This window comes from Sinocyclocheilus grahami, unplaced genomic scaffold, assembly GCF_001515645.1.
Source record: "Sinocyclocheilus grahami isolate Dianchi unplaced genomic scaffold, SAMN03320097.WGS_v1.1 scaffold171.1, whole genome shotgun sequence".
Lineage (NCBI taxonomy): Eukaryota > Metazoa > Chordata > Actinopteri > Cypriniformes > Cyprinidae > Sinocyclocheilus > Sinocyclocheilus grahami.
This window is the reverse complement of record NW_015505350.1, coordinates 939,121-1,011,209: the sequence shown is the minus strand read 5'-3', so window position 1 is coordinate 1,011,209 and position 72,089 is coordinate 939,121. Positions and strand designations below refer to the sequence as shown.

General features: G+C 36.7%; 3 protein-coding genes and 1 pseudogene across 5 annotated transcripts in view; 2 read left to right on the top strand and 2 right to left on the bottom strand.

The window, feature by feature from the left end:
• Positions 1–7,187, top strand: part of LOC107593466 (microtubule-associated tumor suppressor candidate 2-like) — a 47,212-nt gene extending 40,025 nt beyond the window's left edge. The window contains exons 14-15 of the mRNA XM_016283196.1: positions 968–1,065; positions 2,872–7,187. Of these exons, the coding sequence (XP_016138682.1) occupies positions 968–1,065; positions 2,872–3,079 (306 nt within the window). The 3' untranslated portion in view covers positions 3,080–7,187. The remainder of the gene's footprint in view (positions 1–967; positions 1,066–2,871) is intronic.
• A 1,120-nt stretch (positions 7,188–8,307) lies between these two features.
• Positions 8,308–11,490, bottom strand: LOC107593487 (erythrocyte band 7 integral membrane protein-like; annotated as a pseudogene).
• A 6,072-nt stretch (positions 11,491–17,562) lies between these two features.
• On the bottom strand, positions 17,563–28,407 carry LOC107593465 (mitochondrial ornithine transporter 1-like). Of its 2 annotated transcripts, XM_016283194.1 has the most exons (7): positions 27,934–28,407; positions 26,446–26,526; positions 25,972–26,230; positions 22,462–22,602; positions 21,574–21,749; positions 20,108–20,266; positions 17,563–17,684 (listed from the first exon to the last, which is right to left on the bottom strand). In XM_016283194.1, exons 2-7 carry the CDS (start codon positions 26,498–26,500, stop codon positions 17,563–17,565), a joined length of 912 nt encoding a protein of 303 aa, XP_016138680.1. In that variant the 5' UTR covers positions 26,501–26,526; positions 27,934–28,407. The 2 variants fall into 2 exon arrangements, with proteins under 2 accessions (XP_016138680.1, XP_016138681.1); XM_016283195.1 differs by lacking the exon at positions 27,934–28,407 and having other exon boundaries at positions 26,446–26,753.
• Positions 28,408–29,188: 781 nt separating this feature from the next.
• Positions 29,189–71,198, top strand: LOC107593464 (forkhead box protein O1-A). Of its 2 annotated transcripts, none has more exons than XM_016283193.1 (4): positions 29,189–30,219; positions 68,343–68,534; positions 68,661–69,862; positions 70,038–71,198. In XM_016283193.1, exons 1-4 carry the CDS (start codon positions 29,668–29,670, stop codon positions 70,039–70,041), a joined length of 1,950 nt encoding a protein of 649 aa, XP_016138679.1. In that variant the 5' UTR covers positions 29,189–29,667; the 3' UTR covers positions 70,042–71,198. The 2 variants fall into 2 exon arrangements, with proteins under 2 accessions (XP_016138679.1, XP_016138678.1); XM_016283192.1 differs by having other exon boundaries at positions 68,649–69,862.
• Positions 71,199–72,089: the final 891 nt, after the last annotated feature.

Here is a 72,089-nt window from a genome sequence, read left to right as displayed (position 1 = left end):
GGTCTGAATACGTACTGGATCCGGGTGATTGCAGTGACCATCTGATCTGGATACAGACTGGATCTGGTGGCTACGGTGACCTCGGAATAAGAGAGAAACAGACTAATATTAGCGTAGATGCCATTCTTCTAACAATGTAGCAAGTACATATTAAAGACACTTCACTTTTTATCAGATATACCCATTTAAAATGTGTGTGTGTGGGACAAATGTTTGATGACTAAAGTTGCCATACAAAGATTTTTGACCAGTCAAATGCTCTGTAGAATGACAATGTCCCTCCCCCTGCCAAACAACATGTAGCCGAGTATAGTTCATGGCATAACTAAAGCCTATTTAAAATAAAAAAGACCACTGTTTCCATATGTCTCACTCAAACTTGCTGTTTTCAAAAGGGAATTTGTCTACACAGAACAGATTTCATGAGGTTTTTAAAGGTGTACTCATAAAGGCAGAAAACCCCAGAGCCGTCTAATTGCAATGGACCAATGGTAGTTCGAAGGTGTTTACCATCATGTGCAAACTTTTCCAGAAACTGTTTCAAACTTTGTTTGACCTAATTTTGTTCGAAATGACATCACACCAGTTCAGCTTCAATTTATCTTGAAGTATATCAGGGCCTTTATACTTCTTAAACTTATACTCGCACCTCTCAGTGTGGATGTGTTATCAAGCAAAACCAAACTTTTTCAGTTACTTCTGCCATTAGAAATTAAAAATGTCCTATATGCAGATGTATTTGTCAACCATAAAAGGTGTCCAGTAACAATAGAAAGTTACCAAGATACATTTTTGGCCCCCGCTATGCAACTCCCCTGCATAATAAAACACTTTTTGGCCTCTGATATGACTGTATTCTCCATGTTATTTTAATGTACAGTATATTATGAGTAATAAAGCTAAAGTGCTCATTTGAAATGATAAATGTTTTTCGGTGATTTAGTGTATTTGTCATGTTTTTACACAGGCCCAAAAGAATGTTCTGTTGGAGGAGCGTATTCAGGTGCTACAGCAGCAAAATGAAGACCTAAAAGACAGGATTGACCGCAACCTTACTATGTCCAGGTCTTTATAAAACATTTCTAATTTATACTATTAAAGGGTTACTCCACCCCAAAATGAAAATTTTGTCATTAATCACTTACCCCCATGTCGTTCCAAACTCGTAAAAGCTTCGTTCGTCTTCGGAACACAATTTAAGATATTTTGGATGAAAACTGAGAGGCTTGTGACTGTCCCATTGACTGCCAAGTAAATAACACTGTCAAGGTGGTTCAATTAGAATTTTATGAAGCTACGAGAATACTTTTTGTACGCAAAGAAAACAATTCGTCTCTGTGTCACCGTATTGCCATTCATACGCAGTTTGCATTCAGTGGATACTCTCCAAAATGGCGCTACGGTGACACGGAGGAGACGAATTGTTGAATAAAGTCGTTATTTTTGTTTTCTTTGCATACAAAAAGTAATCTTGTCGCTTCATAAAATTCATATTGAACCCCTGATGGCAGATGGACTATTTTGACGATGTCTTTCATACTTTTCTGGGCCTTGACAGTGTTATTTACTTGGCAGTCAATGGGACAGTCACAAGCCTCTCAGTTTTCATCCAAAATATCTTAAATTGTTTTCCGAAGACGAACGAAGCTTTTACGGGTTTGGAACAACATGGGGATAAGTAATTAATGACAAAATTTTCATTTTGGGGTGGAGTAACCCTTTAAAGGCATCTTAGTTTGAAAGGATTTCCATACTACACTATTAAAAAACTTCTTAAAGGGATAGTTCACCCAAAAATGAAAATTCTGTCATTAATTACTCACCCTCATGTCGTTCTAAACCTGTAAGACCTCCGTTCATCTTCGGAACAGAATTTAAGATATTTTTGATTAATTCTGAGAGCTCTATGACCCTCCCATAGACAGCAATGTAATTACCACGATCAACATCCAGAAACATAAGAAGATCGGTAAAATAATCATTGTGACATCAGGGGTTCAACCGTAATTTTACGAAGCTACAAGAATCCTTTTTGTACGCAAAGAATACAAAAATAACGACTTTATTCAACAATTCCTCTCCTCCGCATCACGCTGGTGCCATTTTGGAAAGTATCCACTGAACGCAAACCGCATATGCTATTCTGTGTCAGCTGCGCCACACGGATACGTTGTTTTCCTTCAAATCAAAGTAAACAACGTAGAAAACTTATGGTGCGTGGCGCAGTAACACAGAATAGCATGCGCTGTTTGCGTTCAGTGGATACTCTCCAAAGTAATTAATGACAGAATTTTCATTTTTGAGTGAACTAACCCTATAATTAGCATTGATGGTTCCATAAAGAACCTTTAACATTCATGGTACCTTTCCATTTCATAAAAGGTTCTTCAGAGTGGAAAAAGTTGTAGATTTTTTTTTAATGTTCTTCACACTAGATGTTCTTTGAAGAACTGTTACTGAAAGGTTGTTTGGCACTGCTGTGAAAACCACCGGTAACACTTTATTTCGATAGTCCACTTTAGACATTCTATTAACATTAAGTAACTTTGCAACTACATGTCAACTAGCAGTTAGTAGAGTATTAGTATACTGTCTGCTTAATATCTTCTAACACTTTCTTTGTCAACTTATTCTACTATCCCTAAACCTACCCTAACAGTCTACTCTGAGAGTTAGTAGACATGTAGTTGCAAATTAATGATAATTAGTTGACATGTAGTTACAAAGTTACTTATAGTTAATAGAATGTCTAAAGTGGACTATCGAAATAAAGTGTAACCAAACCACCTTATAAAACCTTTATTTTTAAGAGTGCATGACCCCTTTCAAGCTACGGATAGTGCTCAGTAGTTGTTTCCTCTATTCTACCAGGCAACTTTCAGAGGAAAATGCCAACCTGCAGGTGTACGTTGAGAAAGAGAGCAATGAGAAGAAACGACTGAGTCGCAACAATGAAGAGCTTCTGTGGCGTCTTCAAACAGGCGAGTTGAGCCCACGAATGTCTCCCACCCAGTCGCCCCTTCATCGACCAGCCTCTAGTCCCGCTTCACCCTCCCGACAACAGCCCTTCCCTAGATGAGTGTCCAATTCTCTGCCTTTCTTACTCAGTCTCTTGCACTCTTTTTTTTTCTGTAACTCATGTTTCTCATTTTGGATTCTGATTGGATGGAATAGAGGATGCTCTCACACCTCTTACACCATAGATGGTGGTCATAGCGCTTTCAGTTTCATCATGCCAATGTCAATGTTAATATATTAGTTGGTACAGTGATCAGGGTTTGAGTTGACTTTTTTTAGCAAGACTGAACAAAATAGTTTTAAGTCATGTATATGTAAATGGATAGTCCACCCAAAAATGTAACATTCTGTCATAATTTACTTGTTCTGAACCTACATGACTGACTTACTAATGTGGAGCATAAATGAAGAAATTTGTAAAAAAAAAAAAAAAAAGATTATTGTTCTTTTTCAAACAATTTCAATGATTAGGGACTGAAGCTTTTAAGCTTTAAAAAGATGCATGAAAGTTCAAATTTCAAAAAGAAAAGTTTACTGATATACTCCGACTACAGTGTAACCAGATCAGTGAGTTGATCTGGAGAACCAAACAGGACTGATTCATGAAGAATCAATTGGGGGTGCGTTTTTCAAAAGCATTTCAAGCTAAAGTTGAAAGTTCCATTGTTACCAACACTCTTTTCTTTTGTTACCAGTTAAACGTTAAATGTTTTCATGAAAATACAGTTACAATACAACTATAGTATAGAAAATACAAACAATATTATCAAACAGCTTCACAAAGTTGTTTGGTGGGAACTACTGCCTTTAATCTGTGATTAGACATTTTTTGTTAGTATGATGTGACATACAAATGAAAATTGAATTCTACATCTTTTAGTTTTTCATGGAAATTAAAAAAGTTGATGCAAAAAGGAATCAAACATGGAAATTAAGCCAAACAACAGAGGACAAAAGAAGCAAAGTTGTCCTCAGTTCACATGTTCATAATTTAAAGCAATAATCTTACATAATTAGCAGAAGTTATTACTGCACCACCTGCATGACGTCACTAACAGCAAAGTTACTACGGTTTCAGGTAACATTCATGACTAGCTAGTTAATTTCACTAGTGATGCACCATACTGTGGTACATAGCCAGCAAATTACGTTGGGAAATGCACCCCAGACCACTCCATGAATTGAATTGACTGTTTAATTTAAAAAAAAGAATTCATTCACAGTTAACGACCAATCGGATTTTGGCCGGGTCTCACAGTCAGTTGATTAGCAGACTTACAATGCAGCACACAAGTTCACTTTTACTACACTTTGATGGTGGTTTGAAAGCTTGAAAGCATCAGTCCCGTAATTGCATGGAAAAGAAAGACCAGCACATTCTTCAAAAGTTCTCCTTTTGCGTTCCACAAAATAGTCAGTCATATAAGTTTGGAACAACATGACAATGAGAAAATTAGAGAATTTTGAGCTTCAAAATTGTTAAATTAACAAATAAACCTACACTAGAGAGAACAGAAAAAGGGAAAATGATTCTCCCTTTTTTAGTGTAAAACTATATAATGTGAGTCACAATGTTGTGCATTATGATATTTCACAGGCCATTTTGGAAATATATCCTTTTTTGTACCTTCTACTCTAATGGATTTGGGCTTGTGCTGAGGTTTTCCGTTCGAACAGGACATCATGGTGCTTGTTCCCCAACCTTTGCCTATTGTCTCAAGCTTTTCCAAAGATTAATCAGGATAACAAATATACAGTTTTACTAAGAAATTGCCTTTTTCAAAGGAAAACCACCCACCAGCAACCTTCTGTGCAAGCCCAAGCATTACTGTAATCAATAGACCAAACAGGAAAAGACAGAAAGACGTCTTTATACTAGGCAAGTTTAGTACGGACAGCTGTCATTCAAATGAGGTCAAATTTGTCAAAACAGGATCAACTAATAATTATGCAGTCTAGGGGCTTAAATGTTGATACAAATGAGTCTAAGATGTACTTACACTTTTTAAGGTGGTTCATTCACATTTTGTGACCACTATACAAGGATGCTAATGTTAGCATGGACTGACAATGCAGTAGTTTAAACAACTTGCAAAACTTCAACCTGCTGTCTTTACCTTCATCTCATGTTTGTGAGGGTAAACAATCCTCATGCCTTCATCTCAACTGTCCATGTTTACAGAAATCTCCGGAATGCATTAAGAACTGCCTATATGAACTGACGCCACAGTTATCGGTCATGGCTGTTTATGTCCCTCGTCTCTGTACAGTATGTATCATAAGTCTTCCGGTTGCTCTGACTCAGATAATATGTTTAAACTGCATTCATGTGGACACTATGAGGGCATTTGTCCTAGAGACTTTCCTGCATAATATTTAACTAAACGTTTTTTTGCAAAAGTACTACAGAGCATTACGTGAGCATTTTAAGTTTGCAACAAGTTATCACGAGTACCTCAGTTCTTAAAAATGCAGGCTTCTACAGAGACTTTATTATTGTTTATTCTAATACATTCAGGGTCTACAGTGTCAAAGCCATGGTCTTAATACAGGAAAGTCTTTAGTAGTGAATAATAATAACCAGAAAGTATTTAAACTACACCTGCATTTATCTTCCCTGAATATCCTACAACAGCTATCCTGTATATTAAGTGGATCATTTGTATGTGTATATACACTTGTATTCTTGCTTACGTTGTGGTAAAAATCTGGACTCAATCTTTGGGAATTTTAGAAAGGAGTTAGGACCGTCGTCTTGTTCATGAATGTTTTAATGTCCTGAGGGGACAATATACATGCTTTTATTTTATGTCTAAGTGTACTTAGTAGTGCAGCTATTAGTGATTACATATTTTATGATTAGCATAAATGACCATGATTGATTTTTTTTATAGGAACATGAAATCATTAGTTAACATTCTTCAGCCTTAACATTTGTACTAACACAGAGAGTGCAAATGGCTGCTGCCATTTACAAACACTTGAACTATAATGATGGCTGATTTTATACCATTGTACTGGTGAATTTTGTTTATTTATTCCTGCTCATTCCGAGTGATCCAGCTCAGGTTAGGAAGGTGCATTACAATGTCATTCACAGTTTGACTCGATACATTCTAAAACATCTTCATGTTGAATCTACAGAACGGAATGTAAACTACAGGTATACATTTGAAGGTTGGCGTCAATGTAATATCAGACTTGTATTTAAATGTATTTCACTCATATAGCAATTAAATTGAAAGCTCTGAATGAAATAATGAAATATAAAAATCAACTATCTGTCTGCTATTACAGTTCCTTATGTGTCTGCTTGGATTATGCTCATCTCTGCTTTTGAAATATAAATGAAAGGAAATCTTCACTCAATCAGGATGTGAAATGCACTGATTTGTTTCTTTTGTATTTTTTCCCCTTTCCCCATGGACATGATTCTGGAGTTTCTGAATGCTTCTTCCATTCATAAAGGAACAGTTCAGCCAAAAAAATGAAAATTGTCACTATTTACTCAGTCTCATATCGCTCCAAACTTGTTGTTATTTTTGTCCATGTAGCGTACTTCACATTTTAACAGTTGTGCCGTGCTAAAAAATGATTTACCTAATTTGATGCTCCAGACATTTAAAAATTGCTTATAAATCTCTTATTAGCTATATTATCGCCAAATATTGGATTTAAAAAGCACCATAAACATCATAGTTTATATAGCATCTTAGTCATCATAGTCTTTATGACCTGTGCACTATGTTCCAAATCTATCCATATTGTGAACTAGTGTTATATTGAGTAGAAAAGCATTTACGTTTGAGAATGAAAAGAGAATGAGTAAATAATGACTGCATGTTATTTTTTGATGAACTGGAATACAAACACAACTGTCTGTCATTGGATATTTAAGGGAGGTCTGTAACATGGATTGTGTTAATGAAATGTCCTATTGATTTTTTTTTTCTCTTCTCCTAATTTGTGTTGTACAGCTTGTATGAGCTTTATGTGTGATCTATGTTACAACACGTTAATGGAAAAGCATGTCTTAAAGCTGTGATTTATTTTGTTTCGTTCAAACCTTGTTAGTGTATCTACTCACTGTTGTGATGCATTCAAAAACTCTTTTGATGATTATGTTGCACTTTATTGCCCTTTGGGTTTAAATATTAAAAGAAAATGTAAAAGCATCCTGTTTCTTAGAGCTGACTTTCAACTAATTTAAAAAGAAGTCTAACTTTTGAGAGAAGATATTTATATATACTATATATATATATATATATATATATATATTTTTTTTTTTTTTTTTCAGTTTTCAAAAGTCTGGCAAAATACAATATATTATTATTAGTGCTGTCAAACGATTAATTGTGATTAATCGCATTCAAAATAATAGTTTTTGTTTACATAACTAATATGATTGTACTGTTTATATTTATTATGTATATATACACTTTATGTATACAAATACACACACACGAGTGTATATATTTAAGAAAAAAGTGTAATGTTTATGTATATTAAGTATATTTATATATAATATAAATTATATAATTATAAATATATGTATGTAAATACTTTCAAAATATATACTGTATGTGTGTGTATTTATATATACATAATAAATATACACAGTACACATATACTATGTGAACAAAAATGTTTATTTTGGATGCGATTAATCGCGATTAATCATTTGACAGCACTAATTATTATTGCTAAGATATGATATATATGTATAATATTGCTATTATACTACATTAATAACTCAGAAACCATTTCACTATCTGGTTATTCAAAAATATTTCACCCACAAATAAAAAATTTGCTGAAATTTACTCCCCACATACCCCAGCTTTGGCCCTGTCTCAGGCCAAGACATCCAAGATGTTGAAGAGTTTGTTTCTTCATTAGAACAGATTTGGAGAAATCTATCAATCCATCATGATGTTTTAAGTATAAGTATTTGTTTCTAACAAACATGCAGCTTTTCACATGGCAATGGTTACTGATGGACTGGAGTCATGTGGATTACTTGTGCATTATTGTGATGTTTTTATCAGCTGTTTGGACTCTCATTCTGACGGCACCCATTCACCGAAGAGGATCTTTTGGTGAGCAAGTGATGTAATGCTAAATTTCTCCAAATATGTTACGATGAAGAAAGAAACTGACCTGCATCTTGGATTACTTGAGGGTGAGTCAGTTTTCAGCATATTTTCATTTTTGGGTGAACTATTCCTTGCTATTTCTCTGAATTGTGTTTCTTGGAGGAAAACATCATATTACAACTTTCTGAGAAGACTAGAATCTTGGAAATCTGCAAATCATAAATTCTTTTTTGGATGTGAAATGCTGAATGATATCAATAGGCAAGGGGAAGATAATGGTGGAGTTTCTTTCTGCTGCGATGGTGTTTCGAGTCTGGAGATATCACAGCTGCAGAGCTGATGGTGACTCGGCGATCACCAGAGACGCTTCCTTCAGTGCCCGTGAGGCGTTCATCTCACCCTCAGCTGCAATCACCTACACAGCGATATAATCATACACTTGAGTTGCTTGTGTCGTATGTTGTGCCTTATGTGGATTTTAATGCATTCCTCCATATTTGGCTCAGCTATAATATTAAACTGTAGGGCTGTAATCACTGATTTTCTACAAATGATCCTAGAAGGCCTGTAGAGCATTGCTTTTGGGAGTCTCAATCCAAATAAAACATTTACTTGTGGGAAGCGAAATTTTTAATATAAAAATCCCATATAAAAATATTGCAATTTATAAAGGGGGGTTCAAAATGAAAACAAAATGATTAAATTTTTTTATAATGAAAATCTAATAATAATTAATAATCGAATTATCTAATAATAATAATAATACAATTATTAAAACGAATTCCATAATGGGTAACAGGGTTGTATCACTCAACAGAAGTTAGATAGTATGGCACCAAATTTTGGTTTATATAAATTCAGAAAAGAAAAAAAAAATCATCATTCTAGTTAGTTGGTTGGCTATCTATAGGTTGGCTATTGGTTGGTAAACCTATTTGGAATGTTTCTTTCTTTTTTTTATTACATTTAAAATCAGATACATTATCTTTAAGGAGTCGTTGCTATTGTGTTCGGTTTGGATTATATGAAGAGTTCATTTGCAAAAACAGATAACTCTGTAAAAAATGCAGTTGGGTTGTTTTGATTAAATAATAATAACAAAAAATACAGCTAGCACAATAAAACAATAAACATGATAACACAATGAAAAACATGATTTATGAAAGTTAATAAAAAACAGTTATATACATATAAACTTTTATTATGTATTTGCTTAGACAATGCACTGCAGCAACTCTTCTTCAGAATACATCAGTGCTGTTGCCATGTGTTGTTGAAGCTAAATATTCACTATGAGTGCACTATTTTGTGATGTCTAAGTTTGCATGTGATATTTGTGCAACCTAAGTTCAATGTTGAGTCCATTATTTGGGCAGTACTGACTTCCACAATTAAATACTAGTACATGAACGACTGCATTCGATTTTGTTGCAATGGTCACACCTTTTCACGGGCTTCTCGAGCTGCTTCAGCTTCTGCAGCCATGGCCCTCTGGAGCTGGATGGGCAGTTTAACATCCTTTATCTCCACTCGCTCCACTTTAATGCCCCACACGCTCGTGGCCTCATCCAAGGCAATCTGTCATCATGATGATACAAAGCTGTAAAGATCTGGGAATATGATATACCCTTCTTGTGGGCAGATCCCAGCTGATGCATCAGTTTAATAGCAAATAAATAATTCTGGACTGTCTGAAATTGCTCCCTATAACCATTATAAAGGGTATAGAGTAGTTGTAGTTATGTCTGAAGCCATACTGGACATCCCATATCCTATAATGCTCCATAATAAAGCTTGTACCCAATGCACTGCAAGGGATCACATCAAATTAATTTCCACATCTAGGACAAATTTAGCAGTAAATGCTTGTGCATGTAAGCACTGTGCTTGACACAAAGCAATTTTATGTATTAAACAGCAAGCACAAACTAAACAGCACATGAATCTCTGAATTTGCACACTTGTTTTCGTTCACTCTTTTAAAAGTGAACTATATTAGTGTACTGTATTAAGTGCAGTGTATAGGGGCGATTTCAGACACAACACACCATAATACTACAAAAACACAATACAAGTAGCATATTCTGATATACAAATATAAAATAACTTTGGATAAGGGACATACCAAAATTTTGACCATACCAAAATTACCAAATTGAAATGATTAGGTTCTCTAATTCACCTCACTGATTCAGTGATCCATTTGCAGCAGTTTGTGAGCTCACTGGAGGGGACTTTTTTTTGTGAGCGATTATGTTGTGAAGAACATAATGAAAGTTTATATTATAGCCAATTCTATTTGATCGTTATGGTGCCTCTGTACTGCTGCTCTGAGAGTTTATGTACCTGCATGTTGTATGAGACGCTCTCTCTGTCAGACAGCAGCTCTGACTGGCTCTTTGTGCTCAGGACATTTCGCAGGGTGGTCTGTGCCAACAGCCGTGTTGCGTGGTCTGCATTGGACACGTTGGCCACGGAACAGATCGGGTCAAAGACACAAAAGTACACCACACCATCCACACTCACGGTCACGGAGTCCTTCGGAACTGTTCTCGCATAAACATCTTTTCATATAATGATCCAAATCTTTAAATTAGGTATTCAGATCTAGTTTATTTAACGTTCTATTGGTATGACACTTTTATTTGGACACTTGTACTTGGTCAAGGGTTCTCTCAGTAATAAGGTTCTCTCTAAGTTAACTATGAAAGCTAAAAAAAAAGTTTGTTCATTAAAATAAAGCTGAAATAAAATAAAATATAATTATTACATGAAAAACTTAAACTTAAGAAACCTTACTGAAAATTCTAAATATTTAATATATTTAAACACACACACACACACACATATAAACTTAAATATAAATGAAAGCTAAATATAAAAACTAATAAAAAATACAATAATAACAATTATATGATTAGTAATATGACATTATTTGTACCTCTTGAGCAGGAATATCAAATGTCACCGTCCTGAATGTACGGCAGCACAAATAAAATTCCTATATAACATATAAATAATGTACAAATATATATGATTATATATTTAAAGTACAGAAATTATTATCAGGGATGCTCTTTATTAATAACATTCAATTATACAAATATGTGGGCTGCTATATAAATGTAAACCTTTGTCATACCAGGTCCTTTTAGTTTCTTGTCCACAATACGACCTAATCGAAAGATCACGGCTCTTTCATACTCCTTCACAATCTAAGAGTGAGTCAATGAGGTATCATCTCATTTGGGCGTTTTACTTCGACATTATGGAAAGTTTTAAAAATTTTCATATTGCATATACTCAAGTAGAAAAAAAAAACAACTGATGAGAAATACATTTGGAAGTGGATTATACATATTTTAAGCACCTCCATTTTGCCTCCTACAGTGGGGAAAATAATTATTTGATCCCCTACTGATTTTGTAAGTTTGATCCCAGCCGGGTCCGTCACTTTTTTTGGGTCCCCTTGAAACATTTCCGTTGTGGTTCGTGCTATTTGCAGCGCGTTTCTTCATTTGCATGTGTTGTGAGGATTTGCAGCGCGTGTGTTGTCAAACTGATGAAGATGTTTTCTTAATTTGCTGGTGTTTTTTCAATTTGCATGTGTTTTCTTAAGTTGCAGCGTGTTGAGCTCTCTCGGCCACCGTACAAATAAGTATTTGATTCCCAAGCAAAACTTGGTGGAGAAACTCTTGTTGGCAAGCACAGAGGTAAGACATGTCTTGTAGTTGGTCACCAGGTTTGCACACATCTCAGGAGGGATTTTGTTCCACTCCTCTTTAAAGATTCTCTCAAAAGCCTTAAGGTTTCTTGGCAACTCAAAGTTTTACTCACTGAAATGCAAGTCAATTTATAACCTTTATATAATGTGTTTTTTTCTGGATTTTTTTGTTGATATTCTGTCTCTATCAGTTAAAATAAACCTACCATAAAAATTATAGACCCTTAATTTTTTTGTAAGTGGTCAAACTTACAAAATCAGCAGGGGATCAAATAATTATTTTCCCCACTGTATATGCAAACCCTAAAATAGCCACAAAATTAAACGTACAACTGCAACATATTTTTAAATATTAAAGAAGCCTTTTGAAATCTTACTTGTAAAGGTTGCAATACATGCAAGCCAGACACTGAGATAATGCCCTGATATTGTTTAATCAATTGATAGTTTTCACGTGATGTCACACCCTTACAGGAACACCCACCTGGAGGACAAAACGACCTACTACAACCAACTGCAGAACCGCAGAATATATATATAAGTGCATCTTATATATCTTTTAAATTCAATCGTTTTAATATAATACTTGATAACGTTGTTTTAAACTTTGAAAACCAAAACACGGAAGTAGCGGAAGGCAACACTTTCTCCGCCCACTTCCGGCCTCAGACTTAGTCTGGCGCTGTTGTCCTCAGACTGTCATGACGTATGGTTCTGCGGTTCTGCAGTTAGTCCTATCTAACGAAGCTTTGCTCCACTGACTGCCAGTTATTTTTACGCATTAAGTAGTAATTTTGACTGCATTAAGTAGTAAATTTAATGAAGTAATATTTAAAGGCGAAATTCAGTAAACACCTTGTTGATTATGTATATTTTGTACAGGCAAGCAGATGAACCCAGAATATAAACACAATGTGCAAAGTTTCACATTAAATGGCTTCCCATAGAAAACCATTATAAGGAAAACACTGAACCATTAAGTGAATTGCGTTCATATTCCGGCCTCATCTGCTCGCATCATATGACCCCTTTAATATGGATTGCAAATGGCCAAAACTTGCATTTTGTTCACATACCTTTGTTTTATTCTTTTGAGAGGTGATCTAAATACTTGCGTCTGGGAATCAGATGGAAAGTTGAGAGGCTTGTGCTGCAGTTCTATGGATGTTTTACCCTCCAAGTCTTCGAGCCGGTCACGTGACTGAAAGCTATGAATGGGATATTACCATAGACTGTATAAAAACATGGACGTAGTGTCCGTGACGTCACCCGTAGGGTTTCGAAGAGCGTTTTTGAAGCTCAAAAGTGGGCGGAGCCGGCCGTCGCCATCTTGGCAGTGCGTCACCGCACGTCACTCCTGGATAATCGAAGATGGGCAAAGAGGCGGGAGCTGGTTGTTGAAACCACGCCCACCAAGCTCGACGGTGGTGACAGCAGCGGCAATCCACCTGTCACTCAAGTGGCCACGCCCTTAATTATGCAGAACTTTAAGGCTTAATATAATTTAAAAGGATGAGTTATAAAACAAATCACCCCCCTCACAGTTGTCATGAAGGGCAAAATTAGCTATATAGACCAAAATAATTTTTTGAACCAGGCTGTAAACATATTTTTTTCTTCTGTAAAGTTGGGCATTTTAACATGGGGAGTCTGTGGGATTGACTCCCGTTTGCAGCCAGCCTCTAGCGGCCAGTTGACGAATTACAGTTTAAGTCACTTCCTTGTTGGCTTCACAAGAGAGAGCGGGAGGTTGCCGCTTGGATATTACATTTCTTTTTAACCCTAGACTGAATGTCAGGTAAACATATCAAATACCACTGAGACAATCAAAGTCTACTTTTTATGTACTTCTCAGAAATGGGCTCTATGTACTTCTCAGAAATATACTTAAAATGACATTTAAGTATACTTGACTTGTAGCCTACTTAGAAAAAGTCTAAATATATTTGAACTATACTTGTGTTCCTAGAATCCGTGTTTTCATTGTTATACGGTAGAGGGAGCTAGTACACATCTTCTGTACAGAATTTTCAAAAAACACAAGTGAAGAAGAAACCGAAACAACAGATGCTTCCACGTGTAATCTAACACGATCATTAGACATAAAACAGCATCAAAACTGTGTAAAGTTGATGTAATGTCGACCAATCAAAAGGTAATAATGACTGTCAAGCTTTGGGGTGTTGATCGACTCTATCTACGATAATCTATTTTGATTATCGTTCTGAATCTAATTCATAGTCTTTTTTTCAGCTTTTTGTTCAAAATGTCAAAGAGGCGGGAGCTGGTTGTTGAAACCACGCCCACCAAGCTCGACGGTGGTGACAGCAGCGGCAATCCACCTGTCACTCAAGTGGCCACGCCCTTAATTATGCAGAACTTTAAGGCTTAATATAATTTAAAAGGATGAGTTATAAAACAAATCACCCCCCTCACAGTTGTCATGAAGGGCAAAATTAGCTATATAGACCAAAATAATTTTTTGAACCAGGCTGTAAACATATTTTTTTCTTCTGTAAAGTTGGGCATTTTAACATGGGGAGTCTGTGGGATTGACTCCCGTTTGCAGCCAGCCTCTAGCGGCCAGTTGACGAATTACAGTTTAAGTCACTTCCTTGTTGGCTTCACAAGAGAGAGCGGGAGGTTGCCGCTTGGATATTACATTTCTTTTTAACCCTAGACTGAATGTCAGGTAAACATATCAAATACCACTGAGACAATCAAAGTCTACTTTTTATGTACTTCTCAGAAATGGGCTCTATGTACTTCTCAGAAATATACTTAAAATGACATTTAAGTATACTTGACTTGTAGCCTACTTAGAAAAAGTCTAAATATATTTGAACTATACTTGTGTTCCTAGAATCCGTGTTTTCATTGTTATACGGTAGAGGGAGCTAGTACACATCTTCTGTACAGAATTTTCAAAAAACACAAGTGAAGAAGAAACCGAAACAACAGATGCTTCCACGTGTAATCTAACACGATCATTAGACATAAAACAGCATCAAAACTGTGTAAAGTTGATGTAATGTCGACCAATCAAAAGGTAATAATGACTGTCAAGCTTTGGGGTGTTGATCGACTCTATCTACGATAATCTATTTTGATTATCGTTCTGAATCTAATTCATAGTCTTTTTTTCAGCTTTTTGTTCAAAATGTTGTTTATTTCTTTATTTTTTTATTTATGAAACTTATTCACATTCAGGTGTTCAAAAAAAGAATGCATGAAGCTAAAATAAAATGTTTTTGTTTACAAGCAGATACCCTGTTCTTTCTTTGGTGTTTTGTATGTTCAGATATTTACAGTATATAAAATATATACACATTAATACCTAAATAGGGACATAGTAGTATATAGTATGATGTAAAGTTCACTTAAAGAAAACTTACGAGTATACTTGCAGTATAAAACTACTAAACTAGTAGTTTACTAAGACTATACTTCAAAGTGTACTAAAAATGCTACTACAAGTATTTAGAAAACTATCAGTATTCATATAAATTCACTTTTAGTATAGTTGCAGTACAAGCTAAAAATAGTGTTGTAAACTAGTTGTGTACTTAAAGTTTACTACTATATTATATTTAAAGTATACTAAAAAGTATACTTTTATATACTAGAAAGTGGGCCAATTTAGTCCCAAGGAGTATTGAAATAGTACACTACTAAGTATACTACTAGTAAACTGATATTTGTATACTTGCTACATAAAGTATACTTAAAAATATACTTGAACTTTACTTAAGTATACTTAATAAAATAAACTTGAAGTATACTACTTTATGGTAAGGGTAATTGAGGGTGATAATAAATATAAATAGCCTACTTTTTACATGTTTTTAGCCTTTGTTTAATCATTACAGTTACAGTTGAAAATTGTGATATTTATTTTTAAGATTTTGTTTAAGATATTGTATTATATGTCTGCTACTCTCAGTCTCCCGGTCTTGAATCCTGATCATAGTGGCCATTTTGAAGAGCGACACAAACTTGAGATGTGTTGCTGTAAACAGTAGGTAACGGAAGCTTGTAACGTGTGCTCAACTTCCCACAAGGATGTGTCCTGCTTAAGTTCTCACTGGACCAGCTGCATGTAGAGCGACACAGAAGGTGAGGAAAATTCTGACTCATTTGATATCAGATGTGAATACCATGAACCTGAATATTACGTGGTGCAAAATAAATCTGATAATATTTTTATTTGTTCAGAGTTTTCCATGCCTGGTCTTTTTTTTTTTTTTTTAAACAAATATTGGAGTGTGATATTTCAGTTTTTCTTTTTTAATACATCTGCAAAAATGTCAACAATTCTGTGTTTTTCTGTCAATATGGTGTGCTGTGTGTACATTAATGAGGAAAAAAATTAACTTAAATGATTTTAGCAAATGGCTGCAATATAACAAAGAGTGAAAAATTTAAGGGGGTCTGAATACTTTCCGTACCCACTGTATACTTCATAGATTTCTGCACCATCACATGGCAGTGGAAATATGAGCCGCTAAATCACATGACAAATGCTGATATATTGTATGACCAGATATAACCTACAGTGGGGCAAAAAAGTATTTAGTCAGCCACCAATTGTGCAAGTTCTCCCACTTAAAAAGATGAGAGAGGCCTGTAATTTTCATCATAGGTATACCTCAACTATGAGAGACAAAATGAGGGAAAAAAATCCAGAAAATCACATTGTAGGAATTTTAAAGAATTAATTGGTAAATTCCTCGGTAAAACAAGTATTTGGACACCTACAAACAAGCAAGATTTCTGGCTCTCACAGACCTGTAACTTCTTCTTTAAGAGGCTCCTCTGTCCTCCACTCGTTACCTGTATTAATGGCATCTGTTTGAACTTGTTATCAGTATAAAAGACACCTGTCCACAACCTCAAACAGTCACACTCCAAACTCCACCATGGCCAAGACCAAAGAGCTGTCAAAGAAAATTATAATTTGCAAATAAATTCTTTAAAAATCCTACAATGTGATTTTCTGGATTTTTTTTTCTCATTTTGTCTCTCATAGTTGAGGTATACCTATGATGAAAATTACAGGCCTCTCTCATCTTTTTAAGTGGGAGAACTTGCACAATTGGTGGCTGACTAAATACTTTTTTCCCCCACTGTATGTGTTGTATTCTCTAAATTCTCTCATTCCAATATCATATTATTGCTGTAGTTTTAGCACCTTTCTGTGAAGCTCTGCTCTTCTGTGTGGATGATTGTTGCAAATAAAGTATGCAATTTCCTACAATATCTGTCTGGATATATCTAAATTGTTTCATTATTATATTAAAAACAATTTAAGTTTGCCAAAACCATTGTTTGATGTTTCTTGTAAACTCACAATTACATTATCTTTGTCATTCATCTACATTTTCTTTCATAAAGTTTGCATGTATAGCCTACCTTTTGCAATATACATACTTGGTTATACTTTTTTTTTTTTAAATAAAATATAAAAATTAATTTAATATTGATAGCATTAATTTAGTGATCAAGTGTAACACCCTTATGGAAACATGACAATATTTTGTAATTATCATTTAAATCTGACTAATTGTCAAAATGTTTGTCATAAATCAACATCTCAGGAAAATTCTATATATATATATATATATATATATATTCCACTGTCTCTCTCCAACATAAAATACAGAACTTACAAAAGCATGTTTTAAAAGCAACCAAATGCACTAGATGGCATAAAAAAGACTGGACTCAGTGTTCAAACTGTTGCATCATTATCTTGCGACTGACTTCATAGGCTAAAAAGAGAGCTCCATTGGCAGGAAATGTTCGGATCATAGTAGGGGTCAAACCGGAATACAGTGGCGCCACTCCTGCAAACAAGATGGCAGAATATATCAGACAATGCAATAGATTTTGTACAACAGGTTTTTCAGCAAAGTGTTGATCATGTTGATAATTTAAAAGGCCTTAAATTATCAGCTTTGTCTGTATCGGGTACAGTAGGCTTAACTCTACAGTAGGGTTAAATCAGAAAGACAATTTTCTGCGATATAAAAAAAAAAAGATAATTAAAAAACGTTAATTTTACCTAATTATTCAACATGCATGGGCTGATATTCCAAAGAAAAACAAACATTTTAGTTAACATTTCATTTTAATATTCAGCTATCAACTGTATCAGTACAGTACGACATGAGGACACCAATATAGGACATAATGGGAATTGCCACTGTTCCCTGAGAAAGGAGTTTCATTTTATAAAACGGAATATGATTTTTATATGATAAAACAAAATGATTTCTTTTGTATTGCAGTGCTGTAAGAACCCCCCCCCCCCCTTTTCCACTTTAAATTTTATGCAAGCCTGTAAAATTACTAACAATATCTGTAAGATTAACAACTTGGCTGTTATTTTAAGTATATCATTAACCATACATTACAGTAATTATTATTGTTGTTTTTTTTTACAGAGAAATACTCCATTATTTATAGAGTATTTTTCTGTTTTCTTAAATTACATAGAAATGTATGTTATGTCAAATGCAAAAGTAATGGCAAAAGTAATTTGTGAAATCACCACCAGATGGTGCAAATCAACAGATTTGTCTTCACTATTGCTCACACTTTGCAAAAAAAACAAAAAACGATCAAATTGCTGGCAGCAATGGCTGCCAAAACCCATAAAATTAAAGTAAAATATTCCAATTTAAATAAAGTGCAAAAACTTTTACAGAAATTTGCATGAAACGTTTTAACAGAAAAACATATGTTGGAAAGACAAGGGTCCAGAGCCCAACTAAAGCAGACATAGATCTCCATCATGATAACATCAAACTTTATTATTTTCAATAATACTTCAATATCTAATTAATTCTCAATGAGAACATCGGTATGAAAGAAGTAAAGTCGATCTAGTAATAAGTGAATCTGTGATGTTTAATCATCCTCTGCTGAGATCTTGAGGGATCTTTTGTTAGGATATAAAGAGTTTCTGTAGAGTTTTGTGGATTATCCTTGTGCTGTAGAGAAGAGCCTGCGCTTTAGTCCATGATGGACCAAAAAAAAAAAAATTTAATTAAAAATGGCTGTTTTGCTGCAGCATGACATTTCAAAATGTCTCACTTTCAACATTTGATATGTTATCTATATTCTATTGTGAATAAAATATAAGTTTATGAGATTTGTAAATTATTCCATTCCTTTTTTACTCACAATTTGTACAGTGTCCCAACTTTTTTGGAATTGGGTTTGTATATTTAAAAGCAATAACTGTGTAGTCACTAGCACAGTGATGATTTACATCAGCTCATGCATGTGTGTTGTTGCATTTTACAATAAAGTAGTACAATGAAATAATAATTCAGGTACCTGTAAATTAACAGTGATTTCCTGTTAAAGTATTTAATGAAAATTGCAGTACAAATTTTTTCACTTTATTTGAATTAGGATATTTTACCTTAATTTTATGGTTTTTGTTTGGCTGCCAGTCATTCAGGTATTTGATCGTAATATTACAGGAAACAACTGTATTTTTTATTTATTTTTTGCAGTGTACTTTTTTAGCAAGAAAAAATATATATTTTAGCATAATAAAAACATGCCTCTGTGGTATGCGTGTCTTTTTACTGTGAATTACATTAAAATCTATTGAAATTCCATCTTACTTTCTGGCTAAATATCAGCACCTAATTTCAAACTCATATGCACACTTTATTATTTAGATTTCTTTCTATATATTTTTTTCTAAATAAATTAAGCTTTATGTATTATGTCACATATCAGACATCAAAGATATCACATCACAATCTCCTGAAAATGACCCATCTCCTGTATTAAAGTTTAAACCTGCAATGATCAAGGAACTTAATTGTCAAATGTAAAAATATTTATTGTTTGTCTTTTGAAAGTTGCATTCAAAATTCTCAGAAACAGATTTATATTAAAAAAAAAAAAAAAAAAAAGAATTCTCAGAAACCTGAGGAGGCACATGCCCCTCGGTTTGCATGGGCATTATGCCTCTGATTAAAAATGCATTTCATAATGTATATTTCATTCAATACTTAAAAGATATTAGCAAAAAGTGATTATTTTACTCAATACTGGTGTACTGTGCAGTTTTGGGCTTATCAGAGTATCATGCTATTAGCCTAGGTAATGGTAAACTGTATTTAAACAAGTTGTGTTTCCTGTGTCGAGAATTTATCCATCACTTCTGAGGTTCCATGACGGACAGGATGCTACATACAGTATGCGTCACTAGGTTTTGAAACAAAGATAAATACTGAAATCTCACCCTCATTTCGTAAAATCCCCATAAGAGTCTTGAGGAAGCCTTCCTGTTTCCCAGCTAAAGACAGAACCTGGATGCGAGACTTCACACAGTCTATGGGGTACACAACCAACCACAGACAGGCACCACCAAAACCACCACTGAACATCAAGGGCACAACACCTGTCAGAAACACGGACACAGAGGAGAATTGAAGAATCATCCAAGCTGTTCTGTTCCACAGAGGAATGAAATTAATGAAAAAGCAGCTTGAACACCCTTACGAAAAAGAAGTTTATTCAAGTGTGCTATTAGTATACTTCTTTTAAACTAAAAATAGGAAAGTATACTTTTAGTCTACTTTTTATGTACTTCTCAGAAATGGGCTTTATGTACTTCTCAGAAATATACTTAAAATTACATTTAAGTATACTTGACTTATACTTAGAAAAAGTCTAAATATGTTTTAGCTATAATTGTGCTCCTAGAATCCGTGTTTTCTTTGTTATACTGTAGGGCGCGCTAGTACACATCTTCTGTACAGAATTTCCAAAAAACTCAAGTGAAGAAGAAACCGAAACGACAGATGCTTCCACATGTAGTCTAACAGGAACATCAGACATAAAACAGCATCAAAACTGTGTAACATTATGAAATAAAATGTCGACCAATAAAGAGGTAATAATAACTGTCAAGCTTTGGGGTGTTGATCGACATTATCTACGTTTTGATTATCATTCTGAATCCAATTCATAGTCTTTTTTCAGCTTTTTGTTCAAAATGTTGTTTATTTCTTTATTTTTTATTTATGAAACTTATCCACATTCAAGTGTTTAAAAAAAGAGTGCATGAAGCTAGAATACAATGTTTTTGTTTACAAGCAGATACCCTGTTCTTTTGGTGTTTTGTGTGTTCAGATATTCATGTAACAAAATATATACAAATTCATTCCTAAATAGGGACAGAGTAGTATACTTAAAGTATGATGTAAAGTTCACTTAAAGAAAACTTACGAGTATACTTGCAGTATAAAACTACTAAACTAGTAGTTTACTGAGACTATACTTCAAAGTGTACTAAAAATGCTACTACAAGTATTTAATTAGTAAACTATCAGTATACCTATAAGTTCACTTTTAGTATAGTTGCAGTACAAACTAAACATTTAGATGTAAACTAGTTGTGTACTCAAAGTTTACTACTGTTATACTTAAAGTATACTTAAAAGTATACTTTTATATACTAGAAAGTGGGCCAATTTAGTCCCAAGGAGTATTGAAATAGTACACTTACAAGTATACTACTAGTACACTGATATTTGTATAATTACTACATAAAGAATACTTAAAAATATACTTGAACTTTACTTAAGTATACTTACTAAAATAAACTTGAAGTATACTACTTTTTGGTAAGGGCATTCTTCAAATATTTTTTTTTGCAATGACATGAGTATATTGTGCCAGTAAGTGGCCTTCTCATGGACTGACCTATGTGCTCTTTGTCTCTGCCCATGTGTTGGGCAAACATTGAGCGGCTGAGTTCATATCCTCCAAAGAAGCAGAAGTATCCAGGTACCTCACGGACTATAGTGGTGGTGAGACCCTGATAGAAACCCAGAGGTCCGTTTGTCCGTAACACATTTTTCACAACAGACCACACCGTGCTGAAAGAGAGAAGGGAATTTCAGCAAGATCCAAACTACTGGAAAACTATGATTTTGACGTCATATTTGTCCAAGTTCAATGGAATTATAGACACTCTGAACTTAAGAACAGTAGATGGCTTCAACCAAAATTAGCCCCTCAAGAGGTCAATTTGCACAAAAATTAACATTCTGTCATCATTTATGCACACTCATATCATTCCTAACCTGTATGTGGAACAACAAACAAATCAATAAAAAGTTTGAGAAATGTTTCAGTGGGCTTTTTTGTCTTCTGAATACCACATGAAACAATGCAAACAAGTTTGGTAACCACATGAGGGTAAGTAAATGATGACGGGTGTAAAATAAAAAAATAAAAAAAAAAAAAGGCCAACAATTCACAAAAAATGTTTTTTTTATTGGTCTTATGAAGTATTCTAATTTGTTGAGATAGTGAATTGGTGGGTTTTTGTTAAATGTGAGCCAAAATCATCACAATTAAAAGAACCAAAGACTTAAACTACTTCAGTCTGTGTGCACTGAATTGATTTAATACACAAGTTTCACAATTTGAGTTGAATAACTGAAATAATTGAACTTTTCTACGGCATTCTAATTTATTGAGATGCACCTGTATATATATATATATATATATATATATATATATATATACACACACACAAATATAACTCGAATAACAAATATATATTTTAAAAAACCATAACCAGACCTTTTCTGTCCACTGGCGATCTTGCCGGACGCCTCCATTTCATGCATGGCCTGCAGCCGACATTTAACCAATTCAGTGGGGCATAAAGACAGAGAGGAGAAGACAGAAGCGACAGAGCCTGAGCAGGCCTTCTGAACATCACTGAAACACACAATACATCTAATAATCACACACACTGCTGAACTTCAGGAGAGGTCACACTGCCACTGTTATTATAGTTCATGAATCATTTCATGCTGAATCAAATGTAATATGACTGACTACATATGAATCAAGATATAACACCATTTCTGAGTCAACAGTAACACCAAACAAATAACACTGGAGAAAATGAAATTTAACACTGCATCATAAAATAAATTGAAGATTAATAACTTAATTATGACCATTATAAATTAGTGGACAAATTGTAAAGATGTAACATAAATAATTTTTAATAAATTGAACATTTTGGTCACACTTTTTTCACACATTTTTGTTCACAATAGAAATACAGGAATGAAATAAAGTTCTTCAACAGAAACCAAACTGGACATAACAGTATCCCCCTCACCAAACGCCTGGAAGAGCCGGAGGAATGGAAATCCACAGTTGAGATTGAGGAATTGCTGACCATGAAAGAGCCGGGGAATTGGAAGCCCGAGGCGGAGGTGTCTGGGCCTGAGGGTTGGGCCTTTTCGGATTCCACAACTCCAAAGACCATGGTGGATCAGGAGACTGTGATTGTACTGGTGGAGCCAGCTGAGAAGAACCGGAGGAGCAAGAGGACCATTGGCAGAGTCAAAGAAGGATGACCAGTGGCCCCGGACAAAACCATCAAGGCTATGATGCAGGGCAGTGGAAGAGGAAGGGTAAAAAAAAAAATGGACAGAACAGAATGGACAGTCACTAGAGCTGGATGGGACCAGCAGAGGAGGAAGTGTTTTAGGGGTGGGACTTAAACCCAGTAGGTCAATAAACTCTGGCTCCTGGACAGATTGGGTGGCAGGTGCTGGCTCTGAGATGGACTGGGTGAAAGGCGCTGGCTCTAGAACAGACTAGGCTGAGGGTCCATGGTGACCGTGGCCACAGGCTAGGGCCAGGTGGCGAGCATGGTGATTGCCTGGGGTCCATGGCAGGTGTGATGAATGGCTGGGAGGGGCTCAGGGAGAATATCCAGTGTCCGGGGAGTCACAGGGGGATTGTGATCCTCATCCACCTCGCCAACGGTGAATGGGGATTCGCTTAACTGTTGAGACCAGGATTTAAGTGCAGCTCTTTATTTAAACAAGAAGGCAATTCCGGATGAGGAATAATCCAAAAGGTACACATCAGTGAAACAGCTTTGCAATAACACAAAGACAATGACTCACAATCACTTAGGGGTATAAATACATAGGAACAAAACAAACTTCAGAATAAAGTTCTCTGAACAGAAACCAAAACAGACATGACAAACAAAAAGTTTGTATTTTTTGAAATACCTTTTATAGAATATATAAAATATCATGGTTTATAAATATCCCATGGTGAGTACCAAGCTAACCTTTTTTAAAGTACCATAGTATTTCCATTTGATCTCATTATTGGGATCCATTAATATTATGATGTTTTACACAGTATTTTAAGAGGTGACATGTATTGACTATAAACATCTAATGTTTATCCAATAAAGAAAGGTGCTCTGAACACGCAGGCCATGGGTCACATGACATAGCGTCTGTCCTAGAGGATTGAATTGCATCATTGCATATCAGAAATACACACCATATACAGTATATAATATTAACAGCCCATGTGTTTAACAGAGCATGATTTGGTGTCATACTGTATCTTTACAGTTTCTCCAGCATGTGGACAAGCACTAAGAAATAAGGACCAAAATGTTTTTTAGGACATGGTATTATGGTAACATAATTTGGTTTTCCATTAATGTTAATGTACAACCCTATCCCATGTAAATACAATAGTACATGAATATGTTACTCAATAATATAGGAGTGTTTCTTACATTTTTGAAGAAAAAAAACCTCTTTACCTCTAAAACCTTTGTTCAAGATTTTGGAGTGTTTCTGTGATCAGTTTTGTCCGTTCATCTATTAGATCATTTGTGGGGTCAGGCATTGATGTTGGACGAGACGACTGTCTTGCAATCTCCGTTCCAGTTCATTCCAAACATATTCGACGGGGTTGAGATCAGGGTTCACACTGAACTCATCCAACCATGACTTAATGGGCCTTACTTTGTGCACTGGGGCACAAACATGCTGTAATAGAAAAGAGCCTTCCCCCAACTATTCCCACAAATTTGGAAGCATAGCATTCTCCAAAATGTCTAAGTAGAGTGATGCATTAAGATTTTCCTTCACTTGAAATAAGGAGCCTAGCCCAACCTTTAAAAAAAAAACAGTCACATACTACTGTCCTTCCTCCATCAAACTTTACAGTTGGCACAATGCAGTCAGGCAGGTGACATTCTCCTGGTATCCGCCAAACAGAGAAGCGTGATTGTCACAGAACATGTTTTCACTGCTCCCGAATCCAGTGGTGGCGTGCTTTACAACTCCAGCTGATGCTTGCCATTACTTGGTGATATGAGGCTTTCATTCAGCTGTTTGGCCATTCCATGAAGCTCCCGCTGCACAGTTTTTATGCTGATATTAATGCCAGTGGAGATTTGGAACTCTTCAGCTATGGAATCAGTAAAGCATTGCTGACCTTTATGCACCATTCGCCTCAGCACTCGGTAAACCCCGCTCTGTGACTTTACATGGTCTTCCGCTTCGTGGGTAAGTTGCTGCTGTTCCTATACACTTCCACTTTAGAATAATATCATTTACAGCTGACCATGGGATGAAATTTTAAGAACTGATTTACTGAAAAAGTGGCATCCAAACACAATACTCTTCAGAATATTTTTTCACAAAAGTTTGTTAATGCAGACTGTATCTAGGTGCACACCAGTGGCAATGTGTCTGACTGAAACACTTTAATTCAGTAGGCTAATTAAGAGGTGTGTCCCAATTATTTTGTCCATATAGTGTATATACAGTATTATCAGTTTACCAGTTATTTAATTTATATATATTCTTTATTTGTTATTTGATAAGGCAACATAAAAAATTTTATATTTACATTTTATTTTTATTTTGGGGGCCTTTGAGTCCCAAAGGCTTAGACTCACTGCTCTACACTTATGACACTGTCTTCTTGGTAAAGAAGTTAAAAAAAAAAAAAAAAAAAAACCTTTACTGGGGCAAAAGTTTGGTGTGGTGGAATTTCTACCACAAATTTGTCCCAAAAATTATTACATAAATCTTTTTGACACAAAAAAAAAAATAGACATAGGTTGTTTATTTGTTTAGATGTTCATATTTGTTATAATTCATTAGTTGTTATAATGATAATTATAACAACTAATAATTCATTTTTATGATAGATTTTCATAGTTTTAGTGCTTAGTTTAATGTTCAATGGTAGAATGGTATGTCTTATTCTTATTTGTGGCACTTTACTGTAATGGTACCTCACCTGAGTTCTGTGCATCGGTCCAGTCCTGAAACAAAGCGGACAACATTCTGGCAGAAGCCGTAGCTCATGAAGAGCACAGCGTTTTCAGCAATGTTGGCTATGAGGGCAGGCGTGGTGCCCTGATAGAGCCCTCGCAGTCCAACCCGTTTATAGACTGAGGCAAAGCAGTGGACAAAGCCTCTGTACAAGCCGGGGAAAGTCTGCATCTTCACCTTGGCTGTATCAAAGGGCTGCCCACTTAACACACATGCAATCCCACCTTAAAAAGACAGAAGAGAGGAAGCAGTGCAGAACATGCCTGTATGTTTTTAAATAACTGATAACTTTCTTGTTTCTTACTGTAACATAATTCCCATCATAATGCAAAATGTATGCAAATCAGGCAGGTGGAAAACACAGTGCGACGTATTTAAGCCCCACATATATTACAGTTGTTAATGTAGACACAGGAAATGAATAATACAAGGCTGTTACCACATGCTCCTGCTGACAGATCAATGATGGCTTGAGTGGCAGGATGTGGAGCCATACTTAACTTCAATATTGCATCACTTCCTGTAAAATGCAGGACAAAAGAATTTTACTCAGATTCACCCAGATTAACTCGGATTTACCATAGTATACACATGTAGAATTGACAGGATCAACAGAATACTTCATAAGGCAGCAAACAAGAAGAACAACAACAGATCAAAACACAGAACATTCACAGAGAAAGCATTGCCATTGTTTTTCTATGCAAACTTGTGACGGATTGACGTCTTTAGATTGCGTCTTTTATAACCGCACATAAAACAGGTCTAGAAGTATCTCTAGGGATCCTCAAATCTGGCCAACGAGATCCACTTTTCTGCAGAGTTTAGCTCTAACCCTAATCAAAAACACCTGAGCATGCTAATCATTCATGTCTTTAGGATAATTAGACTTTATCTGAAAACTGTCGATTTTTGAAGGCAGCATATATGTATCCTTCGCTGCCTTTGATATCCCACAATCCTGTGCATTCCATCCGTGATGGTTGAACTAAAAAAAAGATGGCATCTGAAAGTTGCATTTTGTGGTCAGTTTGTGTGTAAATGACAAAATGTTTGCACTTTTAATGTTATTTCTAGTGAGAAATCAGCATTATTTATAACAATTCAATATTTGTTTAGTTATCACAAAAACAAATTTCTATTTTGTTGTAGATCATTGAACCGTTATGCTGCTTCAGAAGCCTGTACAAAATCAGTTTCATGAGGTGCCTCCGTGCATAAACGCTGCCTGCTCTAGACCTTGTGGTTGCTAGAAGTTGATATGTTTATATCCATATTATATCAATAACATATAAAAAAGTATCATTACGTATATCATTACGTATATTACGAGTAAATTTCACAATTAAATGGCAAATAAATTGAACTAAATGTGAGTTTTATTTAGGTAGAATGACTATTTTGAAGTATTTTCTTGTCAAACGTACTCCAATAATGTGTTTTCTTCACAACTTCAAAAAAATCATTTTTACAGTGTAATGGTTGAAGGCTAGACTTGCTCCTAATATAAGACTAGTGCAAATACCATGGCACATATAGAAGAAGAAGAAGAAGAAGAAGAAGAAGAAGAGGAAGAAGAAGAAGAAGAAGTATTGTCCTGGTCCCACACATCCAAAATGCATAGTGGCATACAGTATCACAAAAATGTAAAGAGAAATGAAAAAAAAAAAAGTCCTCACAGAACATAAGTTTAGTGCCTAAGCAAGAACAGTGTATTATTTATATCTGACGTGTGAGCTCTCAAATTTAGAGGCAATCCTCCCTGAGGGGTCAAGAGTCCCTTTGAACCCAACACTGACCATCTTAACCTCCTCATGTGCCAACATTCACATGCCAAGATCAGAATGTCTTAGTAACTTTATACTCAGCTACTGCAATCTCTCATATGTTCTGCATGATCGCACAGAGCAGGTATTCTCACACTCACCGCCCCTTTCCTGGATAACTGACTGTCTGGCAGCGGACACTTCAGACTACATCCAATAATGTGCTTGGTTGAAGAGCCTCGGTACAAACCGTCCTGTGAAAGGAGTATTCTTAATACTGACGAAAAACACACCTGAAGCCGGTGTACCGAGGAAAACACTCACACTTCGATCAGCCCCACAGGTGTATACATGCCACACACGCAGGTAGGGGTGTGTAGGGCTCGTCATGTGGGGGCTTCCTGGAACCATGTGCTCTGCAAATAAGAGAAGGCGGTCGTGTTCCTGTCATATCCTGCAGAGGTTGTTGACTCAACATAAGGATTGTGACACAAGGTCACTTCATCAAACGCGATTTTTGAGCATAACAAATACCAGGAACACTTATGTATTTTAAACACTAGATGGCAGAAAAGCCTTGAGTATAGTAACAGTTATCTAAGCATCCATACTATGTAGGCTACAGATAAGATGCGGTCATGAATTCTTACAAACATTTTATGCAGGTACAGTATGGTATATTGATATTAAGAATATATATATATATAAGAATAAAAACCCCCTTGCACACATAGTTTAGTTTCTTTCAAGTAAAAAAAAAAAGATTGCATTTTTTTAATCTATTAGAATTAGGCTTCTGAAGCATGTATTGATAGCCAATTACATAATAATAAATTATTTAGAATAAATTAAGTCATATATTGCAAATAAGTGTATTCTTTGTATTTACAATAATATAATAATAATAATTATTATTATTATATGAATAAATAAATACAATTATTATATATTTAATAATTATTATATAATGTTTGCCTACAAAACCACCACCGGCTCTGCACCCCTTTACCTAAATGCATTACTTCAGCTCAGACTTATGTGCCCTCTTGAAGCTTGCGTTCTGCAAGTAGGCTAAATGTCGCTTTATTGTACCATCCCAAAGAAGCACAAAATCACTTTCACGGACTTTTAAATTAAATATTCCCTCCTGGTGGAATGACCTGCCCAACTCAATCCGAGCTAAAACACATCTCTTCCATCTTTATTTGACCTTCTAACTCTAGCACTCTCTATTCTAATACTATTTCTTAAAAAAAAAAAAAAAAAAATACCACTAATGATAAATACAATAATTCGTAATAACCGCTGTGGTCAACGAAAACACCTTGGTTGTTTCTGTTTCTTTTTGTTTGCTCTCTTTCGTTTGATCAGTACCATTTTGTTACAACATAATTAAACAAACCCAAATATGCGCGTCTGTGTATGTACAAGCAATATAATGAAGCTAGAAGCCATGCGGTCCAAATCGCGAGTGTTTTCATGACATCCAAACTCCGTGAAAGTTTGTTTACTAGTTTTTAAAGGACGAAAACACTGCTTGTTTCGCTTTCAAAAGCGCGCCTGTGATTGGCTGTCGGCACTTGTCAATCTCGTACGTGGGCGGCGTCAGGTGACATATGATAGTGAGTTCCAGTAAGCGCACTTCAGAGTTTTGGTACACAGACATTCAACAAGCGACAGCAACAGGACCATCACATAATACTGGACTGGACTGGATTACTAAACTTTATAACAACACCAAGCTGATGCCGTTCTAGCCACGTTGTGACTTTTCAGTCGTTTCCAATGTAACCAAGTCAGTTTAAAGTAACTGTTTGTTCTTTCGCGTTTCACGTCATATTTTCTTTTGTCTGTCATATGTGACATTTTAAGACACAAACAGTATCGCTGGTACCATGGCTGACGCAGCCCAAAACCAGATGGTCGAGATCGACCCGGACTTCGAGCCGCTCTCCAGACCCCGCTCCTGTACTTGGCCGCTGCCGCGTCCGGAGTTCCCCAACCCCGCCGCCGCCGACTCCAACACATCGTCCCCGGCTCCGTCCGTCAAGCAGGAGCCCTCCAGCAACACGGACTTTATCAACAACCTCAGTTTGCTGGAAGAGAATGAGGACTACCCTGATCAGAAGCCCCTCATGCTGTGCGGCGATTTCCAATGCCAGGAGAACTGCATCCACCAGCAGCAAATCCCGAGCCGCCAGCAACAGGTGCCTGTGCTCTCCTCTCCGGTGGCCGCCGCCGCTGCAGCCGCGGCAGCCGCTCAGCGCAAGAGCAGCTCGTCCAGACGCAACGCCTGGGGAAATATGTCATACGCGGACCTGATTACCAAAGCCATCGAGAGCTCCCCCGAAAAACGGCTCACCTTGTCTCAGGTCTACGACTGGATGGTGAAAAACGTCCCTTATTTTAAGGACAAGGGGGATAGTAACAGCTCCGCTGGCTGGAAGGTATTTATGTTTTCAGTTTTGGTCTGTACACTCGTGCGTCAGTCGGTTGCACCTTGTGTTTTGGGGTTTTACGCCAAACAGTTCAACTTCTATAAACGCGTCTTGGCTCCCATGGTTCCCATTCAGTCTTGTGTGAACGCCCCTGCGTCATGCGAACTTTTGGGTTTTGCTTAGTTGGCATTGATTCTTGCTGTCCCGTGTGACCTAATTACTTAGTTTAGTTGCTGATTATTATGCATCCTTCACTTAATGTTTTAGGATTGTCAACAGTCTGCATTCATTCTCGTGTAGGACAGATGATTGCCTCTAGTTAGGCTACATGCAGGACATGGCGAGGTGGTGCACTGCAGTCAATAGTTCAAGTGCTGACCCATGTCACATGACAGGTCCCGAGTAACAAGTGTTTTATAGATGCCTGCTGACAGCAAAGACTTCTAGGATCTTTCCACATTTCCAGGTAGAACTCGTTGGAGTTGAAGTTAGGACAAGACAAAAACTTGGACCCAGTTCAAATACCAGACCCCTAAGTGCCAGACCACTACACAACCCCCTTAAAGTTCTGGTCACATTAGTGAAATTTTGTGGGATAAAAGACGATTTGTCTATTGTCAATGAAGTCTGACGCACAGCTCAGACAGATATCACTTTACCAAGCACACAGTGGATTCATATGACTAGCATTTGACACTGTATTTCACCTGCAAAATTTGCATAACAATGGTAAATGTGACCACCAGTGTTGCCAATTTAGCTACTTTGTAGCTAGATTTAGCGACAAGTTTAGTCTCCCTTTTGAGACTTTTTTCAAAAGTTTAGGGACAAATATAGCAACTTCTTGGACATTCTCATCTTGCCCACTGATCTACATTCATCTTTATATAGATCAGTGAATTTGCCATTGTGATGTCATCTAGTGACATTTAGCTACCAATTTTAGCTACTTTCAATTGAAAGCAGTTGGCAACACTGGTGACCACAGCTTGAGGTTGGGACTAATAAAAGAAACCCGGCCTAAAACAATACAAGGCTAAAGGCAATACAGACTAGAGGCCCGTTCACACCAAGAACGATAACTATAAATATAACTATAAAGACGATATTAGCGCTTAGAATCTGTTTATTCTAAGTGCATGCTCGTCTGTCGCTTTAAATTCTCGAGCTCGTGACAGTAGGATTGAATCTGATTGGCTGTCAATATTTTTATCGATAAAAATCGTTCTGAAAGTGATTCCAGCGATATCGTTTCTCTGTGCCGTTATCGTTATTGTTGTGGTGTGGACTCTGCTATTTTTTAATATTGAGAACGATTTTTAGAACTATATCTTTATCATTATCTTTATAGTTATCGTTCTTGGTGTGAACAGGCCTTTAGACTAGCACTGAGAAAATGCTGCATTTATCCAACACACTCATGAAAATTCATACCTTTTTATCTATTTTTGGCAAATTGGTGGCTATTATTAATTTATATTAATCACAGTTGTACTTTTTCATACAATCTGCCCACTGGTGGTTAGATTTAGGGGTGGACCTTCTTATTTTTATTTTTTTTAACTGTACATTTTCGTACAAATCACATTGTACACATTCATATAAAATCATCACCTCGTAACTAAAATAGTTGTTTTCTCATCAGATTGGGATGAATTTATTGCAACATTCCTTAATCAAGATAATCAGGTTTTCACCTTATTTTCATTTTTCCAAAAAGAGAAATTCCATTATAGGAAATAAATGTTATATTAATTGATTTAATTAACTGAATAAGCATTGTAAAAAAAAAAAAAAAAAAAGTTTAAATGGGTTAAATAAAGTTTTGAGGTCATGAAAAGACTAGAGGTTGAGGATTTTCGTACATTTGAAGAAGAGTTCAATGTAAGTGTGTCACAGATCCATACACTAGCACAAGATACGTGATCAGGTGGATCCTAATAAATCAGTTCTGGTGACACGCTTATGTTGTTGTACCACCGGTATGCCTGAACCACCCTGGCAACCGGAGAAACAGGAAAACAGTGCTTTTTATATCCATGGAAACCTCTTCGTTAAGTGGATCCAAAGTTGTGTTGTTAGGTGTAGTGCATCATCACACCGCACGCTATTAATATCCGCAGGATTAACTGTCAATACCCCCCTGATGTTTGCCAAGTATGCAAGCATGGCGGTCTACGCATGCAAGGAAAGATCCGCTCCACCCTCTGATTTATTGTGTGTCTGTGTGCCAGCATTCCACAATTGTCTTGCTTTTGTGCGTCCGTTGGGGAGGCGTATATGAGTTGATGACTGAATGCATTTGGAAACAGGCGCGTTTAACCTCTCTTACCTCTGATGACACATAATTCTTAGTAGCACGGGCAGCTCTCAGCACCTTTCCCACTCTTATCGGAAGCACATCTGATAAACCCAATGTCAAATCATGTGTGTGTTTGTTTTGTGGTAGTAAAACAGATATGATTTGTGCTGTGATCTGTGCTGATGCTGATCTGTGACTCATAATCGGGCAATGTTTTTGAGAACCACAGCAAATTTCCCGCAGGAACTGTTCAATTTTATTCTGATCTCATAAACAATGTGGCGCTGGTAATGATCAGTTAAAGGGTCCCTCGGGGGCACAGCTTCTGTCACTCCAAACCAATATGCTGAAACGAAGGAGAGGCTAAGTTTGAAAATCATCGGTTTTGAATTGTTTTAACAACCAGACAAATACATCATTTCATCTGAGGTTGTTTTGTTGGCGAATGGCTTTTATATATTTAAGATATTATTATTATTACTATTATTGTTATTATTATCAGTCGTAATAGTAGTATCTTAAAAACAGTTTTATATTTAATTATTAAATTATTGCATTATAAAATATATTTTATTAAATGATAATTTTTTTTTACATATAATAAAAATACATTGAGAATAAGACTTAATTTTTTTAATTAAATAAGAGACTGCATGGTTTATTTGTACTTTTAAAATGTATTTGTCGTATTGCATGACTAGTGAAATCAAAAACATTGATTAAAATGTGTGGAAAACTTTCTCTTTTACATCCATATGGATTTTAATCCAAAATCTTGGTGAAGAATGTAACTCGTAAGCTGTAACATGTTGGCAGGCATCTTTCTCCAGGCAGTCAGTTCTCTTTGGGAAGACACAGGGACGCAGGCACTTTACTTTTTGCCAGCTTTGTTTTCTCCAGAGAGCTGGTAGTCACACAGAGAAAAAAGCAAGGGTGAGAGGGGGAGAAATCTATCAGTGCTGCTCCTTGCACGCTCTGATCGTGACAAGAGAATTGAATCTTTGACAGCCCTAACACCCCCCAATCAACCCTCAGTGTTGAATCATCTGGCTAAATTGTCAGTTCGTGAAGCAGAGAAGAGCTCTGTATTGCTGCAGTCTGGGCTTCAGTCCAGGGGATAAAGTAACTCTTTTTGGCAAAGTAACACACAGTTTAATGTCACACCTCCAAAGGCTGAATTCTTGAAGCCAGGTTACCGTACACTAGTCACATTTTATCCCGTTCCCACAATCCACTGAAAACCAGTGTCAGTTACTCTAGCGCACTGATGTATTTTTGTATCAAGATGTTCACGAACTTTGGCATGTGAAATTTACATGGTAACAGATGTGCTTAAAGACTAACTGTGCATTAGTTAAATGGTGACGTTGTTTAGTGAAGGGAAACAGAAAACAGTTCAAAGGAACAGTGAATACCAGACGCTGAATACACATTCCTCAGTGATCAGTTGAGATAAATCTTACATTTACTGACTCTTTAGCTTCAGTTAAATCAATGTTTTGTAACTGTTTTTCAGGTTGGATACCTGCTTTAATATACTTGAATTTAATATATAATAATAATAAAAAGCATACAGTATTTATTCAGACAATTATTTTACGATATAAAGGTAAATCGCATATAATTATATAAATGTATGTGTGTGTGTGTTATAATATTATCTCTATTTTTTATTTAATATATAATTTAATATATATCTATTCTGAATAAATACAATCTAAATAATATACAACATTGTACATTTCATATATATATAACAATAAGAATACACACAATTTATTAAATAATAATAAATAAAATTAAATAAAATATTTGTCATGAATATGTATGAATACATACAATTTGTTAAATAATAATAAATATAATTAAATAAAGTATTTGTTATCATACATTCTTTTTAGAATTCTGACTGTAATAACTGTTGTGATATCTATAGAGAAAACTGTCACATTTAGACATGCATTGTTTAGAGCATTTTCCTTCCAGATTTTAGTGCATGGCAAATTACCTCTATTAATAGGGAATGGAACCTAGTGAGTCAGCCATCTCGGAGTAACTTGACATGATTGCTCATCTCTTCTCCGCAGAGAACGTCCTTAGCACATCATTTACCATCAAGGGACATTTTTTGAACATATTTCAACAGATTTTGAACCAGATTATTGCTGTGTTTTATTTATTTATTTAATCATTTTTACTCCTCTATTATGAATAACCATAACCACTAATCCACAGGTTCAGTCTAGTTTGAGTTTTCAATTCCGAATTTGCAAAGGCACAAGCTATTACAATACATATGAGTCTGATGCTTTCTCTAGAGAGGCCCTTGTGTTGTGCTGGAAGCTCCTGTAGTGTACAGTATATCTGTCTGTAGAGTTGTAAACTTTAGTTGCTCTTGCATGTGTTGGTTTTGAAAGGTTACACGTGATATGAGGTCTCTGAGTGTTTCTAAACAAACATGCCTAGATGGTTCAGTTTGATCTGTCCTGTGTTGTTCCTGCTCTTGCTATATCTATGAAACATACGTCACTCTCGCAGTGTAAATATTTGATGCAGGTCTCTGTCGCCAATCACTTGAGCGCTGTTTGATGTCCGCAATCGATTTTCCTGTCCTGTGGTATGTCACACTTTGCTCCTGTGATAACCCATCCTCCAATCAACACTTTTGAAAACCGTTTTCAAAATATAGACCTCAATTCAGGTACATTCACCTTGGCCATCTAAGAAAACAGTTTGGCTCAGAAATATTGTACAATATTTTTTTGTGGATGTCATGTGATGATAAGATTGGAATATCAATGTAATGCAGTTATGATATAAAAGTAACCATAAAAACAATAATAATAATTATTATTATGCTTATATAATAATTTTAGTATTATTAGTATAGTATTATTATAGAATTATAATACTGAAGGTTAAAAACTATTTGTAAACAAAAATGTGCATTGTATATTAAGCTAGCCTATATTTAGTATTAAGTCTGGTATATTTATTTTTTATTAAATTTGAATGATTATTATTATTATTATTATTATCTTTTACAAATTTACTAATGTCTATCATGGTCAAACATTGGGTTGATATCAGTGTATAACTACTAAGTTAATGTGTTGTGCAGATGCTTGCTCAGTGGAGATAGTAATCTGAAAGAAAATTAGCAGATTCCACCTGACCCTGCATACTGTTTATATAATTGATGCTGCGGAATGTATTTTTTACCGAAACTAAAATGAAAGTTTTCAGTTAGCGAAAAACTAAAACCAAAAACAAAGTTTATTTAATAATCAATTAATATTTAATAATAAGCACACAAATGAGTCGTAAATAAACATTTACATTGCACATTATGGAATCACATAAATATTGAATACTTATTTATTTATTTAATGCCATTTTTAAGATACTTTTTTTCTTTGAGGACGCTAGTTGGGTTCTGAAAAACTGCCCCTGTGATGCTCACATTGCCTTCTGCTCTATTACTGCGAGAAAGAGCAGTTAATTCCTTGAAGAGCTGAGAACATTAGATGTAACATCATTCCAAGAATCACATATTTTGGCTGAAGGAAATCTGTGTCTTGCTTGTGAAGCTCCTGCTGGGACAGTGCAGTCAGCCCTTGTACTTAAGTATTAAGGATACTTGCATTCATCCAAAAGCCCTGACCTCCCCTCCGTTCTCACCCCTTCCCTCGTCTCGCATCCTGGCAACAGCCTCTCTTCTGGCTGTCGCTTGTGCTTACGCATGGGTCGCTACACTTAATCAAATATGACTCTGCATAAACTGGGTCTTTGGCTGTTATTTTTTAACTGTAAAAGCTGGGCTAGGCCAAAGCGACAGATAGAGCGCTCCTCGGTCATCTCCTCAGGCTCTGGCTGCCTGACGCGCGCTTTCGCTTGAGTTCAGATAAGGCGACACTCATTAAAAGTTGCATAATGAAACGTTTACTGGAATCCGAGAGCTTCAGGCCAAAGTCTGGTGCCAATTGTTAGTCAGTGGAACTCCTTCAGTGGAGAGTGAGCGTGACGGGGTTGCTCTGCCTCTCTTGTGCACTAATGTGACCTGCATTTCCAAATGTAGACCCAACAAACTGACATAAAAGGGCCGGTGGACATGTAATTTTGGAGCACATTCCATCCCAGGCCTTTAGTCTTGCAATAAACCTCTTTTAACCTTTCCCTTCCTCCTGTCAGCTTGAAGTATCGCTATCCTTTCTTTCAGTCTACACCCTGTTATGGGGAATGTTTTATGTGCTGAATCACTATTCCTGGCATGCTAGTAGTAGCCATATGTGCATACGGGTGTGAAGGTGTCGTGTATGAAAAAACAGTGTCATATGGTTGTGCTTTTTGAAGGAACGTTTAGTTTGAAAGACTTGTTTGGTTTACTTCAGACTCTTTAAATCAGGGATATCCATCCTGCCCCAACACTTGCTTAAAATTTCTAGTAATCTTGAAGATCCTGATTAGCTGGTTCAGGTGTGTTTACTTAGGTTTGGCGCTAAACTCTGCAGCATAGTGGCACTCCAAGAGTAGGATTTGGACACCCCTGCTTTAAAGAGTTCTCCCAAAAATTTTATATCTGGCATTATTTAATTAGCTTAACTCATTCCAAATGACATACAACGACATTCATTCAGTATTCAATCAGTTCATATCTAGATTTAAAAAAATATATATAATCATAATACTTTAGGATTCAGGAATCAAACTGATCTGGTCACAATGGTTAGCAGCTCACTGGAGGGGAAGATTTTTTTTTGTGAATAATGACTTAAATTACTTAAGTCTATTGTATGGCTTCAGAAAATAGCTCAGAAGTCTGTCACAAGTAACATATTATTGTCCTTTTCCCATCATTTTAGAACCTGAGAGTCCTCATTCACTTTCATTACATGGAAAAGTCCAGGATATTCTTTAAAAAATGACCTTTGTCTTCTACAGAATAAAGAAAGCCTGCAGGTTTGGAACGATGTGAGGGAATAAATATAAATAAAAAGTACTAAAACATCCAATCCTGCTTCTGGAGGGAAGATGTCCTGTAGAGTTTAGGGCCAATGTTCCCCAACACACTTGCCTGGAAGTTTCTAGTAATCCTGAAGACCTGGATTAGCCAATTCAGGTCATTAGGATTTGAACTAAACTCTTCTGGTTAGTGGATTGGATACCCCTTTGGGCGAAATAGAGTTTACTAACAGTTGTTCTTATTTTGTTTATCAACAATGAGCTTAGGCAGTGTATTTTGAGCCGCGTTACATAGCGATTCGAGGTCCCTCACCTATGATGTAAGAGTGCACTGTGGTAAAACTTTCCAAGTAGGACAGTTCCGGCAAGTCCGCAGCAGACCTTAAAAACCATCTGGTGCATTTAAACTTTGGACGAGGTGGAGGGGGGAAGTATTTTGGGGCTCAACAGAGCCAACGGGGGTTAGCATTCCTCTCCCCACACCCTCCTGTGCTCATCTGCCTGTCTGGGCAGGGTGACAGGGTGGCGTAACCGGTCTCGCTGTGGTCAGAACACGCTGATATCTCGACGGACCGCTGGCCGCAGCCCAGGGACAGAACATCACATCCTCATGATTCAGTTTAACAGGGTTGGGGATTGCATGAGGTAACAGGCCACAGAGCTGCATGTTGGCAGGATTGCTGTTTGGGTTGCAACATGCTCCCCCCCCCCATAACATATAAATACAAGGAGAAAGATGGCAAATATTTGGACATACATGTCGGACAGACAGTTTCACCACTGATTATATGTTTCAGCGATTATGTAGACGTTTGGAGCCTTTGGCTATTATAAGGTGACCAGATTTCTGAAATGAAAACCGGGGGCATTTCTAGTCCAGCGGTCAACATATAGTTCAGATTTCCAATGTTATTATCTATGAATTAAAAAAAAAAGTATTGTCTGACTTGGCTGTTACCACACAAATATATTAAGGTTTCCCGGTCAGTATTTAGGTAGCAACTTACTTAAAGTTTTGTTTTACACTTGCTGCTCTTTCTACAATGTTTGTAACACTGGTTGCGTGACTTCAAACACGTAATATTAACCTACAGGTCAGAGATATTCTGGAAATTTGGCACAGCAAAATCCAACTGAAGGAATTTGTACCAACTGGTTTGTTTTTCCTTCTCTTTGCAAGATTTAAGATCCCATCTGATGCTAAGGGTAGACATACTGGACCATTTAAAACCAAATAGTCATGGGGAGTGAGTCAGAGTGAGTCACAAAGTTATTTGGTATGATGGCAGTAGGTGAACACGGCACCAGTGTAAGAAACTCATCTACTCTATCTTCACTGTAAATCAGCGCTCTCATTAAAGGGCTCAACGTGTGATGGAAAACAAGATTTTCCTTGAGTTAGAAACAACATCGATATCCTCTAACAGTCACAATGTTAAGCTTCCTCCCCAGTTCACCTGTGCCATTTATTTAAAATGTTTGAATGGTAAACAATATTAACTTACTGATTTTATACACCAGTTCAATAAACAAACAAGATCACATTTGCAATCATGCAGATTTTCAAGAAAAATTATTTGCACTCTTGCACTCTTGCTCATGTAATATTGCTAAACTATATAATATTATATAAATAAAATACATTCTTCATAATTCCACGCTGTTGGGATTCACTTGAAAGATTTTACATACTGGTATTTCTTTGATCCCTCTGTGAATATGACCAAAGGTGTTGTTTTACATGTATTAAAGAGACAGCCAAGCTAAACTTACTGGGTTGTACATTTAAAAAAACAAAAAAAAACTTTGCTCTCTTTCTCCTCATCTTCGTCCTCCTTATCACTGGCTCACGAATTTGCTGGCTTCTGCTGCACAGCAGCTTATAACTGAACGTGTAAATGGTCACTTCAGTGACCTCCATGTTTACTTCCGTATGACAGCATGCTTCTTTCGCACATGTGGGTCAGTTCAGGACTATCATTCTTTCACACTGGAATCTAATATTGGCCACGTTTAAAAATGATAATGTGAACAGCCATACAAAAATCACACCTGAGCAATAAATTGGAATTGTTTGCTTGCAGTGTGAATGTAGCCTAAGATGACATATAGGTCTGGGCTGGAGCAGGTTGCATTAATGCATTATTTTTCTTCATAATTAATCGCACCAAATTAAGGCGTTAAATCGACAGCCATAATTTTTGTTGAAAAAAACTAATACTTTTATTGAGAAAGAGACAATAAAGGCTATTACACTGTTACATAAAAATCCAAATTAAATGCTTCTTTCTAGTCATCAAAAATCCTGAAGAAATGTATTAGTTTCCACAAAAGTATTAAGCAGCAGCGCAACTGTTTTTACATTGATAATAATAATAAATACAGTATTTCTTGAGCAGCAAATCAGTATATTAGAATGATTTCTGAAGGATCATGTGACACTGAAAACTGGAGACAAATGTTGACACTCTTTTCAACCTTGTATACAGGCACTTTTATGTGTATGTAGGTCAGCACAATATTATGGAAATATAATTGGTGTATAGGTGTGGAGAGCCGAGTCGTGATGAAAAGAAAATCACTTTGTGCACTTTGCCAGCAGAAATTATGTTTGTCATTAGGCAGCGCTACTTCGGAAGAAGATTGAGCTGTCACGTCACATTTCCTGTTAAAAAGAAGAGGTTCATATGCTGCTGAGTGACAAATGAGGGAGTCAGACCGATAAGAGTGATGGACGGGACCACCCAGATGGATCACAGGGGCCACCACTCAGCAAGCTACACTTTGCCCCTTTTTGGGTCATTTTTGTGCATGGAAGTGAAAGAGAGAGAGAAATATGCGCCTTCATGCCAGAATTTGTGTGCAAGTATATTGTAGCCATCACTTTTATGAGCCTGCCGGCTGCTGAGGCCCCAAACCGCAGGCATTACCCTCTCCACTGTTGTGCAACTCCTGCCCTAAAGCGATTATACGTGGTGCCTGTCAGACTGGCCCACTATTATGACACATAGACACAGAGTGACTGGCTCATGCTCACACAAACACACTCTCACACACATAGACATGCCTTTACACACAACATTCAAACATTGACCCACTTCTGTGCCAAAAAGCACAGTACTTCATCTTGATTTTGTATCAAGATTGATAGAGAATATGGAAATGTTAACATTTTAGTTTTATCAGGCATACACTGTGGGATTTCATTTGACATAATTTACATATTTACATTTGTGTCTTCCTGCCTTTTTTTATTTTATTTTTTATAAGAAGTTAAGAATGATGAATCCAATATGATGAATAAAAAAAAAAGATGTCTGTACAATCAGTCAAATTGTGATATGGACAAGTGTATGTAAATATAAAAGTGCAAAAAGACTGCTATTTAAATGTGAAGTCTACCCATCAAAATAAACGTTTGCTTGAAGAAATTGTGACAGAAATATCGGTTACACTTTATTTTAAGGTGTCCTTGTTATAGTGTAATTATACATTTAAAGGGTCATAGGATGCTACATGCACTTTTACAAGTAGTTTGAACTGAAATGTGTGTTGGCAGTGTGTGTACACAACCACCCTATAATGATAAAAATCCACCCAGTGTTTTTTTTTTTATTCTGGTTAAATGTTTTCCCCTTTCATGAATACGGCTAAAGTAAACAGTCTCTCTGAGAGCAGCTCGGAGGAGAGGGGCGGGGTCAGCATAGCTCATTAACATTTAAAGGAAAATGCTACAAAAACGGCTTGATCTGAAAAGAGCTGTTTTTGACAGGGTAAAAAAAGGTGTTTTTTACACTACCATTGAGAAATTTTAACCAAACTATGTTACAGACTTTTCATTAATACCCTAAAGAATCATATCAACTTGTGGAAAATGGGCATCCTATGACCCCTTTAAGTACTGAGTAATATTAATTAACTACATGTACTTACTATATGGTTAGGGTTAGGATTAGGGTTTGGCTTAGGGTTACTTGCATGTAATTATGCATAATTAATTGTTAATATAATAGTAAATAAATGTAACATATGTAACAAGGACACCTTGTTACCGAAATATATTACTATTGTACAGTAGAATGTACTTGGTAGTATAATAATCATCATCATCATCTTTAGCTCTTTGATGATGAATCTAGAAAATTTAAAACCGACAATGCAGAATTGATTACTAATTAAATGATTATTAAAATGTATCTAAACCATTCAAATGAAATCTAGGCATATTAAAACTTAAAATGGAAGAAAATGAAATATGGGGGGAAAAAAATTAATAAATAAATTTCACTGGTCCCTAAAAATGTAAGTTTTAGTTTAAAAAAGGTTGTTAAATTGTTTAATTTTTATTATGTCAATTAATTAGACATGCTTTTTGATTAATAAAAATGAATTTAAATATTAAAACGGAAGCAGGGAAAAATGTGGAAAAAAAAAGATTTGGGAAAAAATTAAACGGATTTGGGAAAAAAAAATCATAGGCCCTACCCTGTGACTGTAACCTGTTTTCACTGGTTCTTTTGAGCTGTGTGTGTGTGGTGGCTTTTTTTGTGATAGTGAATTCCTGGGTTGAGGCCGAGCCATTTGGGCAGATTAAACGTGTGCCCACATGTGTGCTCCGTTTTGTTTCAATGAATCATTCATGTCGATGTTGGCCTGCCGACTCACTGAGGCTGAACACAACACAGTAGAGTGAAAAAACAAGTGGCTGGAGTTTTTAGCCGCTTCGCTCTGTTTTGTTTTGTTTCTGATTGTTCGCTCCATGTTGTTGATGTTTTGGTGACCAATATTTCCATGCATCAGTCTCTTCCTGTCAAAGGCGCTGGGGTTTCTGTGACTCATACAAAACTTGGAGTGAAAAGCTGGATCGACCTCTCTGTGGAATGTGTGTCTGTAGTGTAGATGTTCATGTTATAGTGACTGTAATTTGCACTGAATGCCGAATAAAATCCAAAAACCAGTTCCAAAATTACAATCCAAAAACAAGTTCAAACTGCTTCTTGCTAATATGCAAAATATTTATGTACATATATATATATATAAAAAAGTCTGTAATCAAAAGAGTAGGAAGATATTATAATTTATATTATTATAATGTCAATAGTAATAATTTATCACCAAAGGTATATTGTAAAATAAAAGAATAATATATAAATACTATAGTAGATGTAAAATATAATATGTAATAATACAATACAATAGATTATAAAATAGTTATATATTATTATATAAAAATTGAAAGAAAAAAATGATACACTGTATCCACATTAGTCACAATATGACCATCAGTTTAGGCCCAATCCCAATTCTATTTTATACCCCTTCCCCTTCCCCTACCACGTAGGCGTGAAAATATTCCCCAAAGAATTGGGACACCACTACTATACGTCACACGTCATCTAGCTCCTACAATACACAAACCTATACTGGTGTGCTGGTGTGCATTAGAGCCTATTATATAGGCCATTCTATATTAATGAGCTGCTTACTGACCCACACACACACACACACACATATATATATTTATCGGAGATCGCGCAGCTCACACATCCAGGAGAAAAGAAACTTGTCAATGCTGCCCCACAACGTTTATTAATAACAGTTTAAATACTGAATCGCTACATTATATTTTCCAGCAACGAGGGGATAAAATCGCTGTTTTTTAAGTAAACTCACTCTAAAAAGAGAAACGCACAGATGCGCATACACGCAACTTTCATCTCTTTCTCTCTCTCTCTCGCTCTCTCGAATTGGCAATATTTGAGAAAAGGGTTTAGTGATTTCTAATTATTGGGGGGACTAGCCCCCCTCAATGTCTATGGTGGTTATCGCCCTGATCAGACATGAAAATATGTTGTGGCACTATCGTGCAGTCTATAACGATATGACGTTAGTTAGCAAATATTAGTAGCAAACATTTCTTTGAGTAACATGAACGTAAATATGAACTCACAATTGAATGTAACATAAAACAAATGATTACTTTTCGTTAAAATCTTTATTAATTCCAAAAATGCATACACTTATGTGTCTTTTTGTTAGCTCGGGCAGCTATGTTGCCCCTGAAGCCGGTTTACGCTGAGATAATTCATACCCCTTCGTTTGTTCATACCCCTTCGTTTGAAGTGTTGTCCCGAAAAATCTTCGTTTGAAGGGCTGTTTGGCCCTTCCCCTTACCCCTCCAACCAAAAGAGAATTGAGACACCCCTACCCCTTCACGTGAACGTGCGAAACGGAGGGGTAGGGGAAAGGGGAAGGGCTAAGGGGTAGAATTGGGATTGGGCCTAAGTTCTCTTCTGTTTTGAACTCATGACTTTGATTAAGTCAAGGCCATGTGGCAGTGCACTGATGATGTCATCACTGAACGAGAGAGTGCTGACTCTGACGCCACATGAGTGGCCTCTTCCTGTTCTCCTGTTTCCTCTAAATCACCTCCCAAGCCTTCCTTTCATCCTTCCCTTTCTTAACCTCTTTCCTCTTCCACATTCCTCGTCTCCCACAAGGAACCGTCGGAATGTTACAGCAGTTGAAGTGGAATCTGCATGATAGATAGGGCTTTTGGCTGATGCCTCATGGAAGCCAAGAGGGATCGAATTCAACGTCCAATTAGATCTGGCCTCTGATCTGCACACGTCTTTACTTGATCTGAACCAGAACTGCTTGTGCTGCTTGTGTTACTATAAATCATTGTATTTAGAAACTAAACCTTTTTATTCTCATTTATATAACTGCTCATTAATAATTAATAGTTATTTTCCCTGCTGTAATACAATTTTTTTTAAGTCTGTGTTATTTTAGTACCATTATATAGTATTAGTATATAACGATATTACTTGTATTTAATAATATTTTTAATTAGCTTTTATTTTTAGATGTTTGTTTTGTTTTAATTTTAGTTTGCTTTAGTAATATCTTTAGCTTTATTTTATTTTAGTTTTAGTAATTTTCTACTACTTCAACAACATTAAAGACAACATTTCTTTCATCAAATATGTTTATATTTTATTTAAGCTATTTCAATTACAAAATCATTTTTAATAGCTTTAGTTTTAGTTAGTGGTCGACCGATATCGTCAAAGCCGATATATTGACCGATATTTGGGATTTTTTTCATTATCGACATCAGCAATCAGTTTTTCAGAAAAAATGTACTTAAAGCTTTTATGTATAATACATTTTAAAGGATTATTAAACAGGTATAATGCATTACATTTATTCATAATGTGCAATGTAATACATTATATCTTCATGTAAATAATCATAAATAATTATTTAATATATTACATTTAAAATGCATAGGGTAACAATGAATTCCTAAGTGTTATAATGTATCAACTGTGGTTACAATTATTCATGAAATTGTACTGTACAATGCATCATAAGGTGCATTAAAAGGCATAAGTAATGCACTAAAACTATTTGTATAATGCATTACACATAAAGGCTTTAAGTAAATTATTACCAAACCGTTTTATCAAGAAGGACGTTCATCTGATAAGCCAGTCGCCTACTACCTTCAGATTTCAGACTACAAGTCTTCCTTTTCCCACCTAATGCTTTTGTGAAGTACCTCTATCAACATCACACCGTTTTCGTTCGCTTAGGCCAGAGGAGAACTGGTCCCCAGTTTTGGAGGAGGCGTGGCTTTGGAGAGTGATTTGGAGGGAGGGTGGGATCTTATGTTTTCAAAGCTAGCTTGCTATTGCTAGCCTCTCTGAAATTGCCTACCCTACCTTTATACAAAGAAAGTAAAATACAAAAAAATCTGTTACAGTATTTGCTGAAAAATGTGGGTGACCAAACAGTTTCTGGTTCCCGTTCACTTCCATAGTATTTTTTTTCCATACTAAGTCAATGTGGACCAGCAACTGTTTGGCTACCCACTTTCTTCAAAATATCTTCTTTTATGTTCAACAGAATCTTAATTTTATTCATAAGCTTCATAAACAAAATATAATTTTTTAATTAATTAGTTTGATTTCAGGGTAAAATAGAACCCAGAAAAGTATGTGACATTTACTGTAATAGGGCTTTCTTGCGTCAATACATCTATGAATATTTCACTTACTTTGTGTTTTTCATTAAAAAAAGTAATAATATACAAAGAAAAATTTAAGGGGGTCTGAATACTTTCCGTACCCACTGTATATATATATATAAATTTACTGTCTGTAATCAAATTAACCTGCATCCTTGATTTGACCACTTCCTGTTGCTTGAATTAAGCATTCTCTTCAAGTACGCTTTCCACTTTGCTAAATATTTTAAATTCTTTCACCATAAAGTGCGTCATGGCATTCATATATAAGTGTCAGTTTAGATGTGGCCTGTAAACTCTGTAATCCACTCATACACAAGTCATCTGGTATGATTTCACGAAGCAGACGGACATATTCAATGCAAACCAAGCAACTGAGTCTTTTTTCCCCTCTTACACATATAGTGGCATGACAGACTTAACCAACTCATCATTAGTCATTTATTTGCGCAACAACACATTCATTCTACCTATTGTCTATTGTATAGTGCTGACTTGCTTTATATCTCACCTCTAAAGAGACCTACATTGTTGGCATTTTAAATTGGTTTTACTGAAATAATTAAAGATGATGGCAGTGTGAAGCAGCAGCATTAGCCTCATATTTGTAGCATGAGTTGAATATCTAATAGAGCTCACAGTTAGAAATGTGCTTCATCTAAAACCCTGCAGGCCAACCACTCACAGTTCAAACTTACATGACCTCAAATTAATTTTAAGAATTGTTAACTCGCATTTAAAGTGAACGCATGTCAGAGATCATCACTCTTGATACCATTAGCATTTTCTTCAGCATGATCATAGTATGCAATTTCAGCAAGAATGGGCAGTGCTGCCAAAACAACCCAAATTTTCATATTTGACGAATTAGCTGAACAGTTATTAACACGCTCACTCTAAACTGTAATTCTTCTTACTGAAACCTTTCAGTCCAACCACCCACGGTTCAAGGTTGCGTGACTCTTAGCATCTACGGCACTCAAATAAGTTTTCTTGCGGCCTGGCTGCAATAACACCCTAGAGCTAGACATCTGCCAGGCTACACTCGTCCACTGTACCATTGCCTTGCTGTAGCTAACCCTCGGACCCACCTATGAAACCCCACCTCACCACAAAGGCATGAAGTAATGTGTCATGACCACACAGAGTCTTTATCCAAGCACAGAAAAAGACACTTTCTCCTGAGCACACTCTAAAATGTCTCCCTTCATGAGTGCCACAAACATGGCTTTGTCCATGCACAGTGCCATTCTGTACAACCATTGGCTATATGGATACTAATACGATATGTGCAGCCCAGAGGATGCAATTAAACATCATCTGAAGTCACTTAAGTAGTTTTAAAGTTTGTTAATTGTGTAATTTGGGTGTAGAAGCAAGCAATACACATGGCAGTGTTAATTTGAATAAATAGTTTTTATTTTTTTGTCATTGTCACTTCATCACTGCATAGAATACTATGAAGTAATATATCATCTCACAGAAGGATTTTATTTCAAACACTCGACTGACGTTATGAAGTGAAGTTTAGAGTAAAAAACATGTTATTAAATGTTGTCTTTTGTTGGCTCATAAATACTTCTCACGTTTGGAAAGATGTGTTGCTTTTTCAAATGCATGTTATAAGCGACTCAAACTCACCATTTACTACTGATCACAGAGCTGTGCTTCACTGACAAGCTGCGCATAACAGCCTTCGCTAATTCATAATCACACAAAACCAAATGATTCGATTGTGATTTTGATTTGATTTTGATTAATTTGTGCAGCCCTACCTGTAGCGCAGTGTAGTTACAAGTAGGAGAAATGTAAGATACTGTACATTTATTATAGTCAAGAAATTGTTAAAAACTTACAAATAAAATTTAATTAACCAATTATTTTGCATACTAGCATCATACTTGTAATACTGTTTCTGCAATTTTGAAGGGATAGTTCACCCAAAAAATTTAATTCTCGCCCCATGTCATTACAAACCCATAAGGGCTCTCCTCTATAGCCAGACAAATGATTACGGTGTGGTTTAATTGGTGATTGATATCATCCATAATATTTCTTTCAGTTAATTCTGCTAGAAGATTGGCTTACAGCATATGAGGGGAGTTGAAGCTGGCCATAGAGGTCTGTGCAGAAGACATCTGGTTCTCACAGTCTTCGCTAAGTAGTCGTAGAGCATGAAGCACAGTGACTTGTTGAAGATTTTAATTCAGTCTTTAAAATAGGCAACAAACCTTATCTCAGAAATTACAAGGGCAAGTTGGTGCAGGGCTTTCACTGCAGAATCGCTACAGCAAACCGCCAACTAAAAGGTCACGTTGATGCACTTCCTGCCAATGAGGAAACATACACAACCTGCAAGATGTGTGAGAAAATAAGTGTGAGAGGTGCTATATCAATTTCCTTCTGAGACCGCCCACCCTGGCTCTGGCAGCTCTCTTGGTTTGATTCATCACCTGCATTTGCTGACGTCAACCTGATTCACCGGGTAGCCTAGCTTGCTTGAGACCCTGTGGCCAAAGCATGCTTTTCCACCAGTTAACTGCAAACATAAATAAATATATGAAGAGTTCATTTGCAAAAAGAGATAACTTATTCAAGAGATAAAAATTTCAAAAATCATGTTTTTTTTTTATCCTGCATTCCAATTAAAATCAATCAAACTGCAGTTGGGTTGTTTTGATTAAATAATAATAACAAAAAAAATACATGATTGAAGAAAATTAATAAAAACAATTTTTACTCTTTACTCTTTAACAAAGAGTTATCTGTTTTTACAAATAAACTCTTCATATAGAATTTCTTCCTTACATAAAGAGGCTGTGTTGTTTGTTTCCTAATAAAGGTCACTTAGATTAGCGATTGAATCTTCTCCATTGAAGTTAAGGAGAGTCCTTTGAGACCAAAACAGGATTTGTATTTATAACATTAGCATGTTTTCTGATGGAAGAGCTGTACAAATGCTCAAAGGAAATGAGTTTCAGAATGAGGCTCTTAAAATATGGTGTGTACTACAGTCATGGAAGTTCATTGTTAGCAATGCTGTTTTTATCTCAATGTATGGCTTTGGTAATCATTGTCGTTTGTTATAATTACCCTGTGTTTTTTCCCTCCCTTTCTGCCGTCTTTTCTGCTATCGAACGGGTATGTTTTGATAAGGAAGCATTCGTTCTCGAACCCGTCCTCTTCGGGGCAACGTGTGCTACTTGCCCTTGTGAGGTGAACTGTGGCTCCGGTGTTTTTGCACGTAACCGTGATATTAGCTGGATGCATATCAGGGCTAGCCAGTACTTCCTGCTCTAATACAATGGAGAGGAAGTCAACTAATAGTGCTATACTCTACGACTTTACTTTGCTCTTTGAAAACCTGTTAACCTTCCCTCCATCATTTTGTATGCCATGACAGGGCCATTGAGGGCATATACAGTGTGGAGATATGCTACTCTTTTAGCTGATCTAGGGATTGGCCAGGATGGTCAACTTAGTTGACTTCTTTCTACAACTAACTATTTGATTAGTGTAGCTGATTAGTTGATTAGCTTCAACCTTTGTTAGTACTTGTTAAAAAATGTAAAACAGTTTAAATTTATATTAAATCTTTATACTTTTATACCTTTACATATTTATATAACTATAATTAGCAACTTCAGCTGCTGAAAAACTTCAGATGCCAACCTTGATATATTTTAATAGCCTATATTTAAACAAACAAAACTAAGAAATAGCTATAAAGTATATTTATACTTTATAGCTATTTCTTAGTGTTGTTTGTTTAAATATAATAAAATATATATTAAAAGTATAATCAAGTACTTTATATGTGCTTTTGTATGTTAGTCAACATATCAAAATGTGTTCTTTAAAGCATGACAAAAGATTATTAAAACATTATGATTTAAAATGTACTTTGAAGTAAAACTTTTAATGTGAAATTATTTTAAAATGCTGTTTTTTTAAAAGTGTACTTAAGCGTGTTAAAGGGGTCATATGATGTTGCTAAAAAGAACATTATTTTGTGTATTTGGTCTAATGTGTTTATGCGGTTTAAGGTTCAAAAAACACATTATTTTCCACATACTGTACATTATTGTTTCTCCTCTATGCCCCGCTTTTCTGAAATGTGTCGATTTTTACAAAGCTCATCGGTCTGAAAAGCAAGGCGTGCTGTGATTGGCCAGCTATCCAGTGCGTTATGATTGGCCGAATACCTCAAGCGTGTGACGGAAATGTTTACGCCCCTTACCATACTGTGATGATGCGCTGTCAGGCCGGAGCAATGATTCAAAAACATAAAAACCCATTATAAACAAGGCATTCGTTGCATCCAGTGGGGACATAATTATGGATTATAATGACATATACTGTCTTTTTACGCGTTGCGTTGCATCGTGCCGCGTAAACATAAAACCATGTCTGCATTTGTGATCAGAGAAACAACAAACAACAAGCCCTACTCTACACTGTCCAAAAAACTTGCTTTAAATATAAAAAACTTACTTACAGTCTTTGAGTCAGAACAGCCGGCATTGTAGTCTACTCTCCCAGGATCAGGAAACGGTCCTCCATAAAATGTGCTGCACACATCTGAATATTTGGGTTGAAGTGTTCTGGAACAGTGTTGTAAATACAACTTAACCACTGATTTCTAGTCGTGTCCATTTTTGGAAGGCCAAACAAAGTAGTTTCGCTTTCACAACGAAACACAGCGTCACACACGGTGGCCTAGAGTGAGCGGCGACGGCCTAGAGTGAGGAGAGGCCAGGGGCTAGAGTGCAACCAGCACGGATCAGTTCCAGGAATGACGAAGCAGATATCGTCCTCTTTTGGAAGGCCAAACAAAGTAGTTTCGCTTTCACAACGAATCACACAGCGCCTTCACGACATGGTGGTGGCAACAACAATACTACAGCGAGAATAAAAGTTACGCCTTCTTTCTTTGCGTGAACATTTGGGCGGCGTTATGCAAATCTTCCCACATAGTGACGTAGATATGTGGGGGCGTGTTAGAACGAGCCATTTTAGGTAGGCGTGGCTGACTCTTAACTTTTATAAAGAATATCTCTTTGGATTTGAGACTTTAGTCTTTGCAACTTTACAGATCTTCTTTATGCACAAAGAGCTTGTAACACTACAAAGAGAAAGGAAAAATTTTAATCGCATCATAACGGTTTAAGAAACCGTTATGAAAGTGTATGTACACTTAAGTGACCTTTTATTTTATTAACATCGTGCAAGTACCGTTTTTCTAAAATATGTTTCTAAGATTTAAAGGGGTCATATGATGCTTTTTTAAAGATCATTATTTTGTGTATTTGGTGTAACAGAATATGTTGACATGCTTTAATGTTCAAAAAACACATTATTTTTCAAATACTGTACATTATTGTAGGTCCTCAATGCCCCGCCTCTCTCAAACGCTTCGTTTTCTACAAAGTCCCTCCTTCCGACAAGCGCAGTCTGCTCTGATTGGCCAGCTGACCCAGTGCATTGTGATTGGCCGAACACCGCAAGCACTCGTTGGAAATGTAACGACCCTTACCATAATCGCAAGCGTCATCAAATAAATGTAAAGACAGTAAATAATGTCATTAGTTTTACCATCAGTTCAAGCCCGAAAGGGGAACAGAGTCGCGTGACAGACACAGTGATGAAGCTGGTATGTGTTTGCAGTACACAAGCCACGGTTAAGACAGCTGACTCCACTGTGATGTTACCCTCTCTCTCTCTCTCACACACACACGCGTGCGCGCACACACACACACACACAATGCGCAAAACTCTATACTATACTAATACCTAATAACAAAATAATAGCTGATTCAGAAGCGCCAGATTGTCATAACAAAGTCAGAATTACCTCCTCTCCTAGGTTTACGGCACGGTCGTCCATAAAATGCATTGCTGTTCTGTTGTAAGTAATCTTAAAGATTCCTAAATGCATCTACTTTCGGAAGGCCAAATAAAGTGCTTTTACTTTCGCCTAGAAACACACAGCGTCTCCCTGACATGGCTGCTTCAACACTAACTGCGATTACTGAAACCACGCCTTCTTTCTTTGCGTGCACATTTGGGTGGCATTATGCTAATATTTCCACATAGTGAGGTAGATATGTGGGGGCGTGTTAGAACGAGCCGTTTTAGGGGGGCATGGCAGAGTCTTAACTTTGATAAAGAATATCTCTTTGGTTTTGAGACTTTAGTCTTTGCAACTTCAGGGATCTTATCTATGCACAATCAGCTTGTAACACTCTAAAGAGAAAGGAAAACTTGAAATCGCATCATATGACCCCTTTAAGACTCTACCTGCCGTGGGTATTTTGTCTTTGCAGGCTAAGTGAAGTGACATGTGGCCAAGTATGGTGACCCATACTCAGAATTAGTGCTCTGCATTTATCCCATCCAAAGTGCACACACATAGCAGTGAACACACACACACCGTGAACACACACCCGGAGCAGTGGGCAGCTGCGGCACCCGGGGAGCAGTTGGGGTTCGATGCCTTGCTCAAGGGCACCTCAGTCATGGTATTGAAGGTGGGAGAAAGCGCAGTACATTCACTCCCCCATTTCAATCCCTGCCGGTACGAGACTCGAACCCGCAACCTTTGGATTACAAGTCCAATGTTCTAACCATTAGGCCATAACTTCTTAATAGGTTAATCGGTTAAGCTGTAAAACCTGGAGCATGAAGAAGCTTTATGCAAAAACCAATTAGTTACTAGTTTGCATAAGAACTGCCTTAGGAAGCCACTGTGGTTGTACTAGTGGGAGTTTGCTCTCAAATACTGAAGAAGTGCCCTTTGGCAAGCGCATAAAGTGCTTGGCTAATGCTCAGCTAAGCTGGCTGGTATTGTCTGGGTTGTGTGTACCCAGAATCTTTTTGCAGATGTTAGGAAAGAAAATTGCCAGCAACCCTTCAGTCATGACAGACTGCTCTGTCTTTTCACACAACACATCAAAATTCTTTAACTCAAATATTACTTATGTGAGAGTACATTATCAAGCTAGATGCTACACTCAGGGAAGGGATTCAGACGATATACTCTTCGGCTTTTCATTTTATATCAAGTATGGAAGTACGTGGATTGGGAAGCAGAGATGGAGCTCTAACGGGAAAAATATAGGTGTCCTCGAATCAAGTAAAAAATAAGAACATCTTTCATTTGAATCAGTCACGTCATTCATATCAGACTGAGGGTCAGACTGCCATAAAGTTCAGTTGTCATAAAGTTCAAAGTTATCATCAATTTACTCACTCTCTATGTTAATTTTGCATCAGGATGTTGGTAATTAAGTAGAAGGAGGGGTATTTCATGGATACCAGCAAAAACTAGGTTTCTTTCTAGAAAAATGAAGCACAGCAACATGGAGCCCCCTCACATAAGAGAAAATTGGATTGAGGAGTTGCACACTGGGAGCTCTGTCTACTAGCTTCTCCTTGCCCATAATTCAATTAGTAGGAGCTGACATCATCGCGTGACACAGGTTTTCTTTTGTGATGGCCAGCCATGGCAGCACGAGTGTGTGATCAGCTGGCTCATGAGCCGATGTTGTGTCAGAGTGGCGTGTTTCTAGATGACACTGACTGAAAAACGGGTCAAAAGAGAGGACTCGGAAAAGAAAAAAAGAGTCATGTCTAAATGGTAACTGTCAAAATATGCATTCCAGGGTCAAAAAATGCATTGAAATTATTGCAATGTTGTCAGCAAAATTATTATTATTATTATTATTAGTAGTAGTAGTAGTAGTAGTAGTAGTAGTAATAAATTCTTGTTAGAGTAAGGTATTATACTAATAATATTATATTTCTTAGTTCTTTATAGGGCTGGGTTTTGACACAAATTTCACGAGTTCGATTCTCATTCACAAGCTTTCGATTCGATTCGATTCAATATTGATTATTTTGGATATACAGTGGGTACGGAAAGTATTCAGACACCCTTAAATTTTTCACTCTTTGTTATATTGCAGCCATTTGCTAAAATCATTTAAGTTAATTTATTTTCCTCATTAATGTACACACAGCACCCCATATTGACAGAAAAACACAGAATTGTTGACATTTTTGCAGATTTATTAAAAAAGAAAAACTGAAATATCACATGGTCCTAAGTATTCAGACCCTTTGCTGTGACACTCAACTCAACTAATGCTGTAAAATATACATGAGAGTCAGTTGGTACTACATTAATATAATAGTGAAGGTTAAAATTAAATTATTTGTAACCTATAGCATACAACTGTTAAAATTACACAATGAAAAATAATAAAGTTACAATTGCATAATAATATTTCTGCATCAATTCGTTTTGTTTTTTTTATATAAAAATTTAAATGGTGGCTGTCATTAAAAAATTATGGATTTATTCAAACATAAATGAAACATTAGAACAGTAAAAATTGTAATGAATATGTTATGTGGCGCATATCTTTAGCAAAATACCCCTCTCTACAGTTTATTTTTCTATCCGAATAATGAGTTTATAGTCACCGAATATGTTTGTTTCTGAGGTAAATGTGACGTTACGTGACATTGTTTACAAGACGTTATATTGACGTCTTTGCGCGGCTGAAACACTGATTGAGCGATTACATGAGACAGGATACAGTAAAGTTGTACACTTTATTTTAACTTACCTTCGGATATTAGTCATGATTATTTTGTGTTGAAACTTGTATTAATGTGGAGGAGACGCCTCGTGCTGCTGCGTCTGTTGAACTGAGGCGCTACAGCGATCTGTCACTCCACATTAAACAGCGGCAAAACGGCATTTATTGTTTGAATACTGCAGTACAATGGATATAAATTGAAACCTGAGACTTTGTTTCATATTAAAAGCACCAAAGCACAATGCTTATTGCGATTTATTGGATGGGAAGTGCCCTTTAATTCCATTAACTGAAAACAAGCTCCACTAATCGATTCTAGGGATTTAAAGAGGTCATATGATGCGATTTCAAGTTTTCCTTTCTCTTTGGAGTGTTACAAGCTGATTGTGCATAGATAAGATCCCTGAAGTTGCAAAGACTAAAGTCTCAAAACAAAAGAGATATTCTTTATCAAAGTTAAGACTCTGCCACGCCCCCCTAAAACGGCTCGTTCTAACACGCCCCCACATATCTACCTCACTATGTGGAAATATTAGCATAATGCCACCCAAATGTTCACGCAAAGAAAGAGGGCGTGGTTTCAGTAACCACAGTTAGTGTTGATGCAGTCATGTCAGGGAGACGCTGTGTGTTTCTAGGCGAAAGCAAAAGCACTTTATTGGGCCTTCCGAAAATAGATGCATTTAGGAATCTTTAAGATTACTTACAACAGAACAGCAATGCATTTTATGGACGACCGTTTCGTGAACCTAGGAGAGGAGGTAATTCTGACTTTGCTATGACAATCTGGCGCTTCTGAATCAGCTACTGTTTTGTTATTAGTTTAAGTATTTGCTATTGACTGTTCAAATGTGGAGTTTTGCGCATCGTGTGTGTGTGTGTTTGTGTGTGTGTGCGAGCGCGCGCGCGTGTGTGAATGAAAAAGAATGTGTTTTTTGAACATTAAAGCATGTCAACATTCTTTTACACCAAATACACAAAATAATGATCTTTAAAAAAGCATCATATGACCCCTTTAAGAATCGAGATATTGATATTTTTACCCAGCTCTAGTTCTTTAGTTATTTATTTAATTATAATTTAAATAATAATGAAATGTAAAATATTACTTTGTCATATTAATTTTATTAATTTTATTTTTATTACATTAATATTTTATTTATGTCCTTAGCTTATCACATGCCTGAAATTTGTATTCTTTAATATAGTTTAATAGTCAATAAGAACATTACACCCAACTGCCCAAACCACAAAATCATGCTGGTTCATTTTTACACCACTTTCTTCAGAGGTCCACCTTCTGTTCAGGGATTTCCTCTTGAACTGTCACGTTTCCTTAGCTGACTTTCCTTGGCAACACATTGCGGTTGCCAGGTATGTGAGGATTGTAATGACAATTGTCATTTCCGCCTCTGTGGATGGTTTTTAATGAAAGCAGATATGTAAATACAACAGGACGCGCGTCACATTTCCCCATCCGCCTCTCCCTTGCAGGCTGTTTAAGAGCTCCTCTATTGACTTTCAAAAGTAGGCCAGCGCGTATTACCGTGATTGTGCCCTGTTGGCTAAGATAGCTTATCAAAGTGCAAACACAAGCTCGGAAATCAACACAGGCTTGAGAAGACACAACTGTCTAATGTGCACATAAATGCTGGAATAGTTATTAAGATTTTCTTCGCACACTTTTCCTTATGAGCAGCCCAGGATTTGACTACATCACTAGGCCAAAGTGTAGCAGCAACAGGTGTGGTCAATGTATTTAAGTTCAGAATGCCTTGAAGGCCGATCGATTCAGGGATAGTTTGTATTTATAAGCACACTAAATAAGATTAGACCAACCTGGAGGAAATCAGACGCTAAATCGGTTCTCTTACACCAGCATGATCCAGGATTACAGATCTTTATTTGGAAGGAAAATGAGCCCACACTGAAGTCTTGTGTTCCGCTATTGACTGGATGTATTGAGTTCAGCTGGAGTCCAATATTTCAGTTCCCCAGAGTGGAATCCGAAACAGAGAGACAGACTAGAGGCCTGGCGAGACCTTGGTTGGAGCTGGTTCTGATTTGGGAAACATTCTGATCCCGTGAGTCAGGCGGCTCCACAGACACACATTCAGGCCAGAGTCAGTCACGAAGGGCTTGGCAACTATCACTCCAAACTGGTTTAGTGTCCTATTCTGAAAGGCTTTGAACATTTCACCCCTTTCTGAATATTTATCTTCAGGAATCTTTAGTGGAATACTTCCACTATTGTAGAAGTAATAAAAGTGCTTAAGCAAAAATACTTCAGATAATTTTTGGACTTTGGTGGTTTCCATAAGTAATGAACTTCCTGTTTTACTATGTCATAAAACTGTACTGTAGAAGTTGCATTGAGTAGGAATTTTTGGTGCCAAAGACCCCCATAAAGGACAATTTCTTCTTGCCAAGGACCCTCTTAAATAAAAAAATATATATATAATAAATAAATATAATATTATATATATATATATATATATATATATATATATATATATATAGTGTGTGTGTGTGCGTGTGTGTGTGTGTGAGAGAGAGAAAATAGTAAATGTGATATTATAAGACAGCTTTTTGTTTAAAAATTACATAATAAGGCATTTGCCTTGTCATTTCCAAAATAAATTATTAAAATAACTGGAAATAAAGTTTAAAAAAAAAACTGGTAAAATATTAGTATTTAAAAAAAATTAATTAATTCCAAAGCCTAGTCTATTAGCAGTCTAGTACATACATTCCATATGGACATTGTTGCATTGATGCCAAGTGAATTCAGAATAATTCCTTCGATAACGCATTGATAAATTACCATTGATAATCTTTGATTATCAGGTGTGAATTTTCATTTCAATTATTTATTCTTCTTCAGCTTCAGCATGCTATACTGACAGAATTTACAGGAAGTGCGCAACAGGAAGTGGCGAGCACAGTATGCCTGCATATAGTCCAAATCTAAGAGAAGATTGTTTCCTTGTTAGTGCTGAACACCTGACACTCATACTGACCTGACTTGGCACGCTAGAAAACATTTGCACCTGTGTTTCTGTGTGTAAGGACAGAGAAAGAAAAAAAATTGACTGGAATTTCTGTTCTTCTGAATCTCTCTACGTGTATGTATGCATGGCAGGAAGAAAGAGTTTGTGTGTTCACTTTTATGTGGCAATAAATCAATGTCTCCTTCTCTGCTGAGTACAGTGATATACTTGTGTAGGTGTCTTATCTCCTGTCTCTTTATAATCTCCGTGTGACTGCATATTCGCGCTGTTCAAAGGCAAACGTTTCAGCCGATAATATGAACCACTGGCATCGACTGCTTCGCAGGTTTGTCTGGGGAGAACTGAATAAAAAGCCAAACAGCTGAACGATAATTTTAAAATGGACAGAACTTGGCATGGACATTGTTTTTAAGTTTCCAGTCTTGTTGCCAGCTCAGGGAATTCCCTGTTCTGCTGCCTAATGGTTGCATAAGAAGCAAAACTGTCAATCGATGAAACATTTTAATCATATCATGTTTACATGATATGGTGAGTAATTAATCGAATGAATTACAATTAATCACATATATCAATATTTGCTTTAAAAAAAACTTAAATGTATACATACACTACACTATAAAAGTACATTTTAATTTGTGTCTGTCAAATTATATCTGCCTTGACTAAAGGTTATTATGACAAAAAATATTTTTTTTTATTACAAATCAGAACAGTTACAAATCAGGACAGTGTGATGCATACTCAAGAACTGAGCAACTGAACAACATGACAAAAACAGTCATCGAATAGTGTCATGTCTAGTTGGGGATGTAGAACAACAATAATTGAACATGAAAGTTGTATGCCGCCACAAAGTTACAGTATTTGTGAAATCTTAACACATCATATTAGCATATTAGTGGTCATGGTAGACATGACATCCCCTGAAAGGCATGAGCTAATTTTTGTAATGACACTGTTATTTTTATTTATTTATTTTTAAGTCAAATGAGATTACCTTCTGTTTGTAAAGTATTTAATATGTTGGATTATACAAAATGATGCATTAGCAAGTGAGTAATAAATACAGAAGCCATTTTTTTCCATGGAATTCCCCACAAAAGTACCTTTATTTATTATTATGCTTGATTTTGATCATAATGCTAAACTTTCAGTTTTTCTTCTTTGGAGCATTTGGGTTTGGTTCCACCTGACTGCTTCAGTTCTGGGGCTTGGGTTATACTTAGTACGTGTGAGACCTGCTGAGCTAGTGATGAGCTAATGACAGGTCTGGGCGCTCTCTCTGTCTCCTGCTAACCACACTCACACATTCTTGACGTCTGTCAGCAGAAAGCAGCGCTGTCTACACCAGACATGACCCAACACGAGGCCCAATGCTGAAAATGAATGCATAATTAGACCCTCGTTTAATGCTGGACTTTTTTGGCCATTGTGAGGAGCACAACTTCATATGTTGTAACCTTTCACGACTGCATAAAACTGCTTTGAAATCCTGTAGGAATGAGGTTATGTCATCACACATTGGTGTTATTTGTTTTTTAGTCTTTTTGACGTCTGATTATCTAGAGCAGGCTGGAAATTGTCTTTTGTGTATTTTAACCAGAAGAGAAGCTCTCACATGTGGCTACATCTGAGTCATAACAGCCTTCTTTTTGCTGTCTTTTCCAGGACAATTATAGTGGCATTTTAGTTCTGCTTTGAAAGTTGTTCCTTGCTTCTGCAGGCCTACAGGTTCTGTCATCACATTGAAATCAGACTGCAAACTCACAAATCAGCTAAAACACAATTTATTATGAAATTATGCCAACTTTAGTACATTGCTCCATCATGTAAATCATTTGGTTGAACCAGTGTTCTGTTTAGAATTTATTTACATTATTTATTTTATTTCAGTAATTTCTTTAGATAATTTTTTTTCATTTGTTTGTTTGTTTAGTTAAAATGATTTAGTTTTTATATGGTTTATATATGTGTTCCAAAGTTCAAGTGTGGTGAACTCTGACCTGCAAATTCGTATCACATGAAGACGTGTGACCAGTAGAAAATCAATACGTCATGACCTCTAAATTAAAAGAACATAAACAATAAAGCCCACGGAAATCTAATAGATCCTATGTTTTTACATTTTAGTATTATTTTTATTTGTTTTAAGTTGATTTAAACTGTGCCACAGATTGTGACATCATGTCTTGTTCGTTGCTTTCTCCAAATAAATTTTGTATGCTCAAAGTCTAGTGTGACCATGGCTTAAAGCACCGCGACAATACACATTATTTGGTCATCTTTGTGCATCTTTTGAGCAACCCACCACAGGCATTGCATTCGTGCATTAATAGTCCAATTTAAAAATTGTTTAAAAACCAGTGCATTCAGTTCCATTCCTTTTTTCTCAGTCTAGCTGTTTTTGAATTTAAAAAAACGCATCTAAAGCCACTTAAGAAACATCTACTGTATACCCCAAACCAGCCAAACAAAACCAGAGATTATGAGTTAAGGCTGATTAATCAACTAATTGTTCAGGCAACCCACCTTCTAATCAGTTCTGAAATGTAATTGTTTTCATGTTGTTTGCACATCCGTAGTTCTGATAAAAAACTGGATTTTGATTCCCAATGCTGATGCCTTCAGTAAATCTTGGATGCTTAGAGATGGAATGAGAGGGGGAAGGAGGGGTCACAGTCACAGAACAGTGTGGCCTTTCAGGCTCCTTGGAGGAAGGGATTGAAGTAAGGAGGGAGAGAAATAGAAATGGAACTCTGTGTCCTTGGCTTGTGGACTGCCCCGAACACATGACCTCCATCTGCCTGTGCAGCTTACAGTGACACGCACACTCACTCAAATACACACACTAGTGTATGTTAAGTGTGTCACGTAAAATCACTAACATTTTAATGTATACTCAAATAGACATATACGACCACGCTGACCAATCCAGACCAGGAATATACTTTATGCAATTTGCAGACACGAATGCTTGGTCAGCGTATTGCAAGCATGCGTACTTGGCGGAATCCAACGTCAGTACTCAAGGGGGTGATAGAGTTACTTTGAAATACCTGCGCTATATTATTCAGTTGGCTAGTTATAAACATGTCAACTGTTTAACTGACTTGATCCATGCTGCGCTTTAAAGGCAAAATGCAGTAACTACACTTATGGACCAAGATTGTCCATAAGAAAATTTGAAAATTTATATCAAATCAAAGTTTAATCAAAATATCTGAAGCTATTTTTTCTTTTCCATTATTGATTTAGTTGTTACAATGACAATTAATGCCATACACACGTCTGCACTGAACACATAAAAGCGGAGTTCAAAGTCAAAAATTGTACTGTTGTCAAAAGCAGGGCAAGCCACATGGATTTCATAAAAAGTTGAATATGGCACCAGTTTACTGTTGGTGTCTCATTGTGTATTCACTAATTATAATGGTTTAATTTTAATTTTATAAATGTAAAATTATATACTTATTGTCCTTACATTTGTAATTTCAACATTATTTAAATAAAATAATTGAATAAAATGAAAGTGAAATATATTTTTCAAGGTAATAATTTCTGGGTTTGTGTTAATCATAGAAGAAGTGTATATATGAAGTTATTGTATATATGAATTTAATTTTTAAGGTATTTCTGAATAAATTAATTGCTCAGGACAAAGAAAAATAAATGTCATGTCATTAAACCATTGTAACGGGGCGAACGAGACGAGAGACGTGCAGATCCATTTGCAAGCTTTATTAGACAGAGACGTGGTCATAAAACAGGCATGGGTCAGACAGTGGCAAGCAGGTACAATACAGGCAAGACAAAAGAATATCCAAAGGAAGGCGTGAGTCAGTCGACAGTGAACGTTATCCAGAGGGCTTGACAAGAGGGGAAATCCAATAACACGAGCAATAATCCAGGCGAAGTGCAAACACAGTCCGAAACAGAAAGGCAAAGGGGTAATCCAAGATAAACAGGCAATAATCAGGTAACACGGGAAAGCAGGCAAGACAAGACTATGCCTAGGAACTAAGGACTAGAAACTAGGGAAGGAAACTGGCTCCGTAATGTGCTACCACTAGGAGAGCGATATACACAAACAATACTCGGCAGTTTGAAAAGGATCTGAGTGGGGGTAATATAGTGAGTGTGTGATTGGTTATACGTAGCTGTGTGCAATCAGTGCAATGGATGATGAGATATGTAGTCCGGGATATAGTCCAATTTAAAAATTGTTTAAAAACCAGTGCATTCAGTTCCATTCCTTTTTTCTCAGTCTAGCTGTTTTTGAATTTAAAAAAACGCATCTAAAGCCACTTAAGAAACATCTACTGTATACCCCAAACCAGCCAAACAAAACCAGAGATTATGAGTTAAGGCTGATTAATCAACTAATTGTTCAGGCAACCCACCTTCTAATCAGTTCTGAAATGTAATTGTTTTCATGTTGTTTGCACATCCGTAGTTCTGATAAAAAACTGGATTTTGATTCCCAATGCTGATGCCTTCAGTAAATCTTGGATGCATAGAGATGGAATGAGAGGGGGAAGGAGGGGTCACAGTCACAGAACAGTGTGGCCTTTCAGGCTCCTTGGAGGAAGGGATTGAAGTAAGGAGGGAGAGAAATAGAAATGGAACTCTGTGTCCTTGGCTTGTGGACTGCCCCGAACACATGACCTCCATCTGCCTGTGCAGCTTACAGTGACACGCACACTCACTCAAATACACACACTAGTGTATGTTAAGTGTGTCACGTAAAATCACTAACATTTTAATGTATACTCAAATAGACATATACGACCACGCTGACCAATCCAGACCAGGAATATACTTTATGCAATTTGCAGACACGAATGCTTGGTCAGCGTATTGCAAGCATGCGTACTTGGCGGAATCCAACGTCAGTACTCAAGGGGGTGATAGAGTTACTTTGAAATACCTGCGCTATATTATTCAGTTGGCTAGTTATAAACATGTCAACTGTTTAACTGACTTGATCCATGCTGCGCTTTAAAGGCAAAATGCAGTAACTACACTTATGGACCAAGATTGTCCATAAGAAAATTTGAAAATTTATATCAAATCAAAGTTTAATCAAAATATCTGAAGCTATTTTTTCTTTTCCATTATTGATTTAGTTGTTACAATGACAATTAATGCCATACACACGTCTGCACTGAACACATAAAAGCGGAGTTCAAAGTCAAAAATTGTACTGTTGTCAAAAGCAGGGCAAGCCACATGGATTTCATAAAAAGTTGAATATGGCACCAGTTTACTGTTGGTGTCTCATTGTGTATTCACTAATTATAATGGTTTAATTTTAATTTTATAAATGTAAAATTATATACTTATTGTCCTTACATTTGTAATTTCAACATTATTTAAATAAAATAATTGAATAAAATGAAAGTGAAATATATTTTTCAAGGTAATAATTTCTGGGTTTGTGTTAATCATAGAAGAAGTGTATATATGAAGTTATTGTATATATGAATTTAATTTTTAAGGTATTTCTGAATAAATTAATTGCTCAGGACAAAGAAAAATAAATGTCATGTCATTAAACCATTGTAACGGGGCGAACGAGACGAGAGACGTGCAGATCCATTTGCAAGCTTTATTAGACAGAGACGTGGTCATAAAACAGGCATGGGTCAGACAGTGGCAAGCAGGTACAATACAGGCAAGACAAAAGAATATCCAAAGGAAGGCGTGAGTCAGTCGACAGTGAACGTTATCCAGAGGGCTTGACAAGAGGGGAAATCCAATAACACGAGCAATAATCCAGGCGAAGTGCAAACACAGTCCGAAACAGAAAGGCAAAGGGGTAATCCAAGATAAACAGGCAATAATCAGGTAACACGGGAAAGCAGGCAAGACAAGACTATGCCTAGGAACTAAGGACTAGAAACTAGGGAAGGAAACTGGCTCCGTAATGTGCTACCACTAGGAGAGCGATATACACAAACAATACTCGGCAGTTTGAAAAGGATCTGAGTGGGGGTAATATAGTGAGTGTGTGATTGGTTATACGTAGCTGTGTGCAATCAGTGCAATGGATGATGAGATATGTAGTCCGGGATGACATGCAACAGTTTGTGTAGTGTGAGAGTCAATGTAACGGAAGATCGAATGGAAGTCCATGGACAGGATTCGTGACAACCATGTTTTTCAAGCTAATGCCCACGATATTGCCCCTTGTGGCAACACTGATGCGTACTTGCGCTGCATTATAAATTATGATGAAGCATATTTCTAAATGTAATGACACATAAAAATCAAAGAATTTGAGTTCATATACTTGGGTAGAGTATGCAGACTTACATATGCTATATTTAAGTTATTTTCACCTTAATTTCATCCTAATGTATCGCATGCATGGCATGCTATCAGATGCTACATGTGGAGTACTTTTGTTATAAATAACCTAGAATATTCATTTAAAGCTGCTGTATTCCTTTAAAGCTTTATGCTCTCTGTAAAATTTTTAGTTATCACGCCATGGGGTCGTGTTTTACAGATACATTTTAAGGCATATTTAATGTCTAGATGTCCATTATTTAAGGGGGCAGTGGAGTGGGCACTGCTTTGGCTGTAGTTGAGCTCTTGGGTTTGTATCTGTGGTCTGTAGGGATTTGTTTATTCTCTCTGGAGTGAGAATGGCTGTGGCTGGATCTGGTGCCAAACAGAAGTCTGCCAGAGGAGGAGTGCAGTAGGGCAGCTCTCTCTCCACCCCCAGCTTGGCTCTGTGGCCTGGCATTCCAGTCCGTTCCACACACACACACACAAACTCAGAGGCTCAAATACACAACCACTGCTTCCTGAAAGACAGGAAGTGAGGCCGGCTTCCTGTGACAGTCCTCTTTCATGTGGTCACTTCCTGGTGTTTGGCTCTTGCTGTTGACTTTCTTCATTGTTCCTGCAACAGGGGCTTCAAATCGTGTGTATGTGAAAATAACTCTTTGAGTACGCAATATGAGTATGACACATTTGTCAGGGTTTGCACGATTATGGACAACCTGGAATTATCAGGGAATTTAACATTTTTTATTTTCTTGACTTTTTTTCAGGCCTAATCTAATAATCTGTAGCTAATAAATCTTATATACATTTTAAAAAGCCAAGGGAAAGTTGTGGAAATTGTTATGCTCAGCTCATCTAGAAAGTGATATATAACCTAATAAAAAATAATACGGTATATAAATGTAATGCATGATTGTAACTGACTTTGACAGCCAGCAATCGTCAAGCAATTTTGTGTTATGAGAAGAGCAGATTTGGTATTTTGATAATAACTTGTTTCCAATGCCATGAGAAGAGTAAGTTCAGTAAGCAAGTGATCTGCGGAAGTGTGGCTCAATTGTTAAACAATTTTCTCTTCTTTGTTAATAATCATGCACATGCAAAACAAATAGTTTTTGTCACTGATACCAAATAAGAATATCCTACTTTGAACGGAATACAGCATAATACCATGTTACTACAATTTTATTATAGAATAACTGTAACAACTGTGGTATTTTGGACACCATACATACAATAATTTATTCCACATTAATTTTATTAATTAATTAGTTTATTTTTACATTTATGACTCTACAGTTACTGTAATAAAGGTAGATTGATTAAAATATATACAGTATAGCCATATTTTTAGCACAGCACATTATACCACATTTTCACTGTAGGAAAATATAATGACATGATTCAGTTGCATAGATGACACATTGTGTTCTTACTTGATCATAACATTCTAGAAATTGCTCAGTTTTATATAATGCCATCTCATTTTGTGTACTGTTGTGGTATTTGTGGAATGGCAGTATTGTTGTGAACCAAAGATTATAGGATCTTCACACAACAAGAGTGATGGTTGGGGTTTAGTATCCACAGACAGGAATGTGGATTGGGACACTGTAGTTCCAGAAGAGATAGGGTATTAGCGGGCTAGCTGTGATTACGTTTGAACTTTGAACACAGTGATTAGTTGGAATATCGAAGTTCCTGTGTTCTGCCACCACTAATACATCAACTATTGTCAAAACAGGCTAAAAATGTGTCAATCAGGAAGGAAGCTGCAGACCTGCACACAGGATGAACACGCTTTGATATCGTTTTCTGGCCGTTTGTTCTCATACTTTTAGGGACAGATTCAACTGCGGTTTGAAGGAACTCAGTTGGCTTGTGCTATTTAGAGGACACAAACATACAGTGCAGCAGTCAAACAGGATAAATGGACTCTCTCATAGCTCCGGTTTGTCATCGTTCATAGGTAGCATCAGAGAAGGAACTCCTGTTTCAATAGTTCACCGCTAGTGCACAAACAATTTGATAACACTCAACAGGAAGTGGAAGAGTTTTGAGCCACATCCAAACATACTGCTCTGCCAGATTGTTCCCACTCAGAATGCCGAGTCCTATCCTGGTATTCCCCAGGGCTCCCATTCTCCCAAACCTCTCCATATATCCATCAGTGAATCTTCTTCTAATGTGGTTGTGGTTAAATTTGTCACGCTATACATATTTGCGGACTGGCGAAGAGATATTTCACATGACATGCAAAGTTGTGTTTTAAAGTAGTGACGCTGTTTTCAGTTCTGCAGTTTTCTGTTCAAAATTTGAGCCAGATAGACAGTTTGAGTTAGCAGAGCGAAATTACTTCAGTTGGTATTGTTCTGCTTTGGATTCATGCATGCTTAGCTCTGAATTATTTTGATTCATTTGATTTTTAGATTTTGCTTCGCTCTGTAAATGCTAACGCACATAATGTACATCATCATAGGATGTTATTTGTAGTTATTCTGATAATTTCCCCTTTTTGTGCCATGTGATGCATACTGCCCACAAGAATGGTGAGAGGTGTTTCCAATTGGCTGGCTTTATTTCAATTTCTGGGAGTCTAGTTGTTTTCATGCATTTTTGAAAAAGTTTTTTACCATTTTTGATCAAAATTATAATTAAAAAAATGTAAAGTGGTTAAGCCATGCATTAAAAAGCACTTGAATGTGAAGTAAAAAATAGTTGACCTATCTTGACGTTTAAAAAAAAACATCAAATGTGTGTGTGCGTCTGCTTTTTTTTATTCCCAAGGTTACTCCATTTGACTATTTGAACTTAAAAAGGTCAAAATATGTGATAGTTTAAAAAATGGAACAAAAGTGTGTTCGGGGCTCCTTTCTGTGATATAATTTCCTTTCTTGTCACATGACAAGAAAATGGCTTCCTGCATATTGGTTACACCACACTGACTTGGGTGTTTCTTAATGTAAAGGCTGCATCCTAGTAAGGTTGTATATCTAGGTTGACACCTCATCAAGCTCCGTTGAACATCATGTCAATTTGAAAGATCCTTTGGAAGCAGCCTTCTTTTCACGTCCTTTGTTATTTGTATTTTAAATGATGCATCAAGTGTATCCTTTGCGTCCTCCAGTCACCCATAATCCTCCACTACACATTCCAATTCATGAAAAGAAATTAGAAAATGAGTTCAGCACTGAGCTTGTCCAATATCATTATCAAATGCAAAAAAAAGAAGCTATTTGAGATGTAAGGTTTACGTTTGTTGTTGTTAATTAATTACATAATGCTAAACTGCTCATGATGTAAACCACTGGAAAACCACAGATGGTTGTCATTTGCTGTATTGCATTAATAGAAAGTGAATTTTTATGTCTGTAGTTTTTATTTTTTTTTATTTCAGTTTTAGTTTTAGTTATTTTAGTACAAATTAAAATGAGACATTGAGACATGAGACTATTATAAAATAAGTTTAATTTTTACAACTTTTTTTATTGATTGATTATTAAAATTGTCCATATTATTTTTGTGCTGTGACCACAGAGGTGGAAACTTTAATGGCGTAGCCAGAAGACTTGCTAGACTGTCTCATTTTAGAGTTTAATGCTGAGGAGGACTCTCAGAAAGATAGGACAGCTGCAACCTCACTAGGATTACGACTGATTTGATTTGATTAAAAATAATTTTATTTCAGAATAAGAAAGAACACATAGGTTATTGTTTATATGAATTGCATTCGATTATTTAATAAATAAATAAATGAATAAATAAATAAATTCATAAATGTGTCTCTCCATGTGCTTCATGAAGCCTTTTAGTTCACAAACAACCACAAAGACCATCTTAAGCTGCCATCACATCCTGTAACTATCCATTAACAACTCTAAATTAGACACAGGAGGCATTAGACGAGCATTTAAAAAATCCCCCATTTTCCACCTCTCTAGGGAAAATAGTCCTAATGATTGAGATCACCATGACAACATAGGTAATGCATCTATGCCAGGCTGAATGTTTACCTGTGTTTGCCAGATATTATGGAATGTGAGCTCATCAGAGTGAAAGAAAGTACATAATTTTTTACTACACTATATGTGCCCTAGTGCCACAACTATTCATTGGCAAGAATAGAATAACAAGCACAGAAATGGCTGTTTTGGTTGGTCATTAAGAAAGGTTGCTATTTAAGTGATATGTTGCTAATTAAGTCAGACCGTGTGGCAGTGCAATTTTTAACTTATTTTTCTTTTATAATTTTTGCACTCCTATAAAGTAACATGTGTCATTGGTTGAGGGCAGAAGCTGACAGCCCAAGCCACCCAAACAAAGCAATGTTCTGAAAACGTCACAGTGTTTATACACTTTTGGTAAATCAACTTACGAATGGCTTACTCATAGTTGCATCTGCACTTAAAACTATGAGGGCATGTCATCTTTAATACCTTCAAATAAATCAGTTCATCCACTTTTGATGGCAGAGGTTCATCAAGATGTATCATTGATAATAGTCAGAGCTCTGAATTTGAGGATTAGGAATGTCCTTTGTCACTAAATATAGAATTATGTTTTCATGATTCACAGCAAAACATCGAAGGCACTCTCTCGTTCTGTTTGACTAGACCACTGAGAGCAATTTGTAAATATTTCAGAATATGTTTATAAGAATGGCCAGTGTTCAAGGAAAACTGTCCTCAAGTCTCCTTTGAATGACAAAAAATTATGCATATAGGTGAAGGATATGGTGAGTGGACGAAAGTGGAGGTGAAAAAAAATAATAGAAAACAGAAAAAAGTCTTTAATAGAAAACAGCTGCTGTGTGGATTTGCACTCTGCTGATTTACCGTCAGAGGGGAATTTATGGGAACAAGGCAAACTAACAACATAACGCTCACACTTTTTTCTCCTTGCTGTCTCTCTCTCTCCCACAGAACTCAATCAGACACAACCTGTCCCTACATAGCAGGTTTATCCGAGTGCAGAATGAGGGGACAGGTAAGAGCTCTTGGTGGATGCTCAACCCTGAAGGCGGCAAAAGTGGCAAGTCACCTCGACGCCGGGCTGCCTCCATGGACAACAACAGCAAGTTTGCCAAGAGCAGAGGACGAGCAGCAAAAAAAAAGGTAAGAGTTCCACACTAGACCTGCTGCATTCTCTTCCATAAACAGTACACACTATACATTTGTACATACAGTTATTTTTCTTACAAGTTGTTTCGTTCATCTCTAACTTTATAGCTGGCTCTTCAGGGTGGTCCCGAGGGGGGCGCAGATAGCCCAGGCTCTCAGTATGGCAAGTGGCCAGGCAGTCCGAACTCCCACAGCAATGATGACTTTGATGCCTGGACGGCTTTCCGTCCCCGCACCAGCTCCAATGCCAGCACACTGAGCGGCCGTCTCTCGCCCTTTATTGATGATGAACTTGGCGACTCTGATGTCCACATGGTCTACCCAGGCCCTGGGTCAGGTGCCAAAATGACCTCCACTCTCCCCAGCTTGTCTGAAATGACTGGTTCTCTGGGTCACAGTGGCTCTGAGAATGTGATGGAGAACCTTCTGGATAACCTCAACTTGCTCTCACCTAAGAACCAATCGGTGGGGTCCACAGGAGGGCCTGGGTCAGGATCCAACCAGTCATCGCCCTCTTCACTCATGCAGGCCAGCCCTGGTTATTCCCCCTACAGTTCCCAAGGTCTGGCTGCGGTCAACCAGCAGACCCAACAAGACTATCGTAAGTGTCTTTACGGCCAGGGAGGAATGGGCAGCATGTCCCCCATGCCGATGCAACCTCTGCCAGAAAGCAAGCCCAGTTTTGTTGCTGGCCCAGGAACTATGGGCCAGTTTAACTGCACAGCAGGCCTGCTGAAGGAGCTTCTTACATCTGATGGAGAGCCTGGAGAGCTCATGCCCTCAGTGGACACCGTCATTTCCCAGTCAGCTGGAAGCAGTGGCTGTATGTTGCCGCCCTACAATAGTGGGCGGAATGAACTTATGGTAGGTGGAGCATCCCACAGCCATGTCCTCTCTCATCCACACAATATGCATGGTCAAGCCACATCTTTGGCATTGAATGGGCGATCGTTGCACCCTCTGACCGGGATTGGTCACAGCAGTGCTGGTGGACGCTTGGGAAGCGTCAAGTCAGCCATGCAGATGCAGTATGGAGGCTCCAGTCATCTTGGAGGTGGGCTTCCTCCTTACTGCATTGTCAACAGCAACGGATATGGGCGCAGCCCAGGGATGATGGCCCACCCGCAACAGCAACACCTGGAGAAGCTGCCCAGTGATCTGGACGGGATGCCTGTGGAGCGATTTGAATGCGATGTTGAGTCCATCTTGCATGATACGCTCATGGACGGAGAATCGCTGGACTTCAACTTTGACCCCATGGCCACCCAACAGGGGTTCCCACCTCACAGTGTAAAGACCACCACCCACAGCTGGGTGTCTGGGTAGGAGCTATTTTGATTAAAAGTATAATATTTTAACACCCTAACAGTATCTGAAGTCCGGTAACTTTTCAAAATGACTTTTTGAGTAGTGGTTAAAACACGTTTGTACACACTTTGACTTGTGTAGATGATATGTGAAGTGGCTTCTTTGACGTTTTTATTCTTATTTTTACAGGTAAAAAAAACTCAACTGGAAAACAGCAGCACAGAACGGCTGTCCACACACATCCAAACCCTTCGTCAGGGAACGTAGCCCCCATTATTCTTTCGCTTTCTTCAGCAGAGGCGGATGAGATACGACCTCACACTGCCAAGCACACTGGCTCAGTACAGAGCTAAATTGCAAGGATATTTTCCTCAGACATTGGGACTCACGTTCAAACTAAGTGCCAAACCAGGTGCCTGTGCTCCATAGCCAAATTGACAAGCTTTATTATGCTGCCTTCTTCTTGCTGTAGAGAATTAGTCGTCAAATCAGGGCAACGAAAACCTGAGGCCCTTACATCTGCTGCAACACAAACTTACCAATGTCCACACCAATTTTCAGTAATGATTTTACAGCCGCATTTCCATTAAGGGCAAACTGTGATAAGGTATATCCATCAAATCCAACACCAGGCAGCACACCTCAAGTTTATTCGATACACCTCAGAAAAGTGACTCCCAAGGTAATAGCTCATTCATTGTTGTGTTGTCAGTTCAAAACCCTACTGCAATTTTTGCTGAGAGTAACACATTCATGCTGTGCTTCATGGAGACTCCGTGATTGGCCTTATTGGGAAGAAGAACTGGAACAGCGGTAGGCAGGAATGACTGTAAATAGATTTATTTAGAAATAGCCCTGCACAAACATGACCTTGGAAATGTTAGGGAAATTGTTGCAGACTAGTTGAACTGCGTAACATACAGCACATCATTACACTTTCATTTCTGTCTTGTAACACTTTTCATTCTGTCTCAGAATTTGACGTAGGCAAGATGTACTACATTTCTAAACAGTGTGTTACTATTAACTGGTGTACAGAGAGTTTATACAATGATATCAACAATCAGGGCAACAGATTTAATGTTGTTTTGTAAATCTGAGAGAAACTGGACTTGACATTTTACATTTTGGCAGGCTTACATGGAATAGTGTTTCTCATCTGAATTATATACATCTTTCCACATTTCTTGTAAATACATGAAATATATTTCAAAAACATATAAAGTAAATATATAAGAAGGTTATTATATATATAGAAGTTTTCTTTTCCTTTTGTATTATCACAATTATTCTTATTGCTGTTTATTATTGGCTTCTGTTTGAGATTTTTTTTTAATTATTTAAAGAAATAGTTCACCCAATAATGAAAAGCTTATAATTTACTAAAAATATACAGTAACTTATTTTTTTTCCCAAATCAATTTATTTATTCTGCGAAACACAAAAAGTGACATTTTGAACAATATCATGGCTGCTTATTCCCATGCAATGAAAAGTCTGTCAAGTCTTTTGAACTACAAAAATAGTTCATTTTTGCCATTTGATGGCAAATACCATTGGTTTTTGTGTGTCTCTTTGCACATCTTATTGCGCCATGTTTGTTTTGGAGGACTTATGTGAAAAATGACAAATTTCGATTGACCCAATACTTTCATTTTTTTCATTGTATGGAAAAGAGCAGCCAAGACATTATTAAACAAAAATAATTTGTGTGTCATGGAAGAAAGTAAGTCCCACAGGTTTGGAATGACATGCAGGCAAATAAATGATCCCAGATTTTGATTTTTTCTAAGCCATTTATAGTGCATTTTCCCTGAGATTTTAGGTCTTTAAAATGCAGAACTTTTTTTCAGTTGTTAGTTCCGACAAAGATTAGGCCTGTCTTTGTTGTGACCCATATAAGAGCTAAATCCCAGGGTTAGACACCACCAAAAATTAAAATAAATAAATAAACAAACTGTTGGATTTGCTCTTCATAATGTCTCACTGGGCCGGACACCACCAAAGCCTTTAACAGTGGTTAATGTAGTTTACAGCTACAGCGCTAGGTGACCACTGTATTGAATCTGTTGCTGTAGTAAAGCTACAGTTCTCTGCCTTTAAGAAAGTGTAGAGACATTGACAACATTATTTGGCTGAAGGAAAAGTGCTGTGGTTGTATCATGTCACAGTGTATTATTTACACTTGTATTATATCTCTATTTTAATTCACATCTCTCTCAAACTGCAGGCACTGTGATG

Excerpts from the sequence above, each read along its gene's own strand:
- LOC107593465 (XM_016283194.1), bottom strand. The coding sequence starts at position 26,500 with ATGGCTCCACATCCTGCCACTCAAGCCATCATTGATCTGTCAGCAGGA. Across the intron at positions 21,750-22,461 it reads ATCGCCAGTGGACAGAAAAG|CACGGTGTGGTCTGTTGTGA; the intron begins GTCTGGTTATGG and ends TCTCTCTTTCAG. Across the intron at positions 17,685-20,107 it reads GGGGATTTTACGAAATGAGG|GAGTGGCGCCACTGTATTCC; the intron begins GTGAGATTTCAG and ends TCTTGTTTGCAG.
- LOC107593464 (XM_016283192.1), top strand. The coding sequence starts at position 29,668 with ATGGCTGACGCAGCCCAAAACCAGATGGTCGAGATCGACCCGGACTTC. Across the intron at positions 30,220-68,342 it reads ACAGCTCCGCTGGCTGGAAG|AACTCAATCAGACACAACCT; the intron begins GTATTTATGTTT and ends TCTCTCCCACAG. Across the intron at positions 68,535-68,648 it reads GACGAGCAGCAAAAAAAAAG|CTGGCTCTTCAGGGTGGTCC; the intron begins GTAAGAGTTCCA and ends CTAACTTTATAG.